Source organism: Rhipicephalus microplus, chromosome X (genome assembly GCF_043290135.1).
Source record: "Rhipicephalus microplus isolate Deutch F79 chromosome X, USDA_Rmic, whole genome shotgun sequence".
Classification (NCBI taxonomy): Eukaryota; Metazoa; Arthropoda; class Arachnida; order Ixodida; family Ixodidae; genus Rhipicephalus; species Rhipicephalus microplus.
Window position 1 is genome coordinate 370,423,850 of NC_134710.1, and position 72,089 is coordinate 370,495,938.

Below are 72,089 nucleotides of genomic sequence, written 5' to 3' on the forward strand. Positions count from 1 at the left end.
GCATCAAACAGACTTACGACGGATGTACGTGGCCAGTGGATGATTCACGGTTTGCCAATAAAAACTATGATAGGCGCAAGGCGGTGGCAGCTCGCGCTCGAAGACGGAACCCTGATGTGCGAGCGCGCGAGGCTGAAGCGTGCTGTGAAATTGCGCGGCGGCGCCGACAAGATCCCGGCGTACGAGAACAGGAGGCGAAGGGACGCGGAAGCGGTGGACGGACCCAGCTTCGCTCCACACTCCATCATTCACCCCGTGGATATTCTATTACTTTTTAAAAAAACGATAGTCTATCTTGGGCCGCTTGAATGCAAAATTATTGGTCCTTCTGTCTGCTTGTCGGTTTGTCACGTGATTCAGCCACCCGGACCAACCTTAAGCACTTGCTTTTCTGAACATAAAACGCCCATCCATCTTGAACCCTTGGCTGCGTTCATACTTGTGAACATTGTTGATCAAAAGGCAACTGTAATACAGATCTTAGGAGCAACATCAATGCGTGGTATAAGATGGTGCGTTCCTTCAATAGGAAATACATAGAACCGTAATTCTAAATACCCTAGTGCTTTTTTGGCCCCGCTTAAAACGCGATGCTATGCACAAAAAAGACGGTTGGTGGAATCGTCTTTCGATAGCAGAATCAGCGAAGTATATATATATATATATATATATATATATATATATATATATATATATTTATATATATATATATATATATATATATATATATATATATATATATATATATATATATAGTGTGTGTGTGTGCGTGTGTGTGTGAAAAGCAGCGTGTCGCTGTCAATCCACTTGCGCAAAGTAGATCAACAATTTTTTTCTCCCCTTTTTGTAATTTTGGCCTTGTTTTTCTAAAAACGTAGCCCTTAGCCATAGATGTTTTGTATTTGGAGGCCCCTTGTGAACCCGTGGTTTTGAGATACACACCTTGCAATGAGAAAAAGACGTGAGTTGGTCATATTAACCCTCAATGCAGTGTCAAATAAGATGCCTTTCATTTCTTCTCCTGGAGAAGGAACAAGTGCAACATAAGTGCCACACCAACTCGATCTGATCAAATTGTCAATAAGTTGTCGCGGTGTGTCGCCACATTCAACCTGTTTATAGCAATGTTGGTTTTTAAAATACGAGAGCCTAGGAGCATGCTTTCGCGCACATGAAGTAGTAAACTGCAACGATAGCTTTACAGCCATGTAATGGAAAATGGGAAACTTAGCGTACATAAGTGAGCTCCGCTGAAAAGAACCCGTGTTGCACGGTCAGACGATGCGGAAAGGGGTTTCTTCAGAAGCTGTGTTCTTATTGCGATAGCAATGATATGGACACTCTCGGCTGGATTTCGCCGCTGCCGTCGTCGAGCGCGTTCATTCACCGTATATATATATATATATATATATATATATATATATATATATATATATATATATATATATATATATATATATATATATCAAAGAGCAAGAAAGAAAAAAATGATCCAGAAAAAAAAATCTGGTTCACGGAATGGAATGTCCGACCTCTTGTTTATGGCATTAGCCACTGAGCCATGAAGAAGCACCTCCTTCAACGTAGAAACGGCAAGCTATTTAGGTCTACCTTTTACTGCTGACGATGCCCATCTAGGGGAACTATCGTGTATTCAGCATTACCAGCGCGATGGCGTAATGAGCGCGCGTCGCTAAGAAGCCTTTATGTGAGCGAGTTGAGACGTGCGCAAATGAAGGCTCCTTAGCGTCGCCAGATCGTCACGATGTGGCGACGCGTGCTCATGTGTTGATCTCCCACGCGTACTTTGCCCCCCGGAGAGGGGAGGGAAGGGAATAGGCGCGCTCGCTTATCGCGCGGTGGGGAAAATAGTACGCCTTGGGCTTTCACCGGAACGATTCTGTTTTAGTCACCGTGCGCACGAAGGTTGCTGCACTCGCTGCACAGTCTTTGTTTGCAAAAAGGGCGCGCTTTTAAGACACTGCATAGAGACATGTATTCGCATTCTTCTGTTGCCTGTGAGTACGTTTCTTGCGTCATGTTTGTGTGAGAAACGCGGGACACGTTTAGATCTGCTTGCCAATCTTCGCTTGACGTTTCAATTTGTTGCTGTCGAATATTGCTTTGCCTTTGCAGAAAAGCTAGGACTTTCCTTTTTTCTTGAAAAATGAGTTTTTGGACGCCCCCCCCCCCCCCCCACAAAAAAGGCTTTGTTGATCTCCAGACAAAAGCAGCTTTAGAGCATGTCGTAAGAAATGAAATGAGAATATCTTTTGCGACGGCGTCGTTTGTACAACATTTCCTCTGTACTTCAGTGCACAGATCGCGAAAACCTGGGTAAACTAAAGAAGTACCCGGAGCGCGAAAATTGAGCGCAGGAGCAGCAGTAGCTGCAAACATTTTGTACGCAATTGCGGAGGATTAGAGAATTTCGCCGTAGCCTACTTATCGTTTTCAACAGCGGATATATTTGGGCATGGCTAGAGTTTGTAGTTTGTAGTTTGTAGTTGTAGCTAGAGTTTGTAGTTTGTTCCGTTCGTAGAGCACGAGCACTGAAAAGCACGCTGAAAGTGCTCTCTCCAGAGCCGTCGTGTATTAAGAGTTCATAGTGGAGTAGGGCCACTGCCAACCGTTCGTAGAGTGAGAGTGCTTTTGCTGCGCCCATAGCAGCAGCCAGGAGCAGTTGCTTACTGCCTTCGCCTGAAAATGCCGAGTAGGCGCAGTATAAAAGAACCCCAGGTCGTCGCGATTTCCGGAATCTTCAACTACGGCATCTGTTATAATCATATTGTGGTTTTGGGACGTTAAACCTTACACATCAATAAGTAGGCGCAGTATACGACAAGAGTCACGTGACTGAATTTTTCTTCAGCCAATGAGAGCTGCAGCAATAGAAGCAACCATGTGTAGTCTCTCACCGTTGCTTGCCGTATATCGGCATGCCAATAATCTATAGGGTGGTGATGATGACGGCACGCAGGTGTACTTTCGCTGCATGCGTCGCTGCACAAACGCACTATGCATGTGCGAATTAGAATAACGTCGAAAATAAGACTGAGAGATGTTAAGCGTACTTCGCTGCTGTCCTGCACAAAATGCCGGCGTTTCGAATGTTTCGATCTGATGTGTCTCCCCACTCGTCAACCTTTTCACCTGCTCTCCGGAAGCTTGCAGATCAAGTAGCCCTGCTCTCAGTGCTCTGAAATACCCCTTCCCCACCCCACCCCCGCCTGCGCTGCCCCTCTACTGCTGCTCTCTCAGTGGCATTCACCGCTAGTCGCGAACAAAAATTATGACCGTCAACCCGAACGTGTTCCGATTTTCCGCTTCTTGACTACCTGTTTCTCTCCCATAATAGGTGCGCCGGTTTTTCAGGTGTACGATGCAATACCACTAATGGCCAAGTGAATGAGTACCGCGAGAGATAGGAGTGCGAAGAAATGAAAAGCGTCAGAAAGAGAGAAGTGAGCATAGAAATAAATAGAAGGTTTTAGACAAAAAGGAAGACAGAAGTGTATAAGAAATGGCCGAGTGAAAAAGGGTGTCTTTTCTTTTTGTCCCCAACAGCAGTCCTCATTTCTCTTGCGTTCCTTTCCTCGCGTTATCGCCGCGCGCCCGTTAGTTTCTTTTCGCGAACAATATTGCGGGTTATCGGCGTTACATATATCAGTCTTGATACTAAAGCGTCCAGCGCCATGTTTCCGACAGAGAAAGCACAGGCAAGTCGGATAATTGTTGCGGGGCAAAAAGACACCCATTTTACTCAATCATTTTTCAGTGTGTATAGAGAAATAAATAGACAATAAGAATAAAAAGAAATACGACAGATCAAGCAGAAAGAAACGGAAAAATAAAGAACAAAGAAGACCGGCCAGCACCGCACTTCCTTCATGCTTGGCACCCACTAAGTGTGGAGCTTTCTGATTTTTTCAATATTTTTTTTATGCAACGATTGAAGGCTATCGCTGACGTCGTGTTCATCGTGGTCCGGGGATACCGCCCTTTGGATGTAAGCATTTCTTAAAAGAAAAAAAAAACACCTGCTACAGTTTTTGCATTGTGGTAATGACGTGACTCGGTGGTTGCTTTTTAGTGACCATTTACGAAAATTACGTCATATTAAGAGCAGTTAGCGATTTAAAAAGTATTTTTCGAGAGGTACTATAGGCAACGGGCGTCAACGAATAATTCTTAGTAATTAGTGCAGTGAAGAATGAATGTCGTGCGTGTTAGGTTGTGTGTTGAGGGTGAGAGAGAAGAAGAGAGAGAGATGTTGGTACGATGGTTGTGGTTGTAAGGAAGAGGAAAAAGACACCTAATTTCTGTCTGCCTCAGGGGCGACACGGCGCAGTGCCTTATAAGGGTGGGGGGAAGGAGGGCGGGGCATCACAATGTGAGAGCTGCGAGGCCTCAGGAGACCGCGGAGGGCGAACCAGTCGGGGAGATACGCTGGCGTCAGAGATCGCGAGGGCACGACCATCCAGCTTGAAATACTCCGAGCGAATCACTGATGGTCGTATGGCCGTAACACGCACTTGCCGCGCTGCCGCGGCGCACGTGCCATGACCCCCGCCGCCTGCGGGCGGGGCACGGGTAAGCCAATTGGCGAAACTGCGGAAGGTGAAAGAGCGTCGACAGTTGGCTTATTTGTCCGGCGCTTGCGTGTGGTTGGGGTCCCAGCACGTGCATTGCGGCTGTGCGAAAGGCGCGTGGAACGGCCTGTACGGCATCACGGAGCTCGGCTGCGGACCCAAAGGTTGAGGGTTCGATTGGAAGCTTCGGTGGTCCCGTTACGACGGAGCCCAAATGCAAGAGGCCCATGTGCTGTACGTTCGACCTCGGGGAACGTTAAAGAGATTACCAGATGATGGAAATTTCCGGATGTTGTTTCTTATAATCATAGCGTAGTTTTAGCTTGTGATTATTATTATTATTATTATTATTATTATTAATATTACTATTATTAATAATATTATTTTTATAATATTTTTTATTATTATTTGAACTGGGATGCCCATCACTTTGTTCTGTTAGAATAGCAATAGCAGGCTCCCGGTGACTTCTTCATCTCCAGCGTTCCAACGTGCTCCTCCTTTCTGTGACGTCAAGCGGTGATCGTTCTTCGAACTTTGCATGCGTTTCGCCAGACGGACCGCAGGCCTGCCGAAAGCGACGGTGGTCGCGATGCACGGCGCTCGGCGCACAATGGCCGACGTCCCCCGGTCGTTGCCTGCACTGGCCCAGCCACCGGCAACGGCGTCGCCATCTCATCCAGCGGCCCCTCCCGCGGCGTCTTACCAGGCCACAGCAGCTGATCTAGACCAGGTGCGTGCTCACCGCATGCCCTGTTCAGTGGATGGGAGAAAAGGGGTAGTCGTCAGGTCACGAGAGTGTGTTTAAGGGGCACTTGCGTCTCCCCCCCTCCCCGAGCAACACCGAAACTGACCCCCCCCCCCCTTCCTCAATCCACATCAGCGCCCACTCTGTTTTCTACTGCTGTGCAACATGACTTCGCCCTCCTCAAGCCGTGTTTGCGCCCCCCCCCCCTGAATCATGCAGACGTCTATTCATGGAGGCTTAGACGTATTGTGCTCTAAATATGGAGTTTTACAAACAGTTGCACGTAGAAGTCGTCGCTTTTATTTATTTTTCATTGTTTTTATTTAATACTAAATTGTTCTTGTCTGTTGGTGTTCTCCCTACTCCTTGTCTTTTTATTTTTTTAATCTAGGATTGTCTGTTTTCTGAACTTTGATTAATTAGTGGCTTGCTTTTTTAAAACGTATTTTTACACTCAAAACTGCGTAATCTTGGCGATAGGCATGAGCGTTGCTGTGACGCACACATCCGGCCGAAAACTAGTCCCATTACAGTTATACAACAAAATGTATCGCTGAGCCTAAAACCGGATGCGCCAGCTGGACTGACCGGGTCCTCTCCTGACCCCGTCATCTCGATTGGCAGACGCGTCGGCTGCATCCTTACGGAGCTTGCTGAACAATAAAACAAAAAGTCGTATGTCGCGCGGTTCTGTGCTAAGAAATGCGTGATGGAGATATCCGTGTAGGTCATGGTCGAAATTGTTCGCGAAATTCCCATCTCGGCGTTCACTGCTACCAGTTGTGTACAGTGTCGTTTAATTCATTCGAATATATATATATATATATATATATATATATATATATATATATATATATATATATATATATATATATATATATATATATATATATATATATATATATATATATATATATATATATATATGTATATATATATTGTTCTAGCGCCGGAAATTAGAAATTCTTGTGTTATCTGTGACAGGCTCGACTCCACCTTGTCTAAGCCAACTCTATAGCATCAGAAAAATCCGCGTAAAGCCTCTTAGATGAACCAGCTGCGCTGTTTCCTGAAGAAGCACTGATACGAAAAATTCGCAACTTGTTCTATGTTTACTTTTTTTTGCAATATTTCGCTTATGATCCACTCATCACTTTGGGGAACTTTTGGGAAAGACGTTTTTAAGGCGCCCAGTTGCAGTTTCGGGTTCAAAGAGCACCGAGCTACTGGCAAGAGCAGTTCTGGAAGTTAGGTAAACGCTGCCAGCCACGTTACAGCGCAAAACTGTGACGCGGGCGCCGCACTGACCAGCCGACACAAACTCGTGACCTAGGTTTGTTTACGCTAGCACCACGTTGACATCGGCGTCACGAAGTGTTCTCTATCTCACTCAGACGCATTGCATGCGCATTAAAAATCATTTTGGAGGCTTTCTAGGCTTTGGTGTTTTGTAGATGCTGTGTATTACGCCACATAAACTGTCCCACTGATTACCTGGCCTTCGAAATTTTGTGGCAGTGCTCCTCTTTATTGATTTACGCGGCTAGTGTAAACTTCACTCCTTTTCCCGTTTTTTAATCACTCTGTCTATCAATATAGCCCAGGCAACACAAGAGGTTGAGACCAGAAAGAGGGCAATTTTCCTGCAGGCCGCCTGGACCGCAGACACCGACACGGATGGCTGCGTATTCTACAAGTCGAAGAAGTACAACAGATACAGGAACAGCTCCTAGTCCTGTTATTGATGAATAATGAATATTATTAAGGACGGCAGCATTGTGATATCTCTGTGATAGCTGGATGTGATGTCTGTGATAGCCTTTTGCTTTCCTTATCCGGCTTGGCTTTTTCGTGGGCGAAACACTGCCACAAAGAAGAAGGTGTGCTAGCTTTGCGGCGCGGTTGTTGGTGAGACAGAAGTGTTGAGGGGCGCAACCAAATATCCCAACAGCAGTAAAAGCCATGTCTAAGAACAGCTAAGCTCACATTCACCATTACCAGCTGGCCTGAAAGCACCACGATACAGCACCATGGTACGAAAGCGCAATTATGTCGGGAGAATCTCTGGAAATACAACCGAATCGAAACACCACAAGCTCTTCTCACGCTACGGAATAGTGACCAATGTAAAGATCAAACTATACAGAGCTGGGGTGTCCAAAGGGTATGAATTTGTGACGTTTGAGACATATAAGGATGCCCAGAGGGCACAAGCATCAGGAAACAACATTATTCTCAGGGAGCGCAGACTCAACATCGCTCCAGCAATCTGAAAGCGGCCATTTTCAAGGGTGTACTATCCAACCCAGTTTGTCCAGCCAGGGACGATTCTGTACCAAAATGGTGTGCCTTACATGTAGCATAATGAGACTGCCTTCTTCCACCCTGATGCGCTTACATATCAGTACTCGCCCACTGAAGCTACTCAGACTTCGACGGCAGCTGTTGATACAGCCAATGCAGCTGTAGCAGGATACCCTGTTGTACGTGTGTCCACTATCCGTCTATTTCCAACAGCAGGCCCTCAAGTACTTGAATGCGTTGAATGCACCTGATGGTGGAGAGTGGAGGGGGGCCTCACCTGCTACAAGCCACCCTGCCACCGCAAACCCGGCCTATTTCTATCCCACAACCTTGTTGAGCCTCGGGAGTGGTGTTAAGCCGGCATCCAATGGAAGCCAGGAGTACCATGACCCAGCCATTGTGGAGACTGGCTCTGAGGTATAGGTGCCGCCATGATGCCGAGCAAGATGAAAGTTACGGCACCCCATCCTCACTCCTGGCCTCCGCCCCAACAGCAGCGTCGTTGGACACCTTCTTTGTGAAGCACTGCCACAATCTGTTTGCGTAGCCGAAAGCCAGTCATGTCACCGTAGCGACCTAACGTTGGCTTGGATTGAAATATAAGGCATTGTATTCGCCTAACGTGTGCGTACGGTGTGTTTCTCTTGCTAGTTTTAATTTGCTACGTAAGATATCAGTTGCTGTTTGGTTCCGGTCAGTTGCGGTTTGGTTCCGGTCTCGTCTGGTTAAATAGGCGGCTTTACTTTTGATCGCAGCGGCGGGCGATGCTAAGTTTTGCGAAAAGTCATATTTATTTTTAGTAGGCTTTACGGCACTGTTCAGATTTTGCTCGTCCCAGTTCAACAGGTGATGCATTTTTCATAGGCAACTGTCAACAACAAGCCTATATTGGGGCATACGCTGTCATCTTGAACACCATGTGCTATTGTGTTCAATGTGGAAGACCTCTGGATTAAAGTGCCACTCCGAATTTCTTAATTTTATTATTATGTTTTGTCTGACGGGAACAGTAATCGCGATGTTATGCGGCGTTTAGCGGCCATAATCATTCAGGCTAGAATATTACACGGGGAAACTGTTAAATACTGAACGTTTGTCGAAGAATAAGTGCTGTCAAAATGTTTTTACCATTATTGTTGGTAGTGGTGCCTGTATGTGATTGTTGTGTCTTTTTTGCTCACTGGTTGTCATGGTGTATTTTGTTTTCATCACACATGTCGTGTTCTGAATTTTGGGCATTGTTGTAGTTCATATAAAAGTTCCTGCATCAATCGCTCAACTGTGTGCTGTAGTTTTTCTTTGAGTTTGGTCTACATTACACGAACCGACGAGTCCGGCTGTTACATTAGTTAAGCGATTAGTATCACAGCACGCGTGCGTATTTTAACGTGATTGAGTTGAAGAGTTTTTTTGGCAAAAATACATGCGTTGGCGTCGTTGGCTGGTGCGAAAAATAATCTTGTCTGTGACAGAAAAATTGATAAGAAATCCCTCGTACCTTAGGAATCGATGTTCTGCGAAGCATGGGGAGGGAAGGCGACCGTGGTGTAATTTTTGATTTAGTGAGACCCTAACACAAAGCTAAAATATCGGCAAATGTACGCACGTGCGTGTGTTGAACAGTCGCATATATTTTATGTAACCAGTCGTTTGTGGTTGCGTAACGAGGTCAACAGCTACGTGAGTGTTACGAACACTGGATAAGTAGCGCTTTTGCTTGCGAGTATGGTAGCCACATAGAGCAACTTTGGTGGATGGTTCTTAACCTACAATTGACGTTAAGCTGGCGTGACGCCTGTATCATAGGAGTGCACGTGCATGTAATGTTTAACAAATTAAAGGGACACTAAAGGCAACCATCAAGTCGACGTTGATTGCTGAAATAGCAATTCAGAAACGTCGTAGTGTTACGTGTGTGCCAACGAAGAGAATTGAATGAAAAAAAACTTTATTTCAGTCCTGCAGGACGCGCTTAGCGCGTAGCGGGCGTCTCCCACGTAGGGACCGACAAGGAGTACCTGGCGGCCGCTTCGTGGGCCTGCTGGACGGCCCATTGCTGGTCGGCGAGAAGTGAGCTCCTGAGGGACTTCTCCCACTTACTTGAGGTAGAGTCGGGAGGAGTTGTTCTACACTCCCAGAGCATGTGTGCGAGTGTCGACGTGTGTCCACATGATGAGCATGTGTCACTGGGGTATGCATCGGGATAATAAACGTGAAGTGCCAATGAAGGGCTTATTTTGAAATGAAATCACCTTTTAGTTGTCCTATCGGGTTAGCACATTTCATATTACCCACCTCAGGAAGCGTAACTACGCACGTCACTGTTGTCGGGCTTAACATTGCCCGCTTTGCAGCGCGACTGCCAACTGTAGTCGCAGCAGAACGAAAGCAGCGGGAGCCACAGCAAAAACAACGGCCATTGATCAATTCCTTGCCATTGGCTCCGAAATGTCACACGTTTTGGTTCTTCTGGGCCCCGCTAGATGGCACGACATGTCCAGTTGAACTATAGTAACCACATACAGTGAATCCGGCAGGGGCGTCTGCGTAAGCAGGCGTTTGGTGTGTAGCGACACCATGAACCCGCGCTAACGGGGGTAACAAGTGCTTTGTCGAAATTTGCAACAATCATTTGTTAACCCATGTTTCCAGTCATTCATACATTTTTAAGCTGTTCAAGAACCACAGCATTTAAAAACCTTACAGCTACACAGAAGCGTGATTTGCTTAACAGACACGTAGTAGGTACTTTGCGGTCGCAATCGCATTTGGCACCCTGGGAGAGTTGACAATGGCCAATATTCTACAATGTGCATAAACTTTCCATCCTTCCCAGCAAGGTTTACGTGTTCATAAAGAAATGAAGAATGACAATCAATTGTGAATACAGTAAAATGGGTGCTGCTAATGCTATCAGGCTGCACTCGAGTATTCTGAATGTTCTTGACAGCAACGCTTGAATGACTTGCACTACTGGCTCTAAAACAACCATGTTGCCGTACCGACACAGTAGCATGCGAACTCCGCAGTTACGTCAGTGCTATCAGTACATTACGTGCTGGTTCCTTTGTTATTCATGAACAGAGACACAACAACATTCTTGCGACGTCGTTGTCTCGTCAAAACAGGTGAATGTGTACGTGATTAGACTACCTCGAAGCTACTCAAGTTGCGATGTTGGAATCATGTCTTACAATCATGATGCAGGCTACCAATATACAATAAAATGTCGATACGTTTCTGAAAAAAAATACGCACAATTATTTCAGCATCTAGAATACTAATTGTTCAAATTGGTTTCATTGATTTTGATGATTGCGAGCGTAGCAGCCGGGAAATAATTGCCCTGTCGCAGTGGTCAAGTGGCTAAGATTTTCGGCTTCTGACCCGCAGGTCGGCGGATCGGATCCTGGTTGCGGCGGCTGCCTTTTAAGTGGAGGTGAAAATGCTGCAGGCCCGTGTGCTCAGACTTGTGTGCACGTTAAAGAACTGCAGGTGATCAAATTTTCCAGATCATTCCACTACGGCGTCTCTCATAATCATATCGTGGTGTTGGGATGTTAAACCACACGTCTCAATCAGCTGGGGAATTGTTTTAAGCGGGAATGTATCAGTGAGGTTTTACTGTATAGGTCCACATAACTCCAAGAGCTTACATATAAACGGAAAATTATAGTCGTGAACTGTCTCTAGATTCAAATTTTAATAAAGAGATAGTGTGCGTCCAGACTGAGTTCAATCGGTAGCTGACGCACTAGGCAAATTGATTGACGTCAGTGCAACCATGAGAGTAATAAGTATGGCTGTACTGCGACTCTCCAAACGCATACCTAATCTACAGAAAGCTGCTAGTGGGTATGTAGTAGTAGCAGGCAAAGCTGTCCCTGTTACCCTAATCTTATAGGGTGTTCTGGTCCTAGCCTTTGCAGAGGGGATTTAATCTAAGCATTGTCAATACTTCTGAGCAAGTTCCTCGGAACAGTGCATTCGATGTCAGTCGCTCGCGACAGCCTCTGCACAGAGTTTTCTGCACTTTTCGAATTTGGGCATGGAAGAATTCAGGGGCCTCCAGTGAAATTTCACTTTCGAGAAGACGCCCACCCTAAGTTCCACAAGGCACGGCCTATCCCGTACGCTCTTCGTGAGAAAGTGGAAAGGGAACTGGAACGCTTAGTGAGTGAAGGCATATTGTCACCTATAGCACATTCAGAGTGGGCGGCACCAATAGTGCCAGTACTAAAGAAAGATGGGTCCCTTCGCACTTGCGGTGACTCTAAAAACACAATTAATACTGCGTGCGTAACTGAGCAATATCCACTACCTAACATCGATAATATTTTTGCGTCACTTCGTGAGGGCTCGCTTTTCACTACATTGGATAAGAAGGACGCGTATAACCAGCTCCCCTTGGATGAGGAAGCGAAGTAGCTGGCCGTCATAAATACGCACAAGGGCCTGTTCTGCTACAACAGCCTTCCGTTTAAAGTTGCCTCGGCTACCGCGATTTTTCAGCGCCGCATGGAAACCGTCCTGGCTGGCCTTCCAGCCGTGCAGGTATACTTGGACGATGTACCAATAGACGAGCGTCAAGACGGTAACGACTCTGTTCTCCGGAATGTCTTACACCATTTGCAGGAAAACGGTGTCAAGCTGAAGGCAGAAAAGTGTCACTTCCGTAAAGATTCAATTGTCTACTTGGGGCACCAGATGGACAAAGACGACTTGCACCCGTTGGAAAAGAACCTCGCTGCAATACGAGATTCACCACGGCCTACCAGTTTAAGCGAACTGCGCTCGTTCTTAGGTCTGCTGTCGTATTATCACTGATTCCTACCGCACATGTCGGCGATCTTGGCCCCATTGTACAAGCTGCTAGAAAAAGGGCATAAATTGAAGTGGGGTGCAACTCAAAAAAATTTTTATCCAAAGGTGAAACGAACGCTTCTCAGCTCATCCGTGCTGGCATAATTTCAGCCCAACCAACCATTGTGATTGGAATGCAATGCATCACCGTCGGGTGTAGGTGCCGTCATTTCGCACCGAATAGGCAATGTCGATAAGCTCATCGCTTTCCGTTCATGCACACTGATGCGTGCGGAAAAAAATTATTCGCAGCTCAAGAAGGAAACTCTGGCGCTGGTGTTCGGAGTCTCAAAGTTTTGCGACTACCTGTTGGGCCGCGAATTTGTGCTGGTGACGGACCACCAACCACTTGTGAGCCTGCTACGAGAAGATCGACCGGTGCCTCTAATGGCGTCGGTGCGTATCCAGAGGTGGGCTCTGTTTCTAAGTCAATACCGGTACCATATCGAGTACAGGGCCGGGAAACAAAACACCAACGCAGACGCACTTAGCCGTTTGCCAGTGCCGACACCAGAGGTGGTTCACCCCGAAGTGATAAGAAGTGCAGTGTCAAAACGTGTTCAACCTCATCCACTTGTGTTACGTCATAGGCAAGCCGCTTATATATATACTTATTCGTCTGCAAAATAAAATGGATTCTGCGTTGGTTCTCAGTCCGGCTAGGTCACTCTGGGCTAGTTCTGCAGTGGCGACGAGGACTAGCTCCACATGTTCTGAGCGCCGGATGTAACCACCCACCACCACGGAACGTCGACGGGCATGATCATGGCTACGAGTCTAGGCACCCCAAGTTTCAACAAAAATCAAGACGAGTGGGAGATTTACTTGACTCAGCTGGAGGGATTCTTTGAAGCAAATGATATTAGCACAGCGGAAAAGAAAAGGGCGTTTCTGGTTTCGACGCTATCGGGGAAGGTGGTAGGCGTAATTGCGGGACACTGCGCTCCACGTAAAGTAAATGAGCGGAGTTAGAAGGAAGCACTCGCTTTTCTAAATGCCCACAAAGCACCGAAGTGTAACGAAGTAGCCGCAAGTTACAAGTTTTTCACTAGAGTTCAAACTGCCACTGAATCTGTCCGAGACATGTCGTTGAACTCCGCAAGCTAGCAGATAAGTGTAATTTCAGCACCAGCCTTCACCGAATGTTACGTGACCGCATCGTTAGTGGCATTCGAAATCGCGCTGTGCAGCAGACGCTGCTCGAAAAAAACCGACCTCACGCTGGCGGAAGCGACAAACATTGCTACAGCTGCTGAAACCGCTGCGCAGGAAGTTAGCGCCATGACCAAACAGATTGTGACAGCGGTCTGCAGTTTAACAGAAAAAATGCGCCGGTATAAAACCACCGTCAGAGATAATAAGCAACGGGTTGCCCATTGACCACGCTGCGGAAGGTGTGATCATCAAGCAAATGATTGCCCGCACGAAAGAGAGCAATGTTTTCGATGTGGGAAGACTGGTCATTTCGCAAGAAAATGCCGCTCCAAATCGATGCTCAAGGTTTATAGCAGGCAGGCTGGCAGTTCTTACGCTGTTCACACCGAGAGCACTGCATCCTAAACAAAGGAAATGGTATTTGACAGCTTTCACTGTACAAGAGACACGAGAGAGGCAACGTTTACTACAGGCGTTTCGCAGGGTCATCCGTTGGGGGGGCGTACCCTTAAATATGATCATTGATACGGGATTGCCATTTTCAATAGTCCCACAAGAAGTGTATCCTAAATATCGCCTGAGCTGGCCGCGCTTATCACAATGCGAAAAGACTCTCAGATGCTAGCTGGGCAAGCTGCCCATTGTCGGTGCACTGCAGCTTCAAGCTCAGTTTTCAGACAAAGATGTCCCTGCCACCCTGTTCGTTATAGGGTGCTCTGGTCCTAGCCTTTGCGGAAGGAATTCAATCCAAGCCTTGTCAATACTTCCGAGCGAGTTCCTCGGAACAGTGCAATTGATGTCAGTCGCTCGCGACAGCCTCTGCACAGAGTTTCCTGCACTTCTTGAATCTGTGCTTGGAAGAATTCAGGGGTCTCCGGTGAAATTTCACCTTAGAGAAGACGCCCACCCTAAGTTCCACAAGGCATGGCCTATCCCGTACGCTCTTCGTGAGAAAGTGGAAAGGGAACTGGAACGTTTAGTGAGTGAAGGCATATTGTCACCTATAGCAGAGTGGGCGGCACCAATAGTGCCGGTACTAAAGAAAGATGGGTCCTTTCGCATCTGCAGTGACTTTCAAACTACGATTAATACTGCGTGCGTAACTGACCAGTATCCACTACCTATTATCGATGATATTTTCGCGTCACTTCGTGAGGGATCGCTTTTCACTACATTGAATCTGAAGGACGCGTATAACCAGCTCCCCTTGGATGAGGAAGCAAAGAAGCTGGCCATTATAAATACGCACAAGGGCCTGTTCTGCTACAACAGCCTTCCGTTTGGAGTTGCCTCGGCTCCCGCGATTTTTCAGCGCCGCATGGACACCGTCCTGGCTGGCTGGCCTTCCAGCCGTGCAGGTGTACTTGGCCGATGCACAAATAAACGAGCGTCAAGACGGTAACGACTCTGTTCTCCGGAATGTCTTACACCATTTGCAGGAAAACGGTGTCAAGCTGAAGGCAGAAAAGTGTCACTTCCGTAAAGATTCAATTGTCTACTTGGGGCACCAGATGGACAAAGACGACTTGCACCCGTTGGAAAAGGACCTCGCTGCAATACGAGATTCACCACGGCCTACCAGTTTAAGCGAACTGCGCTCGTTCTTAGGTCTGCTGTCGTATTATCACCGATTCCTACCGCACATGTCGGCGATCTTGGCCCCCTTGTATAAGCTGCTCGAAAAAGAGCATAAACGGAAGTGAGGTGCAACTCAAGAAATTTCTTATCAAAAGGCGAAATGAACGCTTCTCAGCTCATCCGTGCTGGCATATTTTCAGCCCGAACAACCAGTGCGGTTGGAATGCGACGCATCACCGTGGGGTTTAGGTGCCGTCATTTCGCACCGAATAGCCAACGTCGATAAGCCCATTGCTTTCCGTTCACGCACACTGACGCGTGCGGAAAAAAAAATTTCCCAGCTCGAGAAGGAAGCTCTGGCGCTGGTGTTCGGAGTCTCAAAGTTTCGCGACTATACTGTTGGGCCGCGAATTTGTGCTGGTGACGGACCACCAACCACTTCTGAGCCTGATACGAGAAGATCGACCGGTGCCTCGAATGGCGTCGGCACGTATCAAGAGGTTTCTAAGTCTGTTTCTAAGTCAATACCAGTACCGTATCGAGTACAAGGCCGGGAAACACAACGCCAATGCGGATGCACTTAGCCTTTTGCCAGTGCCTACACCAGAGGTTGTTCACTCCGAAACCTTGCCAGAATACATGCTGTCTACGGAGCAGCTTGACAGTGAGTACATGCCAGCGGGTGCTTTAAAGGCCCTTACCAGTGCGGACAAAGATCTTTGTATTGTCAAAAACTACATACGTAATGGATGGCCGAAACGCCTCTCAACATGTCACAGTCATCTCCAACCTTATTTTGGCAGAAGACTGGAACTGTCGAGCGCCGAAGGTCTGCTCTACTGGGGTCATCGACTTATCATACCCAGCAAGGCGCGGGAGCCCATGCTATCAAAGTTACACCGGTCACACCAGGGAGCATCGGGGATGAAAAGACTGGCTCGGCCGACGTTTTGGTGGCCAGGGTTGGATGGTGCGATCGAAAGTCTCCCCTAGTTCATGCATGCCATGTGTACAAGCTCAAGCAATGCCGCATCGTCAGGTGTTTATCAGTTGGCCAGAAACAGGGACGAAGTGGTCACGGCGTCACATTGATTACGCTGGGCCAATGGAGGCGCGCATGCTACTCTTAGTCGTTGATTCGCACACGCAGTGGATCGAGGCCCTCCCAGTCAAATCAGCAACTACCGAAGTCACAATTACACGACTTCGCGAATTATTTGCGCGGTTTGTTTTGCCGCAAACTGTAGTGTGTGATAATGGGCCCCAGTTTGCAAGTCAGCAGTTTGCCCAGTTCATGACAGATAACAAGATAACGCATCTACGCAGTGCCCCTTACCACCCGCAATCGAATGGCCTTGTGGAACGCGAAGTTCGCACTATCAAAGACGGTCTAGTTAAACACTCGATAGTAAACGACCTCGACGTTAAACTAGCACGAGTATTGCTAAGCTACCGATGCACGCCTCTTCCGTGCGGAAAGTCTCCTTCGGACCTGCTGCTTTATTATCAAGTGCGTTCACGCTTGGATACTTGTGTGCCATTTTTATCTCGGAGTCATTCAGCCTTCCAGATTCCAGCCCGGAGACCCGCTGTGGGCGCGCAACTTTGGACATGGAAGGCGGTGGTGCCCAGGCGTCATCAGAGGCTCTGAAGGTTCGCGCCTCGTGAAGTCGACACACCAGAAGAGTCGACCCGGCGTCACTTAGACAAGATTCGTCCGCGAATGTCACCCGGGGCTCCAAAGGCGTACACTTCTGAATTGATACCGCCCAGCCGCGACAACGTGGAGCAGCAAGCGTCACCACGGGAGCAGCTATTAAGCCTGGTCACTCCAGCACGCATGAACGCTGTTCCCGTTCCTTCGGCAGCTCCACCACCATCTCTTCCAGCTGTGGCTGCTTCCCCAACTCTTCAAGTCTTACGAAGGTTCCCGACTATGAAGGCCCGTGCAAAGACTCAATATTTAAAAGAAAGGGAGAAGTGATAAGAAGTACAGTGTCACAGCGTGTTCAACGTCATCCACTTGGGTTACGTCATAGGCAAGCCGCCTATATATTGTCGCGGTACAACGCGACAATATACTTATTCGTCAGAAAAATAAAAGGCATTCTGCGTTGGTTCTCAGCCCGGCTCAGTCACTCTGGGCTAGTTACTACAGTATGTACCACAGAAATGGAGCAAACATTGCCACTCACTACTGGTGCATAAAACATAGACAGAAAAGAGGTGAATAAAAAATTAATTAGCAAAGAAATAAATGCATACAGAAATACATAACCCGCATGTTGCACTTCTAGGCCACATAAACGGAGGTGGGACTGCTTTCAAAAAGCATATGCTAAAATTTTATAGGTCTTAATAACTGTATAAATATAAAAAGTAAGCAAAGTAAGCCTTGTGCGATACAGCTTGGCTGGTCAGTCACCTTCACATAGTGGAATAGCTCCAGCTTTTTCCAGAAATCTTTGCAACACCTCTGCCACAAAAAACATGCGCATATAGCTGGATTTAATCATTATAGCCCACTTGGAAGATTATGCTGATTTCACTTACCTAAAAAGCCTCAACAACTGCCAACGACAGGTGATCAGTGTACAGGATTGCAGACAAGTTTCTGTGGCTACTTTGTACCAATTGCAAAATATCGACTACCGAGAAGAATGACGAACTATCGTCGTATTCACGTAAATCATCGATAAAATATTTTCACTGATTGAGAGATGGCATCCTTATTTGGAGACAAGGCGTACGTTTTTCAGTTTCTGTGCACTATTGCGAAGGAACAGACATCAAACACTGAGCTAATGATAATAAGCATTTTTGTTGTTTAAAGTTTTCTTAATCTGACATGTGCTTGAAATATTTTGCTACACACCTGATGACAGAGACATGTATGTTTAACAAGACAGACATGGGCGTTTCGGCAGGATAGTGAAAATATTGTATAACTATTCTTCAAATGCTTGATGCAAGCAGATAACTATCACATATTCTATGAGTTGTCATGGTGTTCAAGTGATGTAGCACGACTGCCTGCCATCTTGACAAAATTAATGACACTGTAATTGCAGCTATACTGTCAAACTTCTGACAATTTATTGCAATACTTAAACTTGCTTTAAACTTGGTCTACAATAACTTACTTCACGCATTCATAGACAATCGATCATAACGCGTACCTTAACTATACAAGACATTCACAAAAATGTCTTGTATACCAGCTCCTATTAAGGGCACGTGCACGCAGCTACACAAATCGGAAATTAGCTGTACACTCCTGAATATTTCACGGTTTCCATTTAATCAACACACTTCACAAGACTGGACAGAATCGCTCAAATGTGACACGGTCCACAGAACTTCACCACAGCGCTACACACATCAGCACTCGTACGGCGTTGCGCATTACGAATGACAACAATGACAGGTAATAAAACTTGCCCATCTTTATCGTAGCAGAAGCTAGCGCTCGCAAGCGTTCAAAATTTATGCATACTATTTGCTGCGACGAACGACACACACAGAACACAGCCGACGCTAACACTTGTTGTAATGATTACAAACTTTTCACTTCGGCGTGCACTGAACGCATATCCTGCTTTAGAAAGGTGGATGATTACATCACGGAAATCTTTGAAGTTATTTGCGATTACACTTGAAAGATGGACGGTACAACCCAGGAAACGCACGAAACGACGACACTCGCATCCGCAAACGCACTTTCTACACGGTGCTCGTTTCCTCGTTTTCACTGTCGATCGCACGTGCTGACGGGGCAGTGAACATTGACTGGCTACCTATATTTCCCCGGGAGTCTCACAGTGCTTACGATGGTCACAACAATAGAATCAGCTGTTCTTTTTTTCCTTCTCGCTTCAGCGCCCGCTTCAGCAAGCGCCATGTTTGCCAAGTGAGCCGACAGGGCGGATATCCAGGCCATTTTTTGCAGTAGCCAAAGAGAGGCGAGCCATGCGAGCCAGCTTGCGGCTTGCAAAAGTTGATGGCCGCTCTGCCTGACGTCACAGAGACGGCCACTCTCACCCATTTGTCCGGTGCGGTTGTGCGGAGCGGGTGTTTGGCTAGCGCGTGTAATGGCATGAGTGGCATCGGACTCAAGGTGTCCGCAACCAAGACCGAGGTCTTGCTGATCCACCCGCTGGCAGCAGCACGACGCTACGTGAACCAGCTGAGGGTCGGCAACCACCAGCTGCCTTGGAAGCTGACAGTGAAGTACCTGGGGCTCACCATTGACCACCATCTCACCTAGATCCCAGCTGCCAAGGTCATCTGCACACAGATAAGACGTGTCCAGAGAGCCATCAGCAAGCTGCAGAAGCATGGACGTGGCTGCTCAACCAAGCTGGCGCTTCGACTCAACCAGGCATAAACGTCCTCTGTCCTCCTGTACACCTTCCCACTGGTGGCCTTGACGCCTGCCAGGAGACTGGACCTAGAGGGACATCACAGGAGAGCAGTGAGGGCACTCCTGGGGCTGTCCAGGTACTCCCCCGTGGCAGCGATCCTGGCCGAAGCTGGAGAGTGGCCCCTGTCCCAGCGCATGCTCCAGCGTGCTCTGGGGCGCGTAGACCGCATTCACCATGCAGTCGACGGCAGCACCCTCTTGGAGCGACTTCGCAGCCAGTCGAGGTCACGGATGTGTTGTCTGTGTGCACTGTACCACCAGATGGTCCCGGACCCGTCAGTCCCGGTGGCCCTCCACCGTAATTCCACCGTAATTCGAAACATCCTAGTGCTTTTTTGGCCCCGCTTAAAACGCGACGCTATGCACAAAAAAGACGGTTGGTAGAAGACTGTCGTCTTTCGATAACAGAATCAGCGAAGTACGCAGATACACGGTATGTATATATATATATATATATATATATATATGTATATATATAAATATATATATATATATATATATATATATATATATATATATATATATATATATATATATATAGTGTGTGTGTGTGTGTGTGTGTGAAAAGCAGCGTGTCGCTGTCAATCCACTTGCACAAAGTAGATCAACATTTTTTCTCCCTTTTTCGTAATTTTGGCCTTGTTGTTCTGAAAAAAAGTTGCCCTTAGCCATAGATGTTTTGGGTTTGAGGGCCCCTTGGGAAACCGTGGTTTTGAGATACACACCTTGCAATGAGAAAAAGACATAAGAGTGGGTCATATTAACCCTCAATGCAGTGTCAAATAGGATGCCTTTTATTTCTTCTCTTGGGGAAGGAACATGTCCAATATAAGTGCCACACCAACTCGATCTGATCAAATTCTCAATAAGTTGTCGCAGTGTGTCGCCACATTCAATCTCTTTATAGCAATGTTGGCTTTTCAAATACGCAAGCCTAGAAGCATGCTTTCGCGCAGATGAAGTACTAAACTGCAACAATAGCTTTACAGCCATGTAATGGAAAATGGGAAAGGTAGCGTACATAAGTCAGCTCCGCTGAAAAGAAAAACGTGTTGCACGGTGAGGGGATGCGGGGAGGGGTTTCTTCAGAAGCTGTGTTCTTATTGCGATAGCAATGCTATGGACACTCTCAGCTGGATTTTGCCGCCATCGTCGTTTAGCGCTGTCATTCATCGTATATACGTATATATATATAAGGGAAAAAAGTGAGCAAGAAAGAAAAAATGATCCAGAAAAAAAATCCGGTGCACGGAATTGAATGTCCGACCTCTTGTTTATGGCGTTAGCCACTGAGCCATGAAGATGCACCTCCTTCAAAGTAGAAACGGCAAGCTATTTATGTGTACCTCTTACCGCTGACGATGCCCATCTCGCGGGAACTATCGTGTTTTCAGCATTACCAGCGAGATGGCGTAATAAGCGCGCGTCGCTAAGGAGCCTTTATGTGAGCGAGTCGAGACGTGTGCACATGAAGGCTCCATGGCGTCACCAGATCGTCACGATGTGGCGGCACGCGCTCATGTGTTGATCTCCCACGCGTACTTTGCCCCCAGGAGAGGGAATGGAAGGGAATAGGTGCGCTCGCTTATATCGCGGTGGGGAAAATAGTACGCCTTGGGCTTTTACCGGAACGATCCTGTTTTAGTCACCATGCGCACGAAGGTTGCTGTACTCGCTGCCCAGTCTTTGTTTGCAAAACGGGCGCGCTTTTAAGACACAGCAAAGAGACAACTATTTGCATTCTTCTGTGCCTGTGAGTACGTTTCATGCGTCATCTGTGTGGGAGCAACGCGGGACACGTTTAGATCTGCTTGCCATTCTTCTCGTGACGTTCCAATTTGTTGCTGTCGAATATTGCTTTTCCTTTCCTTTTTCCTTGAAAAATAAGTTTTTGGACGCCCCTCTCCCCCCCCCCCCCAAAAAAAAAGGCTTGTGGATCCCCAGACAAAAGCAGCTTTAGAGCATGTCGTAAGAAATGAAATGAGAAAATCTTTTGCGACGGCGTCGTTTGTACAACATTTCCTCTGTACTTCAGTGCATGAAGCGCGCAAACCTGGGTAAACTGTAGAAGTACTCGGAGCGCGGAAATTGAGCGCAGGAGCAGCACTAGCTGCAAACATTTTGTACGCAATCGCGGAGGATTAGAGAAGTTTGCCGTAGCCTACTTACCGTTTTCAACAGCGGATATATTTGGGCATGGCTAGAGTTTGTAGTTAGTACTTTGTAGTTTGTAGTTGTAGCTTGAGTTTGTAGTTTGTTCCGTTTGTAGGGCACGAGCATTGAAAAGCACGCTGAAAGTGCTCTCTCCAGAGCCGTCGCGTATCAAGGGTTCAAAGGGGTGTAGGGCCACTGCCATTCGTTCGTAAAGTAAGAGCGCTTTTGCTGAGCCCAGAGCAGCAGCCAGGAGCAGTTCTGTAGTGCCTTCGCCTGAAAATGCGAAGCAGGCGGAATATAAAAGATCCCCAGGTGGTCGCGATTTACGGAAGCCTCAACTACGGCGTCTCTTATAATCATATTGTGGTTTTGGGACGTTAAACCTTACACATCAATAAGTAGGCGCAGTATGCGACGAGAGTCAGGTGACTGAATTTTTCTTCAGACGGTAAGAGCTGCGGCAATGGAAGCAACCATGTGTAGTTCCTGACCGTTGCTTGCGGCATATTGGCATGCCAATAATCTATTGGGTGGCGATGATGACGGCACGCAGTTATACGCTCGCTGCATGCGTCGTTGCACAAACGCACTATGCATGTGCAAATTAGAATAACGTCGAAAATAAGACTGAGAGATGTTAAGCGTACTTCGCTGCTGTCCTGCACAGAATGCCGGCGTTTCGAATGTTTCGATCTGATTGGCCTCCCCACTCGTCAACCTTCTCACATGCTCTCCGGAAGCTTGCAGATCGAGTGGCCCTGCTCTCAGTGCTCTGAAATACCCCTTACCCACCCCACCCCCGCCTGCGCTGCCTCTCTACTTCTGTTCTCTCAGTGGCATTCGCCGCTAGTCACGAACAAAAATTATGACCGTCAACCCGCACGTGTTCTGATTTTCCGCTTCTTGATTACCTGTTTCTCTCCCATAATAGGTGCGCCGCTTTTTCAAGTGCACGATGCAATACCTCTAATGGCCAAGTGAATGAGTACCGCGAGAAATAGGAATGCGAAGAAATGAAAAGCGTCACAAAGAGAGAATTGAGCATAGAAATAAATAGAAGGTTTTAGAGAAAAAAGAAGCCAGAAGTGTATAAGAAATGACCGAGTGAAAAGGGTGTCTTTTTTTTTGTCCCCCAACAGCAGTGTGCAGTGCTCATCTCTCTTGCGTTCCTTTCCTCGCGTTATCGCCGTGCACCCGTTAGTTTAATTTCGTGAACGATAATGCGGGTTATCGGCGTTACCTATATCATTCTTGAGGCTAAAGCGTCCAGCGCCGAGTTTCCGACAAAGAAAGCGCAGGCAAGTCGGATAATTGTTGTGGAGCAAAAAGACACCCATTTTACTCAATGATTTTTCAGAGTGTATAGAGAAATAAATAGACAAAAAGACTAAAAAATATGAGAGATCAAGCAGAAAGAAACGGGAAAATAAAGAACAAAGAAGGCCGGTCAGCACCGCACATCCTTCATGCTTGGCGCCCACTAAGTGTGGAGCTTTCTGATTTTTTCAATATTTTTTTTATGCAACGATGGAAGGCTATCGCTGACGTCGTGTTCATTGTGGTCCGGGGACACCGCCCTTCGGATGTAAGCATTTCTTAAAAGAAAAAAAAAACGCGTGCTACAGTTTTTTATTGTGGTAATGACGTGCCTCGGTGATTTCTCTTTAGTGACTATTTACGAAAATTACGTGATATTGAGAGCAGTAAGCGATTGAAAAAGTATTTTTTGAGAGCTACTATTGGCAATGGGCGTTAACGAATAATTCTTAATAATTAGCGCCGTGAAGAATGAATGTCGTGCGTGTTTGGTTGTGTGTTAAGGGTGAGAGAGAAGAAGAGAGAGAGATGTTGGCGCGATGGTTGTGGTTTTAAGGAAGAGGAAAAAGGCACCTAATTTCTGTCTGCCTCAGGGGCGACACGGCGCATTGCCTTATAAGGGTGGGGGAAAGGAGGGATAAAAAGGATAGATAAATAGATGAAGAATTAGACAGGCAAGCGACGAAAAATAGAAGGTGATAGGAAAGTGGAGATTGGTCGAAGCAGTCCAAGGGTGGGGCACCACAATGCGAGAGCTGCACGGCCTCAGGAGACCGCGGAGGGCGAACCAGTCGGGGGGAGATACGCTGGCGTCGGAGATCGCGAGGGCGCAACCGTCCAGCTTGAAATTCTCCGAGCGAATCACTGATGGTCGCATGGCCGTAACACGCGCTTCCCGCACTGCCACGGCGCACGTGCCGTGACCACCGCCACACGCGGGCGGGGGGCGGGTAAGCCAATTGGCGAAACTGCGCAACGTGAAAGAGAGTCGCCAGTTGGCTTATTTGTCCGGCGCTTGCGTGCTGCGGGGGTTCTGGCACGTGCTTTGCGGCTGTGCGAAAGGCGCGTGGAACGGCCTGTACAGCGTCACGGAGCTCGGCTTCTGACCCGAAGGTTGAAGGTTCGATGGAAAGCTGCGGCGGTCCCGTTTCGACGGAGCCTGAACTGAAGAGGCCCGTGTGCTGTACGTGCGACCTCGAGGAACGTCAAGGAGAACACCAGATGGTGGAAATTTCCGGATGTTGTTTCTTATAATCATAGCGTAGTTTTAGCTTGTTATTATTGTTATTATTATTATTATTATTATTATTATTATTATTATTATTATTATTATTATTATTATTATTATTTGAACTGGGATGCCCGTCACTTTGTTCTGTTAGAATAGCAATAGCAGGCTCCCGGTGACTTCTTCATCTCCGGCGTTCCAACGTGCTACTCCTTTCTGTGACGTCAAGCGCTGATCGTTCTTCGAACTTTGGATGCGTTTCGCCAGACGGACCGCAGGCCTGCCGAAAGAGACGGCGGTCGCGATGCGCGGTGGTCGGCGCACCATGGCCGACGTCTCCCGGTCGTTGCCTGCACTGGCCCAGCCACCGGCAACGGCGTCGCCATCTCATCCAGCGGCCCCTCCCGCGGCGTCTCACCAGGCCGCAGTAGCTGATCTAGACCAAGTGCGTGCACACCGATTGCCCTGTTCAGTGGATGGAAGAGAGAGAGTAGTCATCAGGTCACGGGAGTGTGTTAAAGGGGCACTTGCGTCTCCCTTCCCTCTCCCGAACAACACCGAAACTGACCCCCCCTTCTTCAATCCACATCAGCATGCACTCTTTTTTCTACCGCTGTGCAACATGACTTCGCCCTCCTGAAGCCGAGTTTGCGCCCCCCCCCCCCCAGAATCATGCAGACGTCCATACAAGGACGCATAGACCGATTGTGCTCTAAATGTGTAGTTTTACAAACAGTTTCGTGTAGAACTCGTCGCTTTTATCTATTTTCATTGTTTTTATTGAATAATAAATTGTTCTTTTCTGTTAGTGCTCTTATTACTCCTTGTCTTTTTATTTTTTAATCTAGGATTGTCTGTTTCTTTAACTGTGATTGATTAGTGGCTTGGCTTATAAAGCGTTTTTTTACACTTGAAACTGCGTAATTTTGGCGATAGGTATGAGCGTTGCTGTGACGCGCAGATCTGGCCGAAAAGTAGTCCAATTACAGTTACACAATAAATTGTATCGATGAGCCTAAAACCAAGATGTGTGACCTGGACTGACCGGGTCCTCTCCTGACCCGCAATCTCGATTGGCAGACGTGTCAGCTTCATTGTTACGGAGTTTGCTGAACAATACAACAAAAAGTCGTATGTCACGCGGTTCTGTGCTACGAAATGCATGATGGAGAAATCCGGGTAAGACATGGTCAAAATTGTTCCCGAAATCCCCATCACGGCGTTCACTCCTACCACCTGCGTACAGTGCCGTTTAGTTCATCCGAATATATATATAGTTCTAGAGCGGGAAATTAGAAATTCTTGTGTTATCTGTGACAGGCTCGACTCCACCTTGTCTAACCCAACTGTATAGCATCAGAAAATGCTGCGTTAAGCCTCTTAGATGAACCAGCTTCGCTGTTTCCTGAAGAAGCACTGATACGTAAAATTCGCAACCTGTTCTGTGTTTCCTTTTTTTGCAATATTTCGCTTATGATCCACTCATCACTGTTGGGGACTTCGTTAGCGCATGTGCACGACGGTAATTCATTTAAAGACGTTTCTAGAGGGTGCACTTGCAGTTTTGTTTTCAAGGAGCACCGAGCTATTGGCAAGAGCAGTTTTGGTAGTTAGGTAAACACAGACGGCTACGTTACAGCGCAAAACTGTGACGCGGGCGCCGCACTGACCAGCCGACAAAAACTCGTGACGTAGGTTTGTTTACGCTAGCACCGCGTTGTTATCGGCGTCGCGAAGTGTTCTCTATCTCGCTCAGACGAATGGCTTGTGCATAAAAAATCATTTTGAAAATGTTCTAGGCCTTGATGTGTTGTAGATGCTGTATTACGCCTCATAAATCTATCGCACTCATTACCTCACCTTCGAAATTTTGTGGCAGTGCTCCTCTTTAATGATATACGTGGCTAGTGTAAACTTCGCCCCTCCCTTCATTTTTTAAATCGCTTTGTCTATCAGTGTTGCGCAGGCAACGCCAGAGGTTAGGACCTGGAAGGTGGCAAACTTCCTGCAGGCCGCCTGGACCACAGCCGCTGACACGCATTCTGATATCTCTGTGATAGCTGGATGTGATGTCTGTGATAGCCTTTTGCTTTCGTTATCCGGCTTGGCATTTGCGTGGGCGAAACACTGCCACAAAAAAGAAGGTGTGCTAGCTTTTTGGGGTGGTTGTTGGTGAGACAGAAGTTTTGAAGGCCGCAACCAAAGATCCCAACAGCAGTAACGCCATGTCCAAGAACAGCTCCGAAAGCTCACATTCACAATTACCAGCTGGCCTGAATGCACCACAATACGGCATGATGGTACCAAAGCGCAAATTTGTCGGGGGAATCTCTGGAAATAAAACCGAATCTAAACACTACAAGCTCTTTTCACACTACGGAACGGTGACCAATGTAAAGATCAAACTAGACAGAGCTGGAGTGTCCAAAGGGTATGGATTTGTGACGTGTGAGACATATAAAGATGCCCAGAGGGCACAAGCATCAGGAAACATTATTCTCAGGGAGCGCAGACTCAACATCGCTCCAGCAATCAGAAAGCAGCCATTTTCAAGGGTGTACGACCCAACCCAGTAAGTCTAGCCAGGGACGACTCTGTACTAAAATGGCGTGCCGTGCATGTACCATAATGACACTGCCTTCTTCCTTCCTGATGCACTTACATATCAGTACTCGCCCACTGAAGCTACTCAGACGTCGACGGCAGCTGTTGATACAGCCAATACAGCTATATATCGGGAAACCCTGTTGTGTATCCGCTATCCGTCTATTTCCAACAGCAGGCCCTCAAGTACCGCAATGCGTGGAATGCACCTAGTGGTGGACAGTGCAGGTGGGCCCCACTTTCTACAAGCCACCCTGCCACCGCACACCCGGCCTACCTCTATCTCACCACCTTGGTGAGCCTGGGGAGTGGTTTTAGGCCGGCATCCAACAAAATCCAGGAGTACCACGACCCAGCCATTGTGGAGACTGGCTCTGAGGTAGGTGCCGCCATGATGCCGAGCACAACAACGCGCAAGCAAGATGAAAGTTACGGCACCCCGTCCTCTCTCCTTGCCTCCGCCCCAACATCAGTGTTGTTGGACACCTTCATGGCGAAACTCTGCCACAATTTTTTTTGCCTAACCGAAAGCCAGTCGTGTCACCATAGCGACCTAACGTTGGCTTGGCTTGAAATATAAGGCGTTGTTCGCCTAACCTGTGCGTACGGTGTGTTTCTCTTGCTAGTTTTTAATTTGCCACGTAAGATATCAGTTGTGGTTTGGTTCCGGTTTCTCGTCTGGTTAAATAGGCAGCTTTACACTTCATCACAGCGGCGGGTGACGCTAAGTTTTGCGAAGAGTGTTGTTTATTTTTAGTAGGCGTTACTGCACTGTTTAGATTTTGCTCGTCCCAGTTCAACAGGTGATGCATTTTTCATAGGCAACTGTCAACAACAAGCCTATATTGGGGCATACGCTGTCATCTTGAACACCATGTGCTATTGTGTTCAATGTGGAAGACCTCTGGATTAAAGTGCCACTCCGAATTTCTTAATTTTATTATTATGTTTTGTCTGACGGGAACAGTAATCGTGATGTTATGCGGCGTTCAGCGGCTATAATAATTCAGACTAGAAGTTTACACGGGGAACCTGTTAAATACTGAACGTTTGTCGAAGATCAGGTGCTATCAAAATGTTTTTACCATTATTGTTGGTAGTCGTGCGTTTATGTGATTGTTGTGTTTTTTGCTCACTGGCTGTTATGCTATTTTGTTTTCTTTACACATGTCGTGTTCTGAATTTCGGGCATTGTTGTAGTTCATATAAAAGTTCCTGCATCAATCGCTCAACTGTGTGCAGTCGTTTTTCTTCCAGTCTCGTGTACTTTACACGAACCGACGAGTCCGGCTGTTATATTAGTTAAGCGATTAGTATCACAGCACGTGTGCGTATATTAACGTGATTGAGTTGAAGAGCTCATTTGGCATAAATGCATGCGTTGGCGTCGTTGGCTGAGGCGAAAAATAATCTCGTCTGTGACCGAAAAATTGATAACAAATCCCTCGTACCTTAGGAATCGATGTTCTGCGAAGCTTGGGGAGGGAAGGCGACCGTGGTGTAATTTTTAATTTAGTGAGACCCTAATACGACGCTAAAATGTCAACAAATGTACGCACGTGCGTGTGTTGAACAGTCGCATATATTTTATGTAACCAGTCGTTTGTGGTTTCGTAACAATGTCAACAGCTACGTTAGTGTTACGAACACTGGATAAGTAGCGCTTTTGCTTGCGAGTATGGTAGCCACATAGAGCAACTTTGGTGGATGGTTCTTAACCTACAATGGACGTTAAGCTGGCGTATGCCTGTATCATAGGAGTGCACGTGCATGTAATGTTTAACAAATTAAAGGGACACTAAAAGCAACCATCAAGTCGACGTTGATTGCTGAAATAGCAGTTCAGAAACGTGGTAGTGTTACTTTTGTGCCAACTAAGGGCTTATTTCGAAATAAAATCACCTTTTAGTGGTCCGCATCGGGTTAGCACGTTTCATATTACCCGCCTCAGGAAGCAGAACTACGCACGTCACTGTTGTCGGGCTTAACGTTGCCCGCTTTGCGGCGCGGCTGCCAACTCTAGTCGCAGCAGAACGAAAGCAGTGGGAGCCAGAGCAGAAACAACGGCCATTGATCAATTTCTTGCCATTGGCACCGAGATGGCAGACGTGTTTTGGTTCAACTGGGCCCCGCTAGATGACACGACATTCCAGTTTAGCTAGAGTAACCATCTACAGTTACGCTCCCGAAGGGGCATCGGCGTAAGCAGGCGTTTAGTTGTGTAGCGACACCACGGACCCGAGCTATTAAGGGTAACAACAAGTGCTTTGTCGAAATATGCAACAATCATTTGCTTATCCCTGTTTCCAGTCGTTCATACATTTTTAACCTGTTATTATACATTTCGCCTGTTACGCCATGCCCCGGTTTCTCAAGAATGTCCCGCGAAGTGCGTTCGTCGCTCAAGTAGGACTAATAGACACAGCCATTAAATTGCTACGAACGTCGTCACGCGTTTGGCTGCAGAAACGCGGACAGCTTCTGCAGCCAAATTAGCCAATAATTTTAAGTGAGCGCATACAAAGAATCAGGGGCACAAATCTTCCTTGTCTGTGTTGCTTATGAACCAAGAAAAAACATTTTTACGAACTGTTATCTAGAAAAACGAACTTGTACCCTTGCCAATCGGATAGTGCATCATGCTGAAATTTCTTGTCATCTTTGATTTTAAGCCTGAAAGAACACCATCCCAAGAAAAAACACGGACAGAGTTCCCTCTTGATTGCATTCTCATCCACCTTAAGGAGCCGCGTAAGATTGTAGTTGGCACAGGACATTTCCACAGGCGCAAAATTTTGGAAAAGAAAAACATGCATCACTATACTGGGATGTTATTGCTGATCTTCTGAGGATCAGCGATGATGTGGCTCAAGTCGTTGCTGCCAACGTAAACCACCGCGAAGTCCCGGTGGCTGAAGTGCATTGTACCAAGAGCTCTGAAAAGATAAGTAGCGTCATTACCACTGAAAATGATTGAGCGTGAATCGACTGACAGGAGCCGGCGGGACCTTGTGAAGAATTTAACCTGACTGACGCCGAGTACGACGCCTCATACTGACATCATTGGCATGAGAGAACACAACACACGGCTACTAAAACAAGTGTAATGCAGGTCGATACACTGAATCTTTACGCACGTACCACGTGCCTGCCTAGGCTGCCAGCTGGCGCAGAAGGCAGAGGGATACACCAGAAAAAAGTGTCACCTAAATGTGTGATGTCAGTAAGTCCAATGTTCCATCGGCGAAGCTCATCACCTACACATGCTGCCCCTTGAAGCTAAGCCGCTGGCGCGCTTGTATTTAGGTGATGTGTGAAAGTGCACAGTACGATTTTTGTCAAATCATTGCCCCGTTGACGTCAATGTCAACTTTGCCTCCGGACGATATGGCCCAAGCTACCGATTCTGTTATGCCGCCCGGTGATGACGCCGCAGACGCAAGTCGTGCTAGCATTAGCGATTCTTGAGAATTATCGGCTAGTGTGTGTCATCACTCAATGCTGAAGCGAGTCCTGCGTTTTCATGTGATTGTTGCAGCAAGGGGCTTTCCAACATTAGCAACCTGAACCAATGGAACTCAACAGAGTTCACCAACGCGCACCTTCATAACTTGGATCCCGATCTGCAGGTTCGTCTTCCCTCAGGGATATCTCGAGCTGATGAGACTCTTCCATGCCGCCTGTGGCTCACAGTGGCCTTCGCGAACGCATACTCCTATGTCATTGGAATGGCCAGCTTTTCTTTATGCACTTACTACAGCTGCGAAGAAACCATCGCGCACTTTCTATGTCAGTGCACCCATTTCAACGCGCCAAGACAAGAAGTGACTGCAGCTCTGCATTCACTGGTATCGGCCTTTGTCGGAACAAAGGATTCTAGGTAATTGGCTGAGCCCATACTCAGCTTAGAAGGCTTTGAAAGCTTTGCTGCGCTTTTTGCGGACAACTGGCCTTAGAAACCGACTCTAGTGTCTTATACTCTTAGATGTTGCCTTTGCTCTGTCACTATTTTATGTATTTTTTTCTATCTCTCTTTTCGCAACATTTATTTTTATCATCTTTTATTGCCCTCATCCCTTTCCCCAGCACAGGGTAGCCAGCCGGTCTAAAAACTGGCTAACCTCTCTGTCCTTCCGCTTAAAATTTCCTCCTACTCTTCCTGTACAGACACGTCAGGCATATGCATGGCAAAGACGCCTTGCAACTTTTTAGAAACAACCCAGACCGGAGCCACAGCAGGAAATGTTTGCTGACGCGCGACCTGTGCTCTATGAATTTGATAAAGTTGAATGCCCTGCTTCAACACCACGTCAAGGAACGTGGTTTCAAGGAAGAGATGGAGAGCCTGGTGTTCGTGACAACGCAAGGTAGGTGTGAACTCTTGTAGAGTTCATGCTTGAAGGGCCCCTAGGCTATTCACATGTCGAAAATGCTCGAATCTGTGACCTTATAGCAGCGACAATTTTTCAAAATGGCACCGTAACAAGACGTGTTACAGCGCTCGTTTCACTCCGTTATTCGCTACGTTCTGTTCGTCAGTTCTTCTGTTTTCTTCGCGGAGTGCTCTTCGCGGCATAGAGAAAAAGCTGGGAGCGCGCGAAAAACGAAAAAAAAACGTTATTGTTGGTGCGCCTACCTTTACTGTACGCCTACCTTTTAAAGAATAGAAATAAAAAAATTTGCGCACTATCCTGCTAGTAGTAAGTGTGCAGCATTATCAGCCCCGAATTTGTACAAAAACTGGCATTCCCAGCATGTAGCTCATATATCTAATTTTTCTTTTTTCAACTGGAGAGACACACTACTTCGATAGAATGAGAAAATGAGCAAGATAGCTGTGATGTGATACTGATTCATCATTATCAGCCTTACCATTCCCACTGCAAGGCAAAGGCCTCTCTGATGCAGTGGCGGATACTGAGGTGTGGGCAGGGTAGTGGCGATCACCTTCTTTACCCCACAGGTTATGTCGGCACCCCCACTCTCTCCAGCGCATGTCATCTACTTCCTATCACCACTTATAGATATTAAATGGGACCACTGTGAGCACAGATTCACAGAGTAATTATACTCCCACTGGGTTCTCGTGCTACTAAAAAAGATTCAGGACCCCTGCCATTCCTTCCGATGTTACCTTAGGCGACCCCCCCCTCCTAAGATGAGCCACTGAATCCACCCATGCTCTCATGTTCCAGCAATCGACCCAATATCTTGTGTTTTCAGCTGCCGTGCGATACCTGCAGAATTCTTAATTTCATTTGTCCGCCTAATTTCCTGTCTCTCACGCCTCTGGCCAGTTGTCACACAGGTCCCGTTAATTCGGGGGGCGATCGCCGGGCTAATTCCAAGGGCCGAAGTATCGGCCCCCCGAACCGCACCACGAAAGCGTGGACAATTTAGAAGTGGTCCTTTTCGGCGCGCCAGCAGACGCCGACTCTGGCCCAAAGAACAAGTCAGAGCCGAAAGTTGATAAACAAACAAAATAATATTCTCAATAATGGCAGATCGAAAACAAATACACAAGAATGCACACTCCACAATAGTTGCAAACAATATGTCACCAATCAAACAACTTACTACACAGTACAATCAGCCACACTCGAAAAAACGGACACAGACAACAATACGCACTACAATGCAGTCGCATGCATTGAACAACCAAGACACTTAAAGACTAAAGAGATAGAAAACCTATTCAATCCGAAGTTCTTGGAACCAAAAGTCTGGATGATACTCTTCCGAGAATCACTCACTCAAAGTCCTGCGTTGTTGTCGTTCCGTCGCCCCCGAAGTTTCTCTTCCAGGAAACCTCGCCGAAGTTTCTTTTCCTGGAAACCTCGAGTCTTCAATTGGCCACTCTCCAAGCTTTAAACTTCTTCATCGGAAACACGTTGGCTTCACACACGCAGCTGTTGCCACGCGTCTTCGCTCGATAGCGGTAAACACACACTCTTGCCTGTAGCTCGAGCCTTCACCCCTCAGGTGGAAATCATCTTCTCCTGCTTTGTCTCTATGGACAAAACCTTCGCCGACTACACGGCGGAATCCATACGCGCTCTGGCGCTAACTTCCGTCTTCTCCTCATCTCTCATCTCGGCTGCTCGATTAAATACCTTCCGCGCGAGGTTACAGAAGGCTCTCGTCATTTCGTCAGCACGATACGCAGCGAAGGCTGGGGAGAGGGCGAGACGGCTCGAAGGCCATCCGCGATGGATGACTCAACCCAGCCTCACCACGCCCCTTTCCATCTAGAAAGTTGGAGTGCTTGCTCGGCCGCCGTTGTGGGGTGAGGAGGTTCGTAGGCGAATCTACGCTTCCGAGGGAGAGAGTGGTGACCGGGGAGTCTGGATGTTTGTTGACCTCGCGGCGTCACTCCGGCGTTTCGTCGCGAGGAGTTGGCAGTGCGCTCTTTTTGAGCGCTCGTTCTGTGACTCTGCCCCCCACTTTAAGAATATTATCTCATAATATTCAAAACCACACAAACGAGCGCGAACAGTCACCACACACTCTGAAAGACTGTAACACAAACCGTCGCTCATGACACTTCACATTCACAATACATCGCTAAATACAATTGTACATTGTAATTCCATTCCGCAACACATGAAATATAGCCACATGTACATGAATGCAACACTCCATCAAATATTCCAAACAATACAAATGTACAAAGTTCTCAGTACCACAATTGTACAATACTATACATCACGTCACAGCACAAACACTTCGACACTTGTGACACAGGATAACAAGAACATTAACACAATATATAGCACTCAGCCCTGCCAAACACAATTCGATTCCACCTCAGCACCTATCCTGTGCATTTCGAGCGGCGCTTGCGCCCTTTCTTGCGGTGCTCTCTCAATCTCTTCTTATTGTTTTTGCTCGTTTTGTTCCGGCGAGCCTCTTCCAACGACGGTATCTCAGGCAGCGTGTCAGCCATCGTTGTCACTTCCGACACTGCTAACGGGTCATGACGCTCAACCGATCCTGCCCGGTTATTCACCCGCTTGTTCACGTCCCGACATTAGGCCTGGCTGGCAGACTCCGTCACCTTTACACTGTCGCTCGGTTGAGGTCGTGCCGACGTAATTCCAGCTGCCCAGCGCGTGAACTCATTCAACACGATCATCTTCTCATTCACTGTCTCTTGCACCGTGGCTTCACCTTGGACTCGAGTGAGATTCGTCACGGGATGCTCCTCCACTGTATCTCGCGGCCGCTGGGTTGGCGAGGGCTATATCTTCGGGTCTTCCCCCAAACGTTCTGGATCATTCGGCCCTCGCGCGCCGTCGATGTTTCCGATGACGAGGTCGTACAGGGGGGTCGTCATGCATAAAGCAGTAACCTTCCCGCTGAAGTACGGGGTTTCAACCTCAATTTCTGCTTCGGGAAGCATCCGAACCGTACGGTCAATTAGGCAAATTGGTTTAGTTTTGCCTGTTAACTCACTCTCCCGCACCAAAGTTCTTCGCACGATAACAGTGGAGCTACCGGTATATCTTAAAACCGTAATCTTTTTGTCCGCAACTTTTCCAGGCAGCGTTGGCATTCCCTTCCAAACACCGGTTGGCTGTTTTGTCATTACAGCACCCACAATAGGGATTTTCTCCCCATTTTCAACTCTACAAATCCGTCGGTGACGGCCTTATCATCGGATTTCGGTCCTGCTAGCACACAGGATACCTGGTGAGTTTGACTCGCTCCATTTCGACATGCGTCTGCTTTGTGCCCAGTCTGACCACACTTGAAACATTTTACAACCGTGGGGCTCGTGAAGTTAGTTCGGCAGTTTTTAGCACGGTGACCCACTCGGTTACACAGAAAACATCGCGGAACATTCTCGGGTGCACGCTTCTTCTGTTCGGGTTCCGAATTTTTCGAGTCTTCGGGACACTCCTTCTTGACCTTGGCCAAATTAGTCCCACCTTGCGCTTCCAAGAATTGATCAGCCAATTCGAGCATGCCTTCAAGTGACTCAGCCTTCCTCTCTTTCAAGTACAGCGACAGGCTTAGGTGGCAACTAGTAAGAAATTGTTCTCTAATTAAGAGCTCTCTAAGCTCATCGTACTCCTGCGCTGTCCCTGAAAGTTCAATCCATCTGTCGAAATAATGGCAAAGTCGGGCGGCATACTGCGTAGCCGTCTCACCATCAGCAGGCTTTCCTGTCTGAAATCTGTCCTGAAATCCTTCCACAGAAAATCTAAATCGCTTCAGCAAAGCAGCTTTCACCTTTGCATAGTTGGCTGCATCGGTCGGCGTCAGCCTGCCGTACACACTGAGCACTTCACCACTCAAGCAAATACTCAAAGCAGTTGCCCATTGATGTTCCGGCCAATTCTGGCTCCTCGCAATCGTCTCAAACCAGTGAAAATATGCGTCAAGGTCGTCCTTCCTTTCATCAAACGCTACAAGCAGCTTGCTTGGGTTCTAGCGGAAACCAAGATCTTCCCGTTCGCGGCTTTCAATCCTAGCTTGGATGGGAGTTTTACTTCGCTGTTGCAAACGGAGGCGCTCGAGTTCCATTTTGTGCTGCCGCTGCCGTTCCCTTTCAGCCATCTCCGCTTCTCTTTCTTCTTTCGCCCTCTCAGCTGCCAGTCTTTCTCTCTCCATCTCCAACTTCAATTGTTGCTCTCTTTTTCCATCAGTGGTCGCTCCTTTGCCTCTCTTTCTTCTCTCGCCCTTTCGGCTGCCAACTTTTCTCTCTCCATCTCCAACTTCAATTGTTGCTCTCTTTCTTCCTTCAGCTGTCGCTCCTTTGCCTCTCTTTCTTCTCTCGCTCTTTCGGCTGCCAAATTTTCTCTCTCCAGCTCCAACTTCAATTGCTGCTCTCTCTCTTCCTTCAGCTGTCGTTCTTTTGCCTCTCTTTCTTCTTTCAGCTGTCGCTCCTTTGCTTCTCTTTCTTCTCTCGCCCTTTCAGTGGCCAGCTTTTCTCTCTCCAACTCAGCTGCTTTTTCTTCCTTGGCCCTCTCAGCTGCCAACCTCTCTCGTTCCAACTCAGCTGCTTTTTCTTCCCTGGCCCTTTCAGCTGCCAACCTCTCTTGTTCTAACTCAGCTGCTTTTTCTTCCTTGGCTCTCTCCGCTGCCTCTTTTTCCTTCTGGCTTACCTACTTCCGTAGTTCGGCACCAGAAAGACCCATCTTCTCACCAAGAGCAACTAACATTTCGAGATCCATGGTGTCTCGCAAATAAAGTCTTGCCGCGTGTAAAAAGTATCTGCCTAAATCAGTCTATCGGAACACTCCCCTGCACTTGTTAACTAGAACACAGAGCAACACACAAAATCGTCCCGATATCACTATCAACAACTCGAGGCTCTTTCTCACTACTTTGGACACACTGTGCACCAAAAGGTCCTGTCGCAGACGCCAGATTAATTGTCACACAGGTCCCGTTAATTCGGGAGGCGATCGCCGGGCTACTTTCAAGGGCCGAAGTATCGGCCCCCCAAACCGCACCACGAAAGCGTGGACAATTTAGAAGTGGTCCTTTTTTGCGCGCCAGCGAACGCCGGCTGTGGCCCAAAGAACAAGTCAGAGCCGAGAGTTGATGAACAAACAAAATTATATTCTCAATAATGGCAGATCGAAAACAATACACAAGAATGCACACTCCACAATAGTTGCATACAATATGTCACCAATCAAACAACGTACTACACAGTACAATCAGCCACACTCGAAACAACGGACACAGACAACAATACGCACTACAATGCAGTCGCATGCATTGAACAACCAAGACACTTAAAGACTAAAGAGATAGAAAACCTATTCAGTCCGAAGTTCTTGGAACCAAAAGTCTGGATGATACTCTTCCGAGAATCACTCACTCAAAGTCCTGCGTTGTTGTCGTTCCGTCGCCCCCGAAGTTTCTCTTCCAGGAAACCTCGCCGAAGTTTCTTTTCCTGGAAACCTCGCGTCTTCAATTGGCCACTCTCCAAGCTTTAAGCTTCTTCACCGGAAACACGTTGGCTTCACACACGCAGCTGTTGCCACGCGTCTTCGCTCGATAGCGGTAAACACACACTCTTGCCTGTAGCTCGAGCCTTCACCCCTCAGGTGGAAATCATCTTCTCCTGCTTTGTCTCTACGGACAAAACCTTCGCCGACTGCACGGCGGAATCCCTACGCGCTCTGGCGCTAACTTCCGTCTTCTCCTGATCTCTCATCTCGGCTGCTCGATTAAATACCTTCCGCGTGAGATTCCAGAAAGTTTTCATCATTTCGTCGGCGCGATGCGCAGCGAAGGCTGGGGGAAAGGGAGAGATGATACGGGGGCCGTCCGCGATGGATGGCTCAACCCGGCCTCACCACGACCCTTTCCATCTAGAAAGTTCGAGTGCTTGCTCGGCCACCGTTGTGGGGTGAGGAGGTTCGTCGGCGAATCTACGCTTCCGAGGGAGAGAGTGGCGCCCGGGGAGTCTGGATGTTTGTTGACCTCGCGGCGTCACTCCGGCGTTTCGTCGCAAGGAGTTGGCGGTGCGCTCTTTTTGAGCGCTCGTTCTGTGACACCAGTCTTGGAATGCAGTCAGCTTGCGAATGGTTATCCTGCGATTATCCTGCCTACGTGCTACGTTCCCGGCCCATGTAAGTACATTTCTTTATTTTAGCTATGGTATCCTTAACGCCCGTTTGTTCCCCGACCAACTCTGCTTTCATCCTGTCTTAAGGTTGCAGCTATCATTCATCACTCGCTGTGTCGTCCTCAATTTAAATTGAACCCTCTTTGTAAGCCTCCCGGTTTATGCTCTATCTACTTCTTATTTGGCAACAGTTATATGGAACTGTGGTTACTTCTATAATGTTGTGCTCAGTTATTGGTCTGACCTCGTTTCTACCACAAGCACTGGTAACCTAAATGTATACCTCATTTCGCGGTACATTTGATGAGCAACCAGCTTTATAATTATTTCTGGCGATTGCATCGATTGTTGTCTCTGAAATATTTCATAATAGACAATAATTTCTATGAGAGGCTTTGACACTGCTTTTCAACTTCAGGACTTGTTAGGCTAATTTTGCATCTGCTCCTGCAACGCCAATAGCTGCTCTCCAAAAGTGCGTTTGTTTTTCTGCTCGAAAACACTTATGGCTGCTCCAAAGTTATACTTGTTCTGCTCTAAAGGCTGCTCCAAAAAGTAAAAAGTCAATGCCACCACTGCATTGTTGGCCGCGGTGGCATTTTTCACTCGATGCGTGCGTTTAAGCGTGAAAAATAGCGGGGGTGGTTTGGTGCCCGTTAATTTATTATACAAGTGCTCGCGGAATAATTCGATACACTGAAAACACTGCCGCTTGCTGGCGAAACGCACCTGTGGACAAATACTTGCAAGGTCTGCGCATGCGTGGTCTACCTAGCAAGCAAGTTTATCACCCTAGTGCATCTAGATTGGCGTTGTCTCCCTCCGAAAACGTTGCACTCAGTGCGGTTCAACAAGGGCTCACAGAGAGGGGCGTTTAGCATGCTGTGCTCTGTAATTAATAGGCGCGAAAACTAGTCGATTCCTTGTGGCGTGCACTCGCTATTATCAGCATCCATTCTAGAAGACCACCTGCGAGTAAGGCGGCGTGGCTACAACGGTATCGCTGCGTTTTTTAAACTGCATTAGTCTATTTTGTGAAGTATTGATTCTTGCTTCAATTATCTGGCAATCCATGTTTCTGCTAGCGTGAATATACGAGGACGATTCCTACTATCCCACACTTTCTTACATGGGTTTCTGATATCGCCATTCAAACATTTTGGAAAGGTTAATAAGGTGTCATGTTTGTGAATGCCGATTTCAGGCAAAGGACTGATTTCACGCGTACTTCAATAAGCTCCACACTACTCCAGCGTTTTTTATTCGTGCACCACATATCATGGTCGGCACATATTCGTGCATCAATCAATTGCAGAATCGGGGCACTTGGTAATGACTTTTTTTACGTATTATTCGCGTGTCATAGTTAGTTGCCACAGACATTCATTTTCTTCTCTGCTGAGGTAGTACACAATGCTGCTCAGTGATGGCATGTCTCAGCTAAATAAATAGCATCAAAGGATAGATATATTTATAACAGGAGGAACACGGCTTATTTTTTTATACAAAACAAAGAATCAAAATATATTTGTTTGGTCTATATGCCCATGGGTACATCAGATCAAAACGCCACCCTTTGCAGCGCTAGTTAGTCTCATTCGTTAAATATTCTGAAGAAATGATGAAAAAACAAAACAAAAAATCGACGCACTCGAACACGCATGCAAACACGAAGGCTCATTTTTCAACTTGAAGCATGCGCATACACAGCTTGTCACAGACACTAACCACCCAGCCCCCTTATCAAAGCGCTAAAAGGCACCTAGGGCTACCGTTTTGAAGGTAGCAACGCAACGCAAATCTACCTGCACTATAGGGAGCAACGCTTGCTTTCTAGAGAGACCGCGCACGCGCAGACCATCCTACTACTTTTTTTTAGGGCATGCTCGGCCACCGAGCGGCTGTGTGACCGGCGTTCCTAACTTTTTCTGAGAGCTCCTGTACACTACACTTTTTGAAATAGTCTATCTTTACGTGCTTCATTCAATATATTGCGAAATGTGTGATACGCAGCTGGTATCTAGCTGGGCGACCGCCACATTGAATGTTTGGCACTAATGTGTGTTCTGAGTGTCAGTTGCTTTTTGCTTTTCATTATTGCTTGGGAGTCATCTCAATACATAGTGCGCATTAACGTCACCATGGCCGCCATCTTTAGTACAAGCTAGTTCATATGCCACGTGACCTTCCCATTCAAATAAAACGTGCTAACATATTCACTCAAGCATATTTTGCTACCCCTAATGTGCTGGCCTACCTCGTTCCACCTCAAAACGTTCCAAAATATCTGTGTTACCTATATTCAAAGTACTTATCAAGTGGGGAGCACTTATGCCAAAGGGCAGTTTTTCAAATAGAAAAAAAAGTGCGGAGCATTTTAGGGGCCTGGCTTGTCGTCCATCCGTGGCTCTCGTGTGGTACTTTGACGCCCAGTATAGGCCATAACAAGGCTGACAATGCTCTGAACCAGGTTAAAAAGAATGAACAAGGTCTAAAAAAATAAAATAAAGGAACCTTGAAATGGTTTCGCTGATTTTGTACATATTGGGCTGGTATGATTTTGTCCACATTGGGCATTTGCAACCGCCAATTTTCAATACATGTCATACAAATGCAGGCAGCTGCATTATAGTATCCAATCAGATCAGGCAGCTAGCTGGTCTGATTGGACACGTCCAGTCAAGTCGCGAAGAATAAAATATGTTGGTGGTGTGGCGGCACCTGTCTGAACAGACAATATTTACTCTGTGAGCTTAGTCTCTGTTGCCAGATGGGAATCTGCCAGGTGCAGTGGGCCATTGTCTCTGAGATAGATGATTGATTGATATGTGGGGTTTAACGTCCCAAAACCACTATATGATTATGAGAGACGCCGTAGTGGAGGGCTCCGGAAATTTAGACCACCTGGGGTTCTTTAACGTGCACCCAATTCTGAGCACACGGGCCTACAACATTTGCGCCTCCATCGGAAATGCAGCCGCCGCAGCCGGGATTCGAACCCGCGCCCTGCGGGTCAACAGCCGAGTACCATAGCCACAAGACCACCGCGGCGGGGCGTCTCTGAGATAGCCTGCAGACAGGTTGCTCGCAGTCTTGGAAGCCATGACTGGGGTGAAGCTCAAAACGTCAAGTGCAGGCATGAAAGCGCTGCATTCACCAACATGCCATTAGTTGGAACATTCAAGGTTGTGGTGAGGAGAATGGTTTAGATATAATTTTCCCATGGCTTTGGTGCATGGTACATTACTTAATTTGGAGTGGGAATGATTTGAGGATGCTGCCTAAACGCTCACTATACTTCAAACAAATATTTTAGGGTTACAATAAGAAATAACCATAATTACGACGTGTGGCTGCACACAAAAGGCACAAAAAAGACACGAGCACTGAACTTCACACGTCTTTTTTCGTGTTAGCTTTTTTTCGTTCTTCCCGGTGTGAGTTGGCATACATCGCAATTATGACGAGCCATGTAGCCCACAAGTGCATTTTAAGCAAAAAATAACCAAAGGGTATTGTGATAATAGACTTGGGATTGCTAAAACATTTCATACAAGTGAAACAAAGCCTCACTAAGTGAGCACAAGTGCGAGAGCAGCACGTTAGAGAACAGGCAGTTCAGAGGCATGTGAATGAGAAATTGAGTGCATGCTTTGCCAGACAAAGTGAAAGCTGCAGCAATCCCTTTAATAAAGCATGTAAGAAGGGCAAAGACATCCAAATCGCTGGCACCTGAAAATTCAAGTGCGTATCAATGCTATGTTGTTTTTAGTTTTTGTAAATTAGGAGATTACTTCTACATCAAGTAAAAGTACTTTTATGTTGTTCTCTGTTTCAGAATTTTATACCTGGAAAGACAATACGGAAGGACAGACGGGCAGCATTTTCACTTTTTCGAGAGGAAAACGACGGCTGGATGGCAGAAAATGTCAAGCATTTTTTTAGTGCCACCGTCCTCGAAAATATGAGGGTGCTCCCGTGAACCAACAGCAGAGACGAAAGAAGACTCAAGGCAGCTGCAAAATAGGCCAACACTGTCTTGTATCACTGAAAGCAAGATAAAAAGACGGCAAAGTTTTAGTAACATTCCAAAAAATAACATTATGGCCATGGTGAAAATGTTGCTGAACACCAACGGCTCTGTGGTGCAGAAGCTTAAGGGCTTGCAGGCAAGAAATTTATTTTATTTAAATTTTTCATTTGGCCTCGCAGCATTATGTAATTGGCTCAATCTGTACACATTTGATTACTAGTTTGTTTCACTTCTCCATTAATTAAGCATGTGAGTCGTTGCTGCCCAGCATGCCATTAAGAGTTCTTTCTTAAATTAATCATTTGTGTACGCATTCTACACATTGTTGAACAAAGCTTGCACGAGATAGCGTTTCTAATATTGTGTTTGATGACAGCCTAAATATTGTGCGTATCGGGGGAAAGGTGTGGCTGTAAGGCATGTTGCGCCCTCTCGTGGTTCAAACAAAACAGACAGAAGTCCCGGGGAACACAATGCAATCGATTTCATGCAAACAGCTGAACCTGCTTGACCCAGCATCACAACTGCACTACGGGGACTACTGATGAGCAAGCAACAGAGTGAGGTGAGTACTGAAGAAGTGCAAGTGCGGTGTCTGAGTGGTGCCACTACAGGAGCTTTGAATCTGAGTAACCTGACAGTGCACAGGCTACTTAAGTGCCCAGCCAGTGAGTCATTAGCCACACCGTTACTACATACCACATGGCACTATCACACAAGTGTGAACGTGGTTCCCGCAAGGTCTAGATCTATTGTCAAGGGCTGCCTATAATTTGCTGGCTCATTTAGCCAAGTCTTAGCTCTCTTTATGTTCCCTACCGCCAAAACCAGATATATATATAAACTTTAGGCAGGTCATTTTCAAGTAAACTTTTCAATAAAGTTGCGTTAAATAATGTGTGGTGGTTAACTGTGGTGGAGGAAAAGTGACCTTCCACTAAAAAATGTATGGGCGTTTCTGAAGCCACTAATATTGAACTAATACTTACGGAAGTGAGGTAATTTACAAAAGCAAAAAAAGTTCTGCTTGGTGGAGGAAAACAGGCTTCCTCACGAGCACAATATGAACAGTAATTGAACAGATGTCAAAAAATGGCACACGCATTGTGTGTACAAGCTGCGAAATTGCAGCAATGTAGCCTGAATGGCATGTAGTGCTCACCCAAATTTATTCTTTTGATCTTTTCCCCTCTCTTATCAGGTCAGTTAGTTTGGAGAGTAGCTGCATAATTGCGGTAGAGTAGCACGAATGGCATGTGGTGCTCACCCAAACTTATTCTTTCGATCTTTTCCTCGTTTTTCAGGTCAGTTAGCTCAAGGAGGGCCCCCAAATACTATTGTATCCAAGATTCGGGCTTGAACTGCAGTGAGCAATAATGAGCCATTAAGATGGCAGCTTGTCACTACAAAGGACCTTCACAACATTCGATTTAAGTTTAATGACTTCAGAAGTGTTGAATTTTGGGTAACAGAAATGGAGGTACAAAGACACAACTCCCCTTTGCTATACTTAAAAAAGGAATATCAACTGTCAGACTATGAAGATGACTTTAAGCTTGCTCTTATGACTTTGCCTCAGCAGAAACTCCTTGAGAAGCTCGGTTCTGAGAAACATTGCATTGCCTGAACGCATGGCACAAATGCATACAAGTTTTTTCTCACGACCTTGCTCACAGTTACTGAAGAAGTATCTGATATGCCATGTGCCTACTTAATATCAGAGAGAGTAGACATAGAAACCGTAGTACGGTTTTCTGAGTACGGTTCCTTTCCTTCCCCCTCCATCTCTCTCTGTGTATCCTTCCTCTCACTAACGCATTGTTCCCGACCAGATGGCGCCTCCTGGCTCTGGCGGTTCGGTGTGAAGGGGGAAAAAGCTTTTAGGAAGTTTAAGCCTTCAACTACTGAGCGTCTCGTCGACATCTCGTCGTAGAAAGAGGGGCTCCGCGTATTGTTGCACAGGCTGGCAAGCGGGCGCAATGACAATTCTTGCCCGCTTCAGGATTACGCGAGCTGTAGGGGCCTCTCGACTGTGCACAAGGTTGCTGTTGGGCATGTCATGTTTGGCACAATTGATTTGATAGTGAGGTAAAAACAGAAACAGACGACAGGTGTACTTAGGAAGAGTAGTTACACTTGGAATTGTTTTGAGCTGTCCAGTGCCCTTCGCAGCTGCAGTGCCGTGCACTCAGATACTTTTTATTGTTGCCGCTATTGTTTTTATTGCTTTAATTGCTGCAAGTGTACCCGTATTCACAATTATTCCTCCATCTAGGGTGTTAAATTCGTGGATAAGATATGACTATCGTTGTTCACGTTCTCGGTCTGATTTAAATCACCTCTCTAAGAGCGTTACTGATAGTTTGTCGAATGCATGGTCGGGAAGATTGAGATGTTTTGATAGAGGTAGATTTGGGGTTGATTTCGCAGGGGCTCTGTGATTATTGAAGCGAATCCTAAAGGCGTTTCTGTTTGTCCGATGTACTGCATACCGCACACGTTGCATTCGAGTAGGTATACCACATTAGAGGAATCGCATGTTAGGTTTCGTCGTATGTTAATCGAAAACTGAGATTGTGTGTAGGTTGCTTCGTGTGTTTCCCGCATCGCCTTACATACAAGACATTGTGTTTTTAAACAAGGTCGGCATGCATTATTAGGGGGTGAGGTATTGATTTGAGAGTGGACAAGTGCGTCTTTGAGGTTGCGTGGTCGTCGGTAAACGATGCCAGGAGTGGATGCGGATGCGCGTTTCAGACGTTCACTTTATTCCGGAATGTTGTAATGTCGTTTAAGAATTTTGTTTACATTGGGGAAATTTGTGCTGTGAGTTAAGCAGAGGTTTGTTCGTTGTGGGTATTCTTGCGGTGGTCACTTCATAAGTAAGTCATCACGCTTCAGTTCTCTCGCTTTTTGAACGGCGCAATCAATTACTTGTGGGGGGTGTTTTCGTTTATCGAGCATAAGTTTTAGTCTCTGTGAGCTCATGTCAATATCAGCGTCTCTTGAGCAAATTCGCTTAAACCGGTGAGGCTGGCTGTATGAAATATTGTTTTTACAGAGGCGCGGGTGATCGCTTTGGTAATGGAGGTATTGTCGATTCGTTGGTTTGAGATATAGGAGTGTAGAAAGCTTGTCTTCTTCTATCGTTATGTTAGCATCAAGAAACTTTACGGTTGCTTGCGAGTAGGTGTGTGTGAAGTGTTTGTTCGGATGTACAGCATTGTAAGTGTCGATAAAGCTGGGAAGTTCATCCTCGCTGTGGGTACAAATAAGAAAGATTTCGTCAGTCAGTTGCACTGCAGAGAGCCGATGAATGCCTGTCAAAGTGTGGAAATACAAAAGAAACAAGCATACAATCTTACCATATGGCCGCTTCTTCTTTCCTATGCCCCAAGAAAGCGTGTAACACAGCAAAGCAGACTTAAGAGCTGACGTCTAACGACATAGATTTTTAAAATTTTTCTAACTTAATATCAATGTCACTCTGAATAAAGTTTCTGCAATAAATTTTCTTTTATACCTTCTAAACAAGTGCAAGCATGCATTAATAATTTGACTGCATCACCCCAGTGCATCAGCCTAAACATAAATCTTTATTTAAATATGCTCTTATACCAAACAGTGTTACAGAGGAGACAGGATAATACATTTACATTATAGAATAACATACAATGCTGCTTGAAAAAGATTTATGGTCTGAGTTGTTGACAACAAGGTGGGAAGGTGGTTCTATTTCAATGATCTCTTTAGCAGGAACGAATTGAAGACATGATTCATGTGGCAACATGACACTTCAATTTTGATGTCACTATCTATTTGCATTCAGGTGTCTTAAGTAGTCTCTCACCCGCACTTACACATGTTTCTACCTGTATGCAACAATCCTTTTCTAGAAACCACCAGAAGTTCAAAACAATCTGTGTAGTATGAACGAAAGAAAGGTATCTTAAGGGCTCATTATTTTTTTAAGTACAATATCAGGAAGAACAGACTGTAATGCCGAGGGAGGTATAGGGGATGTTATAGGGAGCAACAAGTTATCCTTTCACATAATTTATTTAACATTTGTAGGATAATAGCTACAAATGGCCAAATGGCATTTGCTTGGATGCTATTTGGTATAAAAAAATTCAAGTTTTTAAATAAACATACAGAATAAACACGCACTGATACGAACTTAGAACGCTTATCTCTGTGTCTACAAATAAAACAATGCATTTCAATTAATTCAGGTTCACCGCAGCGCCCGGGCGCTGTGAAGAAGCGCACGTGTACATACAAATGAAATGAATAGGCGTGCACCAACTCAGCTTCATCGCAGTACACGTGTGCTGAGAAGAAGTGCGTATTAGCAAGCTAACATATAAACGCCTGGCTTTACCGCCACACGTGCACTGCGAACAAGCATGCAGTAAAAACAAACAAATTTATCGAATAGCAAATACACGTTTGGCTTCACCGCCATACACCTGCACTGCGGGAAAGCACGTGGTAAAGACATACGAATTTAACACTGACATTCAGAAGTTCGGCTTCACCGCCTCGCACGTGTGCTGCGAAGCCCTAAGGCGCTTGCGCAGTATCTCTTGACGCGCTTGAAGCAATGATTTTTTTTCCTAGATAGAAACTAATCGCACTTAGGTTCCAAAAAAAAAGCGTTCGTATGTTTGTTTAAACCTAACCATTTGGGGTCATTAGAATTACACCAGTGTTATTTTGATTGATATGTGGGGTTTAACGTCCCAAAACCACCATATGATTATGAGAGACGCTGTAGTGGAGGGCTCCGGAAATTTCGACCACCTGGGAATCTTTAACGTGCCCCCAAATCTGAGCACACGGGCCTACAACATTTCCGCCTCCAACGAAAATGCAGCCGCCGCAGCCGGGATTTGATCCCACGACCTGCGGGTCAGCAGCCGAGTACCTTAGCCACTAGACCACCGCGGCGGGGCAACAGTGTTATTTTCTCAATCCTAAATAGCCAAAGCGAAGCACCATTTTGCTATTTCAGCATATCAGCGTAATGAGAGGATGACTCGAAGCAAGTTACAAAACTTTCCAGGAAGTTATTACAGGTATCAACGAATTCAGCACTTTTATGCACGTCTACATGGGAAGCCTCTGGGAAAATGTTCAGCGAATACCGGCAGCATAACCCTATATTATCACGCTGTCTGAAGCGTACAGGTACTTCTGACTATTACATGTGAGATAGCGACCAGAAGGGCAGAGTGCAACTACACATAATAGAGACGACTGCTTACCTGTTGTGGCAAGGAAGCGGACTGCAGCCTGCGACGTCTGCCGATCGAGCAGTCACGACAACGTTGATAATATCGCTATGGGGCACGTGTGCGTGTACTACGGTGTCTGTTGATCGAGCAACTGCAGTCATCAAGTTGTTGACAAATTCTCAACGGGGAACTGTTTCGTGTGCCACGTTTTCGACACGAAAGCTGAACGACTCACACAGACAAAGCATGGCTAACGATAAAACTCGCTCAATTAAGGCAGTATCTTGATAATCGGGCCGTGATCACGCCTCACGGGCCGGTGAAGCGTCGTTACAAAAAGCTCTGCTGCGACGTCACGGCACCATCATAACGAACACCATCGAAAATCTCTAGATCTAAAAATTCCCAGAAAACCCTCTTCCTAGGTAAGATTTTGTACGACAAAAAACGTTCGCGTCAATGACTGGCGCGTAGTCGGCATCCGACATCACTGGCCCCCAGATATTCGCAAAGGGTCAGCCCCAGGTGCGCTGCCGGCTACGTAAACACTTGGTCGGTGGCGTGGTTTGGGCCAGAGTCGGTGAACGAGTGGATGCCGAGTGTGCCAAACACTCGTCGGGGAGAGCAGTCGGTAACCTACGGGCCGGCTTTTGTTGCCGAGTAAGCATAGTAAAATTACCCGTATTTACTTAGGGTGGCATAAAATATATTGTAGCATGATTCGGCTAATATTTTCATGTATACGTATCAATATAGACAGCGGTGTGCTTTCTTGAATGATTGATTGATATGTGGAGTTAACGTCCCTAAACCACCATATGATTATGAGAGGCCGAAGTGGAGGGATCCGGAAGTTTCGACCACCTGGGGTTCTTTAACGTGCACCCAAATCTGAGCGCACGGGCCTACAACGTTTCCACCTCCATCGGAAATGCAGCCGCCACAGCCGGGATTCGATCAGGTGACCTGTGTGTCTGCGGCCGAGTACCTTAGCCACTAGACCACCACGGTGGCGCCAGTGTATTTTCTTTATTATTCAGAAACGTTACCTGGGAGACAATCAGAGACAATATATCTGTGGTCTTAAGCTCGATTACTTTAATTCCGAGAGAGTACTTGTAAGACAATTCGATTATACTGTTGCCTAACAAAAATATTAGTAATTTAATTCGTAGATGGATTTGCCAGGTGAGCGTATCCCCTTTGAGACTATTGCCAAGAGGGCAACAATATGTATATATAAATGAATGAATACATATATATATATATATATATATATATATATATATATATATATATATATATATATATATATATATATATATATATATATATATATATATATATATATATATATATATATATACGAAGTGGATACATAAGGGCTCGTTTTTTTGTGTCTTGACACAATACTAATGAGATTTCGCAGACAATAATGCCAAGAAATGTATAGGGGAGGTTATTAGAACCAATTTAATGTAAATGAGAAGAAAAGTGGGTGAAAAAATAACCTACTGTGAGCTGGAATTGAGCCTACGACCTTCGTGTAACACGTTCGATGCTCTAACCACAGAGATATCACGGCGGCTATCCACCAAGTCACTTTATTGGGTTTATATGTGCATTTAAACGTGGGAGTGTCAGTCAGCGTTATCTGTAGCTATGGCGGCGTGTGTAGCACAGTATTTATGAGCCTGCGTGGCGCCACGTAGCACGTGAACTTATTACGAGCTGGCAGCTGATCAATAGTCCCTCGTATACAACCAAAGGCACAAAGTCTGCCAGTTTAAGACCCTCGTTAATGAGTAAGGGAAAGAAGTGTATACTGAAGGATTGTTTTTCCGTGTTTTGACACAATATAATGAGGTCTAACAGACTCTAATGCTAAGAAAAGTAATCGGGAAATTATTAGACGGAATTGCAATGTAATGTGAAGAAAGAGCGAGCTACAGACGGCGCTGACTGACACTCCCACGTTTAAATTCACATATAAACCCAATAAAGTGGCTGTAAGGATAGCCGCCATGATAGCTCAGTTGTTAGAGCATCGAACGCATTATTCGAAGGTTGTAGGTTTGATTCCTGCTCACGGTAAGCAATTTTTTCAGCCACTTTTCTGTCTTATTTACATCACATTGCTTCGAATAAATTCCCCTATACATTCCTTGGCATTATTGTCTGTTAGATCTCATCATATTGTGTCAAAACACAAAATAACAAGCCCTTAGGTATACTCTTCTTTCTCTTATTCATTACCGAGGGTCTCGTACTGGCAGAATTTGTGCCGTTAGTTTGTATACGAGGAACTATTGGTCAGCTGCCCGCTAGTAATAAGTTCACGTGCTACGTGACACCACACGGGTTCATAAAAGGGTGTTCCACACACGCCGCCATGGCTACAGAAGGCGCTTACTGAAACTCCTACGTTTAAATTCACATATAAACCCAATAAAGTGGCTTGGTGGATAGCCGCCGTGATATATGAGTGGTTAGAGCATCGAACGCATTATTCGAAGGTCATAGGTTCGATTCCTGCTCACAGTAAGTTATTTTTCACCCACTTTTCTTTCTTTTACTTACATAACATTGGTTCTAACAACTTCCCCTATACATTCCTTGGCATTGTTGTCTGTTAGATCTCATTATTATTGTGTCAAAGCACGGAAAAACGAGCCCTTTGGTACACACTTCATTCCCATATATATATATATATATATATATATATATATATATATATACGAACATCAGTTCCATATGACCATGCGGGTGATGCACGGTACCGTCGCGGGACAGCGTTCAGAAATAACCGGAACTAATGACCAAGGTGCCAAGGGCTTAAATGCAGGCATTAGAAAAAAACTAGAGATAATAGGAAACGGGAAGGTGTTGTCAAGACACTTTCCTGGATTCAACACCGTTTGCAGCCAGCGGCTGTGGAGGGGTCAATGTAAACTTATGCTTGTCGGCTGCGGAACGGGACACCTTTTGTGTGTGTGAGTGAGTGTCGGCCACTAATATGCACTCACTGGGATATTCTCTCTGAAAAATATCGCCTACCTAGCTGTGAAGCAATTTTCAACTGGTTTATTACACAAAGGTGCCTCAGTCCAGTCTCGGCTATTCTTTTTTCGACCTCCTGTATGGACGATACATTAAAGGACCGATTTTCATACCGAAAGAATTACGGATGCACAGTACACTGTATGCCCGAGCGAAGACTATGCATGACTATGTCATAAAGCTTCACAACCGTTTGTATGAGGCATGTCAAATTGCTCACGAGGAGCTGCAGAAAGCCAAGCTTGCATAAAAGAAATATTACGATCGTAAAGCGTGCCTCGTGACACCCTGCCATCGCGCTCTTCTTTTTCTTCTCTCTGTGCTCGGTGGTATGCGCCGACGGTTTCGCCGTGTTTATACATGACATTTTACCCCCACTTTAGCATAGAGCACAGAGGAACAAAAAAGGAAAGCGCGGTGAACTGCGCTTACGTTTTCGCGGTATTGACATGTGACAAGGGTAATCGGCAACACAAGAAAAAAGAAATAAAGGGACGTTTTAGTGGAATTGCGTAGTGTTTCTATGCTAGGTCATCCAGTGGTAAGTTCCCTTGAAATATACTACACCAAAAAGCTCGTACGAGGCTGCTATAAACTGCAAGCAGAAAATTTGGGGGCATACTGCAAAGCTTGCCGGCTAAGAAATGCCCATAATAATAACGGCCGAATATCGGAAAGCCAGTGGTAGCCACTATTCGTCATAAAGCGAACGTCGGTATAATAATGTCATTTTACTGTAAACAACGGGGCTCGATAATGGTCGTATGCTGGATGTATGTTGGAAACTACGCCGGCGGAAGGACGGTCTTTCATTGGCCTATGTAGACTGGGCCGGCGTTGGCTGAATGTTCGAAAATGCAACGAAAGAACGTCGGCCCCAGGTGGGCTTGAACATCAGGGCGACAACGAAAGAAGTTGCAGTTGACCGAAAAGCCGACATTGGGGCCAATATCAGGGCCGATGTAATGTGACGTAAGGCCATATTTGGACCAATGCTTGCGTGCTGCCTGGGATCTTTCCCGCCTTCGAAAAAAAGTCTGCACTGGGGCTGGGCACACCAGCCGTTTCCTGTGAAGGTGCCTGTAAGGCGGTTTGTGGAAGGGTCACGCACTGGGGCATTGCAGAAGAACATGTTGGGGAGTTATTCTGTTGCATGAATTGAGAATTCCGCAGAGAGATTGAATCATGCTGCGAAGTCCAGTTTTGCTCGGCATGAACCAGTATGAGCTTTGAAGCATTCCATAGATTGCTATCGATCAGGTGTAATGAATTGAGTCCAAGCTGACTAGTTATTGAATAAAGACCCTTGTACTTTATTTGCTTTCCTAGAATACGAACTTTAACCCTGTGACCCACCTGTAGCTTAGGGGGTTTAGCTCCGCGCTTTAAATGTTTGCGGTCCTTAGTTGTGTGTTGCTGAAAAACTACTCGTGTTCTCACAGCTTGAAACGTTGGAAAAGGAGCGGAAGACATTGGGTGTAACCCTACAATATCGATTCCAGAAAGCAGTTCGCGATTATGCAAAAGTTGTGCAGGTGAAAAGCCTGTAGTAGCTTGAGGCGTAAACGCCGCAAAGCGATACGTATCTAAGTACTTTGTGACAGCATGTTTCAGTGGGTGGCATTCAAATTGAGGGAGCTGAATTTGCTTTTTCCGAACTCTGTTGAAACGTTCAACTTCTATGTTGCCTTGTGAATAGTAGGTAGTTTGATGAGCAAAGATGCTGAAGGGCTCTGTCTGAGAGAAAAGTTTCAAACAGTTGTGACACTTGAAATGAGCACCATTGTCTGTAACAATTGCCCCAGAAAAGCTTTCCCTATTCAAAAGTGCTATCAAGATTGTAATTACCATTAAGGAAGTGACTGCATGAGTAAAACAAACGTCCGACCACTTAAAATGCCATTCAAGTAAAGGAATTGCAAATCTGCAGTCATATGAAGCGTGTTCAAGTGGACCGACAATGTTCATGTATAGCTTTTCCCACGGTTTCCTTGGACACACAACAAGCTGAAGGGGGTGCGAAAACAGGTTTAGCAGATTTATCAGCTGTTTGACATACAATGCAGTGGTGAGCTGCCCGTTAATCTCGACCATTTAAGCCAAGCTACCAGTATTTTTCTCCAAGCCACACATGACAGCTCAAATCTGACTGCAAAGTAGGGCAGTAGCTTTGGTGGTAGAGATTTCTTATGTGACCAGCCATAACCAATGAATGCAAGCACATGCTGCAATGTAGCATCGTCAGCCGTCGTAGGCTGTAGGTCAGCTTTGGTTATGGAAGGAGTAAGAGAGAATATTTTTTCCTCCAGCTCTGCACAGACTGGAATCTGTCAAGGTAAACGAGAAAGTGCATCCACCACAACATTATGTGAACCCTTGCACTACTGTACAGTGAAGTTATTGTATAACAGTCTTGCACACCAGCATGAAAAGCCTAATGGGCGTCGGCCCTCTGGTCCAGCAGAAAGTAATCTAACAAGAGCTTTATGATCAGTGCGTAAAGTAAAATGTCTACCCCACAAGTGCGCATGGAATTTTTCAGAAGCAAATAGACGAGCTTTGGCTGCACGCTCACCAGCATAGTGTCTGCGTTCAGCCGCAGACAAAGCAGACAAAGCAATTAAAATTAACTGGTCAGCTTTGAGTTGTTCAAATATGGCACCCATTTCTATGTTGAATGCTGCAGTCGTGATCGCTATTAGAAGCTTCGCGTCAGAGCATTGAATGACTGGGTTTGCAGCTAATACTTCTTTGATACTGTTGAAAGCCGAATTGACATCTTTGGACCAGTTGAACGATTGGCCTTTACGCAACATGGAACGCAGTGGTTAAACAGAATCAGCCTAATGTGGAATGAACTTTGATAAATAGCCAGCGAGACCAATAACTGAATGCAATGTTTTAGTATCTGCAGGTACAGGTGCATTAACAATATCATGGACTTTGGATTCAAAAGGAGAAAATACTCTGGCGCTTACATTGTGTCCTAAAATGAAATATGCTTGACAGCAAAGACACATTTGTAGTTTAGTTTGTTTTCTGGGTTGCTTATGCGTGTTAGTACAACTTGTAAATTAGCATTATGCGCAGCACAAGTTCTCCCTGGACCATAATGTCATCTAAGTAGCACAGTACTCCAAAAGAATTTTTCAAAATGTCTGACATCATTTTCTGAAAAAACAGTGGAAGCAAATGCAAGCGTAAGCTTTTTACATATTATTCGTTTGTATATGTTTGTATTTCAGCAGGACATTCGCCATCAGTTCCTGAGCTCGTCACGTGATCAGGTCTGCTCCTTTCAGTACCTTTTTGTGTGAGCTTCCTGTTTCTACAGAATGCCCACCATAAGTTCGTGAGCTAATGACCTCATCGGGTATGGTTTTTCAGTACCGTTTTTAGAGCTATATTGTTAAAGGTTTACCACGATGCTTTGTATGTGTTTGTGTTCCTGCAGAATGTCCACTATAGCTTTTTGAGCACACCACGCTGTCAGGTATGCTTTTTTCAGTGTCTTTGCAGTGCAAGCTTTTTGTATATCATTGCTCTATATGTGTTCGTATTCGGCGGCACGCTAACCCGTGCAATAACCAATTTTCCAAGCAGGCATGCCTCTGTCAGTGATTTTGCAATTCAGATCTTTCACATAGCATTGAGATTGCTTTGTGTTGTACCTTTCATTTATTTATTTTTGTTACCCTCAATCGCTGAAGTAATAGAGAGTAGAGCGGGTTACAACATTAAAAATACAAAACAGCAAAATACAACGTGCTGTATACTATACATAAATAGAATTAAAGCAAAATACTATCACTATTCAGTAAAATTCAGCAAACGTAAATGGTAAAAAATGCATACTTGGTGCAGATTTAAATCCTGCCTTGTATCCATTGCTAGAATTTCAGACGCAAGTATTGTGGCAGCTTCAAGTGATGTGGTTCATGACTGAGCAGCTTCATGACCACTTGAAGAGTACCAAACAAACAGGAAAGCCTCCAGAGGTTGTTAAACCTGCCTTAATCAAAAAGGAATTTTCCAGTTAGGAAGAACATTTGGAGTATAACAGCAACACTCCAGCAGTTAGCACTTGGTAAGGCTGCATTGTGCATAGGACAGTTATATATTTGTTGTAAAACATATTATGTACCTGTTTGGCAAGTGAATTTAGTGAGAAAGTCAAATAACGTATCTTTAGTTAAATGAAAATAGGTATGTCTTAACATGTACACAATTATTTTTTGCACATATTGATTAGGTATGAGGCATGGAAACATATTTCTGCTTTGAAGCTGTAAATTGAAAACCCAGCAATCTGCAACTTTTGATTCCCAAATTTCCATGTCTGTGGATTTTCATGAACTTGCGACATGTAGGGATGTCAATATTTCAGATAAAGTGATACTTGTATATTACATTTTTTTCAGCTTCACGAGCTCCAGTCTCTCGGCGGGGAAAGTGTGAGTGCGGCAACGAAAATATTACTTCTGTACATCTTGAAGGATGGCGTTGCTCAGCACTTTAGCTGGGTTGGTAACAAAGGGAAGAAGTTGCTGGACCTCAATGTGACGATGGTCATATTGAGTATGTAGTTTGGAAAGGATTTAAAGTAGTACTGCATCTATGCCATTTCAGCGGAAGTTTTGATTTAAATAGAAATGTCATGTAAGAAATACCTAATGGTTCCAAAGGATGTATATCCACTTGAATTTCTTGAATTTAGACAATGGAAGAGAAATGCTTCTGTTCTGCAGAAACTAACTTTAGATGATAAAAACTGGTTGTTGGGACCTGAAGTTTCATTAGTACTCCGTCCGTGATCACTCTTGTCATAGGACACAGCATGTTAAATGAGTGACAGTATTTTCACCTTTGAATTCATTACAGATACTGTCCGAGGAAACAAATTTTTCGACACAACAGTGAGCGATATTGAAGCTAATATAAATGAGTGGCTCCAGCATGCCTTGTGCAGGCTCGAGGTAAAGGAGAAGAGGTCAGAGAAGAGAGCAGAGGTAAGCAGCATTTGAGCTAAGTAATATACAAGGACATTAGCTGGTATAGCTTTTGCAGTGTGCTAGGTGGTATTTTGAAACAAGTGCCTTTGGTTTTTCTGATTGTAGCGCATATAAAAGGTTCTTTAGCTACATGTTTATGCTAGTTGTTATTTTTAGAATGTTTAGACTGAATATCCCATATGGTGGTGACATTCAATATTGGAAAGGCTATCGTCGCATTTGCGATTCTGTTGAGGCAATTTTTCAAAGTCCATATTACACCCTGCAAACATACTCCACACACTGCCCGTTGAACATCAGTTCTACGTTAGTTGTGTCAACAGGGCTGTTGATGCACATGTATATATTTGCAGGCTACCCGTGCTTTGACTGACTGCTCAGTGCCACCACCTTGACTGAGATTCCCCAAGACCTTTGCTGAATTTAATGCGGTAAATTTGACTAAAGACACTCATACCTAGTTAATAGTGTCATTGTTTTGTAGCATATGGTGCAGTTGCATGCGCCTCTCTCCGCCTCAGTGGAACAGTGGCTAGGGTGCTGAACTGCTGACCCAAAGGTCATGGGTTCAATGGCAGCCATGCCGGTCGCGTTTCGATGGAGGTGAAATTGTAAAGGTCCGTGTACTCTGCAATGTCGGTGTACGTAAAGAACACCAGACAGTTAAAATTTCCGGAGCCCTCCACTTAGGTATTTTTCATGATCTTATTATGGTTTTGGGAAGTGAAACCCCTGATAGTATGCATATGTGCGTCTCTGCTTCTAAAAATAAGAGTCATTATTATATCAATGTTATTTCTTCAACTTCTGTGGACAATCTATGCATGTTGACTCGTATAAAAATGGGCATCCTCTGAATCATCTATTATTATTTCAGATGTTATATCAATATTGCTTGTGGAACTGCTGTGGACAGTATATGAATCTCCACTTTCTTCAAAATGAACATCCTCTAGATATTGTATAAGTATTAAATATACCTTTGTGGACATCAATTGAAGGTTAAAATATCATATGGTTGGTGTTTATTTAATGTGTACTGGATAATATATGGTTGGCTGGGTAGCGACGGCACGGTAGATGGGAGACTGGGAGGCTCGTAAGGGTGGGAGAGAACAAGTTTTTTAAGCGGTCTTGCATCACTAAGAAAAAGCTGTACACTTTGGTTTTGTCGATGGCGAAGGTTATGTCTTCGGTGGCCGTCGGGGGAAGCAACCACGCCGAATTTCAAGGAAGTGTCGAGCACTGAAGACACGCCTCCCAAAACGGCTTTGTGAGTGTGCGTGACCGCGATTATGCCAGAGAAATCGAAACATGTGTCTTAACAAGCATAGGGATGACTGCCATACGAATCCCTTGTATACAAAGAGGACTGTAAGCAAGTGTGAAGGAAATAAAATGGTGATAACATATAGCATTTTTGTATTAACGTCAGGTTTTCTGTGCCACACCTTCTGACTTTGACGCTAATGAAGGCTGCTGGCCGGCGTGCACAAAACAATCAACAAGATGCTTCGCGGCAATATACATTCTGACACATTCGATGGCACTTCCATTATTCTTGAAAGGTGGATAGCTAATTGTCTTGTAGTTTTGCGGCGTTTAGTCTTAGATATTACTCAGTGTGGATAAATTTTTATGTTCGAGCATTGGAAAAAGTCGATAGCTGTCAAATAAATACTTAGTCATGATTATAAGACAGCTTTTTAGCAAAAAAATAAATATTGGCACGAGTGGAAAAGGAGAATTGTGGTGCCAGTGGAAAGCAAGTTTCCAAACAACTTTCTGCAAAAATCCAGTTGAGTGGTGGCATGATGCACTATTCTACAGCTTTAGGTTCAAGACTCCAATGACGTAATTCTTTGAAAAAAATGTGCCTTATTCCTCTTGTTAAAGCTGGATAGTCGATGTGATCCCTATTTGGCTTATCATGCATGATAGTACGAGAGATCTGGTAGAGGTGCTGGGTATCCACAAGCGTAATCCTGCAACAGCCACTACAGTGAACAAGGATACTAAAGGCACGGATACTCGAAGTAGCCTTCATCACCAAAACATGCCGCCGGAGCTGGGATTACTACGGGATTCCATGAGACCACGAAAAGAAGCTTTCACATCTACCATGAGTGACGCGCCGACATCCCCCCCCCCCCCTCGTTTTGCAACAGCCCCGCGTGGCCCCATCTTTCTATGGCTATGCCGCTGAAGACCAGGAAAAATGATTGAACTCATTCGAGCGGGTGGCTACCATCAAGAGGTGGGGTGTAGAAATGAAGTTGCAAGGCGTTTGCGTTTTGCAGGACGGCCCTGCCAAAACCTGGTACAAACCAAAAGACCACACTGTCCAGGTGGGATATTTTTAGGAATGAGGGGCTGAAAGGTTTCACCAGCATCATGCAAAAAGGAAGGGCACAGCTGCTCGTTGAATCAAGGATCCAACAACCCAATGAGACTGTAAATGTATACGTCGAAGAAAGAAAACGTATTTTACAGTGAGCCGACAAAAATATGACAAAAGACAAAAAGGTTGGTCACCTAATCCGAGGAGTGAAAGAATCGCTTGTCGGTGGCCTAGTAAGATATCTCCCAATACGGAATTTACCAAAAAAAACGTAAACCACAGAAAGGACCCTGAATGCCTGATTTCGGCAATACAACCATCCACTTTAGCTTGAAGGAACACTAAAGGTAACTATTAGGTTGACGTTGATTGTTGAAATTGTGATCCAGAAACCTCGTAGTGTTACTTTTGTGCCAAAGAAGGGCCTCTTTTGAAATAAAGTTATGTTTTAGCAGTATGCATTGGTTTAGCGCAGTTCGAATTGTCCGCCTCAAAAAGCGGATCAACGGGACCATCTCACGTCACTGTTGCCGTGCACAACGTTGCCCGGCTTTACTGCGCCAGTAGCAGCAGAGCGAAAGCACCAGAAGCCACAGCTAGAGTGTACTAGAAGTGTTCCACAGCAGCAACAACGGTCATTGATCAATTTCCTGCCATTGGCTTCGAGGTTGCAAATGTTGTTTGTTTCCACTGCACCCCGCTAGATGACACCACCTGTCTGGTGTAACCAGGCGAAAATAAACTTTCGAATTACTCGCGTCATTCCCCATAGCAACGTCCAGCGGTTCTTTTAGGCATGAATCAACCAGAAACAAACAATCAGCATTTCATTGCATCTCTTGGTGCATGGAAGGCTCCTTATTTAGTGCAGTTAGATCGATCACTAGTGAATAATTGTAGGTGGTCCTTCTGATGTCATCGGGATCATTTTGGAAATTTCCTACTGTGGCACCTGTGTTCTTGCGCATTTACCCTAATTACTCGGTAAGTAGGGCACTGTTGTTGATAATAACGTCGTTTTAAATGTTCTCATATATTGAGCTTTCACTCTGACGTAAATATTTATTTGACTTTAGTGTCCCTCTAACTCACTGTACTCGGAGCAAATCCGAAACGGGCTAGTGACTTGTGCGCCAACCATCAACTAGCTGAGGGAAGTTATTCGTGAAGTGGTTATAGAGGAAGTACGTCGACAGCTGTCGTCTCCCCGCAAGCCCCGCCCACCCCCCCAAGCAGCGTCTTTCTTGGGCGTAGTACGTGAAAAAGTCTAGCAGGGGCTTGGCTCTACGTCAGTGACAAGGGGAAGAGAGGCTGAAGCCATGACCTACACCACTGCAGTGCACAGCAGACCACCTTGATGGGACGCACCCAGTCCCTCTCACATTGGCCCAGCAGGCCCAAAAAACCGTCCTACCTCCCACAACTGCTCTTCATACGAGCCACACCCAAGCCCGAGAAATTGCGAAACCTGGAGAACTCCCGACAGCCACCCTCTGTTCTTGCATTGCGGCGAGGCCGGCCACATCCTTCCACACTGCCCTTATAGATGAATGGGACTGCAGGGTTTCTCCTTCTGGGCACTGAGGCTACGCCCTGGGTAGCAACCCCCGGCAATCGAAGACTACTTACGCCACACCGAGTACACTTCTAGCCGTTCATCATCCCCATCACCTACAAGATACACGTCACCGATACGCAGCTACACAGCAGACGCACGAGGAAGGTGCCTAAGCCCCCGTAGGGGAAACTAGAACTAGCAGCCTTTACGGTGAAGTTGCTCCAAGACGAAAACGCGAAGATCCACCACCGTCGACGGGGAACTTACGACGATCACGATGACTCTAACAATGAGGATGAAAACACTGCTTCTAGTACAACAATGATGACGTGACGCAGTTGATTTGACACCTGCTCTTCAAATAAATGACCATGTCTAGGCTCTACAGCAGTCACAGTACCCGACAAAGCCACCAACCTACCCCAAAACCACTCGGAACTTCGGTACATACACCACCGACACTAAAGTGTCTATGGCACATGGTAACTGCCATGATAGATGTAGGCATAGACTACTGAACACTCAGTCACCCATTCGCAGCTCAAGCAAGAAAGGTAAAGGTTGTTTGGGACGGGCCACAGATCCACACAGCAAGAGGCCGCCTTCTCACCCCATCCGGATGATGCACTAAAAGGGTGATATTCGACGGACACACGTAGTTATCGACTTTTTTGGTGCTAGACCTATGCTCTCGTCACACAAGTCTAAGCCTAGACCTCGAACCAGCATAGAACGTTTATCGATCTGATGTCCAGGTTCATCACACTTGCTAGAGAAGAGGCTATATATTCACGCTCAGCACTCAAGAAGCAAGCAGCCATCCGTGTGTTCCACGATGATGTGATGGTCCCGCTCTAATCTCTAAAGCTGGTGACTGTAACTATCGCAACTACTGAAAACATCAATGGCACCGTCTAGGGAAACATGCAACTTTGTTGGACAAAGACATAAGGATCGTAATAGGCTTTACTGAAATCAAAAATGTAAAAAGTGCTGTTACGGCAACAAACTTTATTCAAGAGTTTTGTCACCGAATCAAAGACGCAACTGTTGCCTCCTTCAAAGAAAATGCCAGTGAGCAACGCCGTCACCCTATCAGACCCGACAGCAGTGAACACAGAGCCACCTGAAGCTCGGAGCCGACGTACGACATTAACCCTTCCCTGCTTCAGCACAGGAAACAAATGCTCCAGAGCCTTCTTCGAAGTTACAGCAACTGCTTCGCCGCTTCTTCAAAGTGTAACCAACGTGTAATGCAAAACACCAAAACATAACACAAGAAGATATCCACCCCCACCGCCAAAGCCCTTATGGTGTGTCAGCGCGTGAACACCAAGCAATCCGAGAGCAAATCAAGGAAATGTTGCATGACGATGTGATTCGACCATCCCAGAGTCTCTGAACAGTGGCAGTCGTCCTTGTCAAAAACAAGGATGGGAGTTTTTGATTTTGCGTCATTTTTCGCCCGTTGAATAGTGTGACCAAAAAGGACGTATACCCCTCACCCTAGATCGGTGATACGATGGATCGCTTCAGTGATGCTGAGTACTTCTCGTCCATGCAACTGAAGGCCGGGTACTTTCGAAACAGAATCATCGAAAGAAATCGAGAAAAGACCACCTTTTCATCAAACCGGATGGGCTGTATTAGTTCAAGGTGATGCCATTCAGACTTTGTTCTCCCCCAGAAACCTTCCAACGTGTATTGAACACAGTACTGTCAGGTCTTAAGTAGCACATCTGTCTGGAATACTTGGATGATGTCGTCGTGCTCTCATTTAACTTCAGTGGTCGCTTGAAAAGATTTCGAACATTATTGGACACACTCAAAACATCAGGGCCAAATATGAATCCAGAAAAATCTCACTTGGCCTACGATGAGTTACAGTTTCTTGGTCACATCACAAGTAAAGACGGGGTACATTCATTTTCGCAGAAAACAGATGCTATCGCACAGTTATCTCAGCGAGAACACAAGAAAGCCGCGCGCCGGTTTTTTAAGCCTTGTGCGTTTTACCAGCGGTTCATCAGAAACTTTTCGCACATTGCTTCACCTCTGACTGAGCTTACTAAGTTAGGCGTACCTTTTAAATGGGCATATGCGCCATGAGACGCATTCGAAGAACTTAAATGCCGTTTACAGTCCCCACCTGTGCTTGGGCACTACGACAAAAACACCGAAACGAAGGTTTACATCAACGTGTGCGGCGTCCGCTTGGGCACTGTTCTTGCCCAGAAGAAAGAAGGCTACAAGTTTGTCATAGCCCATGCTAGCCTTTTTCTGTGGAAATCAGAGGCTAAACTATTCTATGACAGAGAAGGAGTGTATGACACTAGTTTAAGCCACATCCCAATTCCGACCGAACTTGTACAGCAGGCCCTTCAAGGTTGTGACTTACCATCTCGCGTCGTGCTGTCTTCCCAATCTGAAACAACCATACGGCCTCCTAGCTCGATGGAGCCTATGGCGTCAGGAGTTCGACGTGAAGATGGTAAATACGTCTGGCCGTAAGCACTCTGACGCAGACTCCCTGTCACGTGATCCCGTCTGCCAATCTCTAAAGCACGACGAGGACGATGCCCTTCTTGGACATATCAGCACCTGCTCTTTCCCACAACAGCAGCGCTCAGACCGTAACCTGCAACAACTCATCAAGTACCCGGACGCTAAATTCGCCACTGCTCCTGCAACACTCAGGCATGGCTTATCGTCCTTCAGTGTGTGAAACGGAGTGGTCGTGGAAAAGAACACTGGATTTGATAAGACCGCGTACCTTCTAGTCGTCCTGAGCAGCCTCCGTGTAGAAATTCTACAAGCCCTACAGAACGAACCCACCGCTGGCCATCTTGATTTTGCTAATACCCTCCACAGACTCCAACAGAGGTGTTACTGGCCCCGTCTCTCCGCAGATGCCTTGCATTAAGACTTGCCGGGAATTTCAGCGCCGCAGAACACCAACAACAAGACCAGCTGGATTCCTTTACACGATTCAACCACCCTCGAGTCCGTTTCAAAAGATCAGTATGAACCTGCTGGGCCCCTTTCCCAAGTAAACATGAGGTTAGTGGGTTATAGTGGTGACAGATTACGTCAAATCATACGCCGTAGCGAAGCCTCTACCGACTGGTACAGCGGTGGAAGTCGCCAAACTTTTTATGCAATGAATTTTCTTGCGACACGGAGCCCCTGTGGTGCTCATCACAGAAAGGGGAAAAGGGTTTACAGAAGAGCTGACTCAGGCCCTCCTACATTACAGTCGCACAAATCACCAGAAAGCAACTGCGTATCATCCGAAAACAATAGGCCTCACCGAACGCCTGAACAAGACCCTTGCCGATATGCTGCCAAATTACATGGACTCAGACCATAAAACGTGGGATTTGATTCCACTCTACATGTTCTTCGCCTACAACACCACCGTGCAGGAGACCAGCAAATGACTCTATTCAAACTTGTCCATGATAGGGACCTCACAACCACTCTGAACGCCCTGCTCCCTAACGCCACTGAAGAGAACAGCCTAGACATCGCCGCCTACCTTCAGCGCGCATGCATCTGTATCCCGATACGCCTCGCAAAACGAGTATCTGTACCTGTATTTTCGTTACGATTGAGGATTCATCGTGTATTTTACATTACAAGATTCTGTGGTTGCAATGCAATAACTTGCGAGGTATTATTCGCTTACTGATCTCTACTGCTCAGGCTATTGTATTAATGCCAATAAGACACCTGAATGAAAGTAAGGGCAGTGACATCATTTTATCTTATCGGCAGACTTCCCCAGTCAGGGCAGGTGATGAGGTGTGCGCGTCTTTTTCAGTGAAACAGAGCAAAAAAAAAACAGCTAGAGCAGTTCTGAGAAAAACTACGTTCACGTGCTTGCCCATATGCATTTTCTTTTCGAGATTCGTTCCTTTTATTTGTGTCAGAGCCATTACTCTTACCCTTAGCCACTTGCAAGTGCCGCGTACCGCGATGCGTGCGGCAATGATCGCATGAATTCTGATCCTGATCTACAGCGTGAAACTACATAAACGCTGTTAATGGTGCGCTGTCACACAGGGCAAGCACATACCTACCAGACCATAATTTAGCGTACCATACCGATTGCTCCTTGCTGTTTTTATTCAAAGATCTCTTAAAAGTATATTATGAATCTTAGGACAATGCTTTCTCAGTTGTCCTTCTTTTGCATTCTTTACATTCTTAGTGGTTTGGAGTGTTTTTTTCAGTTTCATTATACATTATGCTTTTTCTAAAAAACAACCATAATAGGTTCGGCATTATCTGTACTTTTAATTGTCGTCTTTAACTTTGCCACTACTTACACATTTATATTGACTTGAGTTTACTCTTCTACCAAGGCGAATTAGAAAGTAAATATGTCATTATGTGGCCTTTTGTTAAGTGTAAAGCGCCAAAAATTCTGCTTGCAGCTGCGTAAAATGGCGAAATTGAGTTTGCATCAGAATAAGAAAAATTATTAGGAGCCATCGTGAAGATTTCAGAAAGGGGATTTGAGTACATTGTTATGGGCCAAAGGTCCGTTTTCTTATGAACATCCCATTGAGCCATTTCAAGCATCTTTCTTAAGGCATTCATTTTTTGTCTTCCCTTAGCAGGTAAGCTGACAATAAGTCAAACTTAATTGCCCAAGCTATTAGCAGTGCAACCTGTATTGCGCATATCGACTTATTCACCACGAATGCCGAAAACGACGGCATTACTGTTTTTGTAAAAATGGTTTTTCCTTATTTTAGTTTTCCCTGTTTTTTTACAAACAATAATTGCCAGCTAATTGAAGCTATAAGCGTTGTTGTCCCGCGATGATTTGTAGAGCTATTCGGCAACGCACTTTTTATTGTGGTGCGTTGCTTTCAAGTATCAAAATACCTATATGCAACAAACTCCAAGATTGTCTCAGATTGTGCTGCCAAGATTACGCGCAAATCCTGCTGCGGTGACCGCATGTCGATGAAGGCGAAATACTAGATGCGCATGTACAGGGATTCGAGTCGACGTTGAAAAATACCACATGGTCAAAATATCTGGAGACGAGCTCTTCGGCGGTCATTATAATCACATCATAGTTTTAGGACGTAAAGAATGAACAATCATTATCCAGAATATGCGCCGTGCAATCACTGCTGTACAGATACACAATGCGTTCTGCTGATGATCGGATCACCATAGGCTGACAACACTTACTTCCATATTATGGTACAGTGAGCATTGCTTGTACTTTGAAATACTTAGTTTTCTGGGAAAAAATTGGCTGATTAGCGAGTTTCATTTCCACGAGAGGAACGGCAGCTTTCTACATAGTCACCACTACGTGACAATAAAATATTTCTGAGGCGTTTCTGAATTTCAAATGTCCTGTCACTAAAGACAATTGATTGCACGTGATCATATTGATTATAGAGGTAATGGTTCACGCCGGAAGATAACCAGAATAAAGAAATTGATACTAACTCATGTTCTATATGTAGGGCTGCCTGCATACACTGTTTCACAAAATATCGTTACCGGCATTCTCACTGCTGTATACCGGTGATTCAGGATTGTAAAGTGATCTTTCATAGACAAACTGAAACTGCACACTGTCATTGGCACCTTCATGCGAAGTCTTCCTATAAAATCGGCTAGCTGGTCGGCAAGCTCAGCAGCGACTCCCATCAATTGCAGAACTGAGAAGCAAGAACTGCTGTCAGCGAAGTGTCTACAGAGCTGCCATATTAGGCTTAGTTGATTGATTGATATGTGGTGTTTAACACCCCTAAACCACCTTATGATTATGAGAGACGCCATAGTGGAAGAATCCAGAAATTTGGACCACCTGGGGTTCTTTAACGTGCACGCAATGCCCTAATAGGGAGCTAGATAAAGCTCTAATCGTTTATTCAGAAATACACTAATTTACTTTGTCACAAAACTTTCTTAGATACCAACAAAACTTTTATGAAAATGAAATCGGGCACATTTCAGAAACCTTCAAGCTATCGTTTTTGTACATGCACATTGGGTACTACATTCAAGGCGGGGGGGGGGTATAATTCGAACTTTCGAAAGTATCGAAGTGTCTTAAGTCATCAGGGATCATTGAACTTTACAAAATAAGCTTTCTTCTCATTATGGAATCAAAAAACGTCACAATAATCTCATTTTGCTCATTTCATTTTAGGTTATCAAGGGTTTCCGCAAGATAACGCTAACTTGGCACATTGACTCCGCCCTATTTTGTTGTTCGGTGAGTCCTTAAACTTTGGGGAAACGAGAGCTCATCAAACACAAGTGGTTCATAATTATTTTCTTAAACTTATTTCAGGTTTCGCAATTTATACGCCGAAAAACAAATTGCTTGTTCTTTAAAAAGAACACAATATTCCTTGTGTTGTGTAGGAAGTGTATAGAGTGAGTAATTTTGCTCAGAGATGTAATCAAATCTAGGTGCACTTTTCATAGTTCAATTTGACTTCGTGGGAACACAAACGTACTTATTGTTGTGTGTTGCCTCAAAGATGAAACCAGCTGTCTTTAAGGAATGTCAATTCTTTGTCTGAGACCCGCGATGCTGTGACAGATGCTGATGTGAATGCAAGGGATTGTTGAGTATTTCGTTGCCACATCTGACCCTTGGAAACTTAGGAGCAGAATTGAAAGGACGATTGTACGAAGGGTGCCTACTGCAAACGATGAAAAATATGAAACGAAAAGAACGTGGAGAGTGTAGATTCTGTTTTATTACAAAAATCAATTTTCCTCGTAGCACAGTAGCACAGTAGCGTATTTGATCTGTAACCAGGTGGCCATTTAATGAAAAAAAACACGTTGTGCCATTGCCCATCTCCGCATTAGCAGTAACAATGGCATGAAAGGAGCTCAGCTCGACGACCATACGGCAAATAACCACAGATGTCTCATCCTTGAGACAAAGTGGTGCAGGCCCACATTTACCTAGACGGTAAAAATGGCTGCAGAGAATGCATACCAGCTCTGCAACTGCTCTCTATGTATCAGTAAACCCCCAACGTGCTCATTATTGTCCTTCAGTTGCATAAAATCATGGCACTTTCTTGGCGTTGTTGTACTTTACAGAAGCGTCAATAGATCTCTAGCGTTTACTGATCTTGCTATGGTACTCTTTTCGTACCGACATTTTCTCTAAGCTTAGAAAATAATGTTGGCATGCCTCATATTTTGAATTAGTGTTGCAAGAACTGTGACGTTATGCTTTCCATAAAGCGCTGGTGCTTAAACAAGGTGTATGGGTGAAGATGACCTTGGTAGTCGTTTGGTAAGGGCATAGAGTACTCTCTATTGTTGCACCTCATCAGCTTTGCCATTGCTATTTCAAGGACCCAGTTTACTTTTTCTAGTAGTGTATTTACTTCTGCGAAAACCCATGAAACTGCACAAAAATTTTCATGTGTTGTTGACTCTTGAATTTAATTGAATGTGCAAAATCTGCAAAGAATCATAGCAGTATTTCTTTCGTGCTCTTTATAGGGTCAAAATACCATTGGCATGTGTCGTATTAGATACAGTTTTCTTGGCAGTATCGTGTACCTGTATGTCCAATAGATTTTGTCTGAGTACCTTGTATCGTATCGCAATACGATTGCAAGGTATCTTTGCCCTACCCTAGTTAAAAGCACATGGTTACCAAAGAGCTAGGCCAGCATCAACTCATATTTCGTTTACAGTATGTGGATTTTCCCGTATTCCTAGCTTAGAAGGGAAGATTGACGAGTTATATATTAGGATTTTAGCAGAAATATTTTGACAAAGCGGCTCAAAAGAAATTCTTCGTCAATCTTGAAAGTGACTTGCTGCAGCTAATAATGAAGCAATTCATGCGTACATAAAGAGCAAGCTTATATCGATACGGTAAGGCTAAGAAGTTGTGCTTGGGTTCTGTTTCTTCCGGTATGCCGCACTGTAGGCTGTGAAGTCATTTATTGCTTTTATGTTTGTGGGTTATTTGATTGTCGGCATAACAACGGACACGTTGATCTGATTTTATGCAGATGACTGAGTTCTTTTTAATGATATATGTAGAGTGCTCGGCTATTCGGTATTTGAAAGTGCCCTTAAGACGGAAAAAGAAATGATGTCAACAATAGAGCGTGGAACAGAAAAAATAAAAAAGTAGACGCATAGTTTCTGCCGCGGCAGCAGCTTATTCAAGGGAGCAGAGAATTATAAATATTTCCTAGTAATAGCGAGAAAGCACTCGCTTGGTGTAATCACATTTCAAACACCTGCGCGGATGCATTAAAGAAATTGTGGTTCTTTATATAAAAAAACTTGAATCTTGTACTAACGAAACTATGATTGTAGTCATGCTATCATTGGGTCTCAAATTAAGGATGCTTCTATAGTTTGGGCCCTGCTCAGCAATAAAAATATGTTGCTCAATTATAGCAAGTACCAAAAAGAGCCCTTAAGTTTATTTTCGGCAAAGTTGAACGAAACACAGACAGTAATAGCTCGCTCAAAAATACATCTTCTATTATCCTTCTAAACAATTATTTCAGCAAAATTTACAACAAATTCGTGAAAAACAATATAAGTGACTTTGGAACCAAGGTTTGCTCATTCTGCGGGCTTGAGAAAAATCGTCGTATCTCACCGAAGTGAATGATGACTGGGCGAAACAGTGAGATAATTCGGTGTCACCGTAAATCACGCGTTACTTTGCCACTCACGCATGCAAATGAATGGCGAAGCAGTGTACCACTATATACAATCTTAATTAGTCATAAATGATCTGCCGTGTTGTAGATTTCGTTTTCTCTTTAATATAACTGCTTTGTTGTCCGTGAATTGTCCAGCCAGTGCTTTTTCGTTTGGAACGAGTTGGCATAGACGAGGTCGATGCACGGTTCCCTACTGTTTCGTTGTTGTTTCGAGTAATAGGAATTGCATCAGAGAGCGTAATGAGACGTAATATACAGCACAAGCCATGCACTTGGCGGTCCCGTTGAGCCGCCGCTATACGTGTCCTCAACTGCGAGACCGCTTGGAGTTTTTGTCGCTTTGCCGCCGCCTCATGCCCCCTCGCCTAGGGAGTAGGTTGTCGTTGGCGTAGCCGTTCAGCCGCATCTTACCGAGGCCCACGTTATATTTTATTCATGGCAGAAAGAGAATGTTCCATGTTCTGGAACACGCTTACATACACCTTTGCACCGCGTTGTTCCGTCGTGCTTTCAGCGTCATCAAACTAGAGTAACTCAATTGCATGTGTCATCGCCCTTCTTCATCTTCATCATCAGCGTCACTGTCGTCATCATGGTGCATAATGAGTATACTGCGTGTGCTTTGACGGACAACATACAATGCACAATGGACAAGCCAAGACCCCTATGGTGCTTCACTTTCAAAGAAACTCTATATAAAACATCTTTTGATACAAGTGTATATTTTTATCTCCCTCTCAAAAACAATAAATAATTAGAGCTTTCAAGCAGCAAGTGTTCTTGATTGTGAAGGTTCTGAAAACTTCATGAAACTTCTTTAACGGCATGTAATTTGCCTACGTTGCGTGCATTTGCAGCATGCTACTTCTCTCTGTGTTGAATTTGGTGCACTGTATTTCATTTATTGCTGATTTTTCACTGTTAGGCTTTATTGACCATTCGTTGTATCATGATACTTCTCCTGCTTGAGCCCAGAATAGGCGTGTAGTATTGTTAAATGAATAAAAAATTGCTACGAGCCTCACCCATGGCATTCGTAGCAGTGTGACCCCTTTATCTAAAGTGGGATTTTCAGAATAGTGAGCCTCTATCACAATATACATGCGACCTAATGCTAAGCATCATTTAAATCTGGTGAAAGAATGATGTTATAGCTAACGCTTCTTAAATCGTCAGGAAACCATGGATAAACACTCACCGTATTGCGTAATGCTCAGCCTCTTTCAAGCGTGGGCGACGCAACTGGCTCCCGCGTGTCTTGACGGCTCGTGCTCATTGGTGCAATTATTTTGGCAACAGAAAAAAGCACCGTAGGGCGATGTCTACGCAAGCGCTACGCATCTAATTCTCATAGCTGCCCTAGACGGTGCTCCTGAATAGGGTAGTAAACGTAGCTTGTCCATGAAATGCACATTTAGTTCAATATTCAATAAATGTCTAGCCTGGCCGATGCAGTGCTATAGACACCGTCATCTGCACCACACGTCACTGCTGACTATTATACCACATGCCTATGAGTGCTATAAAGACTTAATAACCCGCCAGCTTATTCACCTCTTCTTCAGTAGCAACCGTAGACCAACGCCCGTCACGCGATAGCCGCGCAATGCTTGGCTTCGCAATGTTCCCCGACTTTCGGTGCCATTTTTCCAGAACGAAAGACCCCTTCGGAACTCTGGTTGAATCGAGCAACCAGCATTGATGAAGTTAGATAGTTAGGCTTAACCGAACTAAAATCATGTTACAAATTTTTCTTTCACCTCAGACTAAATGAAAACAAAATTATGTTATGGTATATTCGGAAATTCGTGCTACATTTTTTGAGCTATTGTGAGTCTATTACACACCATGGGCCTATTGAAAACCGTATTAGTATTATTTATGTATATTATAATAGCGACTAGTTTAGCTAGGGGTGCTCTCCCCGCCGCGGTGGTCTAGTGGCTAAGGTACTCGGCTGCTAACCCACAGGTTGTGGGATCGAATCCCGGCGGCGACGGTTGCATTTCCGATTGAGGCGGAAACGCTGTAGGCCCATGTGCAGAGATTTGGGTGCATGGTAAAGAACCCCAGGTGGTCGAAATTTCTTGATCCCTCCAGTACGGCGTTTCTCATAATCTTGTTGCCACAGGAAATTGGCATTTCTCCACGCAACGCGGACGTCGGGAACAAAGAGAAACGCTAACGGCACGACTACGAGCGATGAAGCCAGCCGCAAGGCGTGAGCCGGCCCTGCAGCGCACGGAACTCCACCGAACAGCCAACGCGGGTGAAGAAGAAGAGAACGAGGGTGCTCGTGGCAGAGACTCACGAGGACTACCGACCTTCGAATCTTCTTGATTGCTGTGCGTCGTTCACTTTGGGCGCAAGTTCGCCCTTAATAAACCTTGTAAATAGAACATTCTTCTTGTGAGGTTGCTACATTTGTTACATTTTCTGGTGGAGGTGCTGGGTAGATGATTTCAAACCCCACGAGAGAGCGAAGTCTAATCCTTGACTATCCGCAAGCCGTGGAGCTTACGCCAGTACACCAACGAACCAGTCGCCGTATTCGAGGGGATTCACCAGAATTTGGACCACCTCCCCCTGTGCCAAGTGCATCAGCGACGGAGACAAGGAACGCCACCATCATGACTAGCCAAGCTGCACCATCACAGCTCATTGTCAGCCAACCCGTCATACCGAAGTGTACCATGATGACCCGTTCGAGGACGCCGAAGACTGGCTGGATCATTTCGAGAGAATGGCGAACATAAACCAATGGAACGAATCAGGCAAGTTGCGCAACGTATACGTCTCTTTGGAAGACGCAGCGCGAGTGTGGTACGAAAACCACGACGCAGCTCTGACGTCCTGGGAAGAGTTATGGCGGCAGCTACTGTGTACTTTGGGCAACAATGATCGCCATAAAAAGGCAGAAGCAGCTCTTCATGCACGCAATCAACGCACAAACGAGTCTGTCGCTATGTACATAGAAGACATGTCCCGCCTGTTAAAGCGAGCTGATCCCAACATGACTGAAGACAATAGGGTGCGTCATCTCATGCATAGGGTAAAACAAGAGCTGTTCGCGGGACTCGTTCGTTATCCGCCGCGCACTGTTGCAGAGTTTCCGTCAGAAGCAACAACAATAGAAAGGACGCTGCAGCAGAGATCCCGGCAATACAATCATGACGTAGCCTGTACACCAGAAGGAGTCTTCTCGGCTATCGTTGTCGATAATCTTGACACTCTGCGGGAGCCCGTCCGGTCAGTTGTCAGGCAGGAATTAGCGAGCTGTAGCCACCTGCTTCACCGCAACTGTATATTGCAGATGTTGTCCGAGAAGAAATTCGGCAGGCCATACGGGAGCCGCAGAGTGACGCACCACCGACAGGACGCGCGGTAACCTATTCTGGGGTGCTCAGGCGGCCTGCTGTTCACTGTGCGCCTATCGAAACACCAGGTACTTACGCACTAACAACACGTAGTCCACGCCATATTGTAGGGGCAACTCGCAGCGCACCCCTTTCGACAGAGACAAGACCTCGGAAAAGCGATGTATGGCGAGATGCGGAACATAGGCCTCTGTGCTTCCTCTGTGGAGAGGCTGGCCACCTGTACTGGTTTTGCCGATACCGTCAAGCTGGTCTTCGGGGATTCGCGATCAACGCACCATGTCCGCAAAACGGCGAAAGGCCATCCGACATCGAGGAATACCTGTGCTGAAGTCAGAGTTTCGACCTGCCTCGTCGTCATCAACCACGATCACCATACCCTCTACGTCAGTGCTCGCCAAGCCCACGTTCCTTTCCAAACGCACCTAGGCATGGTTCGCCTAGTCCGAACCCGGGAAACTGAAGTGACCACCTATGGAGGCGAGGCCGCTGGTGATTAGAAATATGAAGATCCTCCACTGGGACGCCAGCGTAACGACGACGACGACTCTCTCCAGGTAGAGAAGTGCAGTAATGAGAAGAGAACTTCAGACTTGCCGTTGGTAATTGGTTAGCTAGAGCTCACGGCTTTAATAGATACCGTTGCGGATTACTATGTGATAAGCTATAATTTAGCGAAGTGCCTCATGAAAGTTCTGACCGAATGGAGTGAACCTCAAGTACGTACGGCAGGTGGTCACCTTATTACGCCTATCGGCAGATGCACCGCAAGAGTATAAATACGAGGTTTCGCTTACGTTGGTGACTTGGTTTTCCTGCCCGTACGTCCGAGAGAACTTATACTCGGAATGGTTTTTCTGCAAGCGAACGGTGTCACTATTAATTTCCAGAGGTCCAGCGTATCATTTCCGACGAAACAAGCTATAAAGGTAGCTCGAGCAGACGAGCGATACACCACTCCACTGCACATCGTCGATGATGATGTGATTGTACCGCCGTAGAGCAGTTTAATGGTTCCTGTCAGAAATGATACGTTTGGTGACTACGAAAGTGTGGCAGACAGCAACATGGATATTTTCCTGAAAAGAGATGTTTGTGTTGCGCGAGAGTTAATCCAGCTACGAAACGGTTACGCAGACATCCCCCTGAGAAATTTCGGAAACGAATTCCAGCACATCGCAAAGGGGACAGCCTAAGCCTTGCTTTATG

General features: G+C 45.7%; 1 protein-coding gene across 1 annotated transcript; it reads left to right on the forward strand.

Annotated features, from left to right (window-relative positions):
* Positions 1-26,587: 26,587 nt before the first annotated feature.
* LOC142775378 (uncharacterized) lies at positions 26,588-55,294 on the forward strand. Its single transcript, XM_075876742.1, is given in 5 exon segments — positions 26,588-27,057; positions 27,090-27,443; positions 31,134-31,333; positions 54,769-54,896; positions 55,253-55,294. Coding segments are annotated over 5 exon segments (1,194 nt in total).
* Positions 55,295-72,089: the final 16,795 nt, after the last annotated feature.